General features: G+C 43.6%; 1 protein-coding gene and 1 long non-coding RNA gene across 2 annotated transcripts in view; both read right to left on the bottom strand.

The window, feature by feature from the left end:
* The window catches only part of ncmap (non-compact myelin associated protein), a 26,309-nt gene extending 25,084 nt beyond the window's left edge, over positions 1-1,225 (bottom strand). Inside the window, exon 1 of the mRNA XM_078567088.1 lies at positions 1,114-1,225. Within this exon, the coding sequence (XP_078423214.1) occupies positions 1,114-1,225 (112 nt within the window). The remainder of the gene's footprint in view (positions 1-1,113) is intronic.
* A 26,706-nt stretch (positions 1,226-27,931) lies between these two features.
* LOC144695966 (uncharacterized) lies at positions 27,932-63,604 on the bottom strand. Its single transcript, XR_013580040.1, has 3 exons — positions 63,590-63,604; positions 39,037-39,208; positions 27,932-28,066 (listed from the first exon to the last, which is right to left on the bottom strand). It is a non-coding gene; the product is annotated as an uncharacterized LOC144695966 (long non-coding RNA).
* Between the last annotated feature and the right edge of the window lie 8,485 nt (positions 63,605-72,089).

Below are 72,089 nucleotides of genomic sequence, written 5' to 3'. Positions count from 1 at the left end.
TCGGGAACCAATTTCCCAGGGATAGAAATTCCTTTTTAGGTGCTCACCAGGCTAAGAATCCAGCCTGGTGCACTTCTATGGGCCCCACTTACATCGCTACATCGCACCAAATGGAGGTATCCAGTATCATTTGAGCATGGGAGATGGGAACCATGGGAATTCTTGCAGAGGATATCATCTACCAGGACGGACTCTGTATCTTATGTTCGGTTCCACAGGAGCAGAGCCAACTGCTGCCTGCTCTCCCACCTAGGGATGCAGAGATCATTTTAAAAACAAGGGCTGTATTCACAGTGCACAGTAGGTTAAACAGAGATCTAATAGAAACATTCAAAAATTGTGAAAAGTTTTGAGAGACTACATAGTATAAGTTTATATATTCTGGTTGGTGAATCAACTGACCCAGAACTTCCTGCAATCGCAAGATCTATGACTTATAGCCAGAAGCTCGCAGCCTTGAGGGAATTTCGCTGTTGCTGAAGTGCTGCTAAGTTTCCTGGTTTTCTATTTAGAATACGCTGCCGTGAGTAAAGCACAGAATCAGGCACTCGTCACCGATCTAACAACTGGACTGATGGCATAGACAACCATCTGGAGCAATTGGAAGGGTTTATGTGAATGGAGTGTAGCCTCCTGAATAACATTTAACTTACAAATCAACTTTTGTATTTAACCCTGACATCCTGCTAAAATAATCGGAGCCCACCACTGATTTATTCCGAATAACAAACGACTTGATCAAGTAAACAAGGACAAGCTGTTTTGATTCCTTTGTGATTTGTGGCAGATGAGAAGTTCCCAGCACAGTCACTATCACAAAATTATAGCAATAAACATTAACCAAAGGATAAGTATCGCTGTAGACTGCATTTGACTTTGGCGCTCCGTTTCCATACTGATGTAGGATTAATAAACCTGGCTGGGGTACTACGGCCAGTGTGAGTAGCAGCAACATGAAAACTGGCTTAAATGCAGGAAACTTGCAATTACCATTGATTTTAGTAGGGGCGGAGCAACCAAAAATACGTTCTGACTGTTTTTGGGTAACGAGGAGCAACAAAAAAAAGACCCCAGAAAATATGGAGATCATAAAGAATAATACCAGTCACTTACTCCTGAATTCCATTAATTTCCTTGTTCTTTTGCACTGTTCAAAAGTCCCTACAGCACAAGTCCCCAGGAAAACCTGGGGCAATAACAAGAGGAGCACAAACTCAAGATTCATCCTGGAAGCAAAAGTGGAAAGGGTAAGGGCTTTTCATACAGAGCTGTTAGGAAAAAGAAGTAAAAGTGACGACTTAAATGCAGTCAATCTTCATTTAAGAGGGAGCTAAATAAACACTTGAAGATGAAAGACAATAAAGGGCAGTGGGCAAGGGAACCATGTTAAAAAGCTTTGATAGGAATGTACTGCAGTCCCAAGAAGCCTCTTTCAGCTCCGAAGTTTCATGACACTATTTAATTCATGCAGCTTCAGATATTAAAACGTCAATTTTTCATCACTCATGATATTAAGTTATGCCCCTGAGCAAGTCGATGATCTTTTCCCTCTTTCCAAAACAGATCACATTTCACTGCCCTATATTTTACTGATGGGAGGATTGTCCCATGAGGAGTTTAAGTAGGATGGGTCTACATTCTCTGGGGTTTAGAAACCGAGAGGTGATTTAATTGAAATGTACATAGTTCTGAATGGACTTGACAAGATGCTAAGAGGCTGTTTTCCCTGGTTGGAGAGTCCAAAACTGGGAGCCATCGGGCAGCATTTTTACTGACCTGACCCTCAGAGAGTGGGTCAATCAAAAAGTCAGGGGGAACCCACTATTTAGAATTCCACTGCGCACTATGCAGTTCTAACTCCACAGCATAGGCAGGATTTTGCCGTCGGTGAGCAGGGGGCGGGGCCCACTTGCTGATGTATAAAATGACCTGGGTTGACGTCGGATGGAACCCCTGACATCATCCCGCCCCATTTAAATTTTCAGGAAGGCGGGGGCGCAGCAAAATCAGCTGCGGGCCCGCCGACCCGTCAATGGCCAATTGAGGCCATTGACAGGATCAATTATACAATTAAAGGACCTGCCCGTCCAGCCTTAAGGTTGGCGGGTCGGCCAGGAGCCACGGCGGCAAATAGAGAAAACATGAAACCTCATCCACCGGCGGGATGAGGTTTCATGCAGGGTTCTAAAAAATTTAATAAAGTTTTATTGTAATTTATGAACATGTCCCATCTCATTGTCACATGAGGAGGACATGTTAAGGATTTTTTTTATTTCTATTTTTAATCTTTTTAAAAGTGTGCACTTTGCATCAGGGAGATGTGCGCACTCTCGCTTTTGGGGAATCTCCCCCCCAGCAGCCCGCACAAGAAACGCATAGCGCTTCCCGCCGGACGTCACGCTGGGCGGGCTTTAATTGGCAAAATGGCAGCGGGGCCCGCTTCCCCGGCGGGGATCAGCTCCCCGCCCGCCGGAGATTGGGTCGGGCCCGCCCACCCGGCAGGCAGAAAATTCTGCCCCATGTCTCTGACTGACAACTGGGCCTTCAGCCAGGCATGGAACCAGTCGCTGAATGCCCCAGCAGCAGTCTGCACTGGGAACAGTTGATCAGGGTTGGGGGAATGATGATCCAGATTGACCAGAACAGGATGATCGGTGGGTTCGAGGTGCGGTGGGGTGGGGTGGGGTTGTGGATAATAGAATCAAGGGATATGGGGATAGGGCGGGAAAGTGCACTTGTGGCAGAGGATCATTCACAATCTGACCGAACGGTGCAGCATCTTTGAAGGATCATAAGGCCTACTCCTGTTTCTATTTCTTATGTTTTTAGGATGTAAACCCATGTTTCTTCAGGGAACTTTTATATATATTGTGTGCACTGGAGATGAAAATTTAAAGTCCCAATTTTAGTTTTAAAAAAATATTTCCCATTCCCTTTCCCCTGTGTTTATACAGCAGGCCTCATCTGTATTTCAAGGGGACACGGTAGGATTTCCCCAGTCGTGGGGTGGTGGACTGGGAGCTGCAGGCCCAGGAAAATAGCAGAGAGCCACGTCGGGATGGCCCCCTGATGCAATCCTGCCACTGGGGATGTTCCTCGTTGGTGTGATTGGATGCGGAGTGGCTGTCCGCCGAATGGAGGTGGGTAGCCAATTGAAGTATTTATGGACCCTATTTAGGTCAATACCTGCAAGCACTTTGCCAGCGAAGCAGCGCCCCCCCCACTGCACGGAGACGCTCACAGATTCTTTGAGGCAGCCTCCCTGCAGCACTTGGGGTGCTATAGGAGCCAGAGGCCCAATGCCCCTGGGGGCCACAAGCAGGGTAGGCCGCCCTTGCTGCCTCAATGGGCCAGCGCTGGGAGAGGCCTACCTGCTTGGCCCCTCTGACTTTTATTTTTGTTTACTTATCTCTGTGCCCTCTGAATCTCTGAGCTACCGCAGTTCTGCCCACTTCTCCCGATGGGGCTGCCGAGGCTCCAGAGCTACTAGCCATCTGATTGGGCGGGCTGCATCAGAAGCCTGCCCATTGTCCGTAATTGGGCGGAGAGCTTGTAGGCGTCCAATTAGGAGGTCCCGAAGCTTGTGATAAAACCCTGCCATATGTGAGGCCTGTTCCATGGCTTCTTACTCCACAACACACTAGAGCTGTCATTCACCTATTTTTGATTTGATATAAGTGCTGTTTCTTTGGCAAGAAGGCACCTCTGGAGAGCTGTCCTCCCCTTTTTGCAGATTTTAGCCCTGTTTCCTTTGGACCTGATGTTAAGGATATATTGGGGGGACAATCTGCAAAGGCTGCAAGAGCTGAACAACTTTGCTGAAGAGTTTTACCTTAAGCATCTTGGAACATTTTTATTCTGCTAAAGGTGCTACATAAATGTAAGTTGTTGTTGCTGTTGTTTAATTGTCATTTCATTTAATTTGAATTATCTTCCTTATCAGGAACTCAGATAGCTGATTCAGCTAACAAACCTATGTAAATGGAACAAATGTTTGAACTCTGGACTCATTCCAGGGTAAATCACAGCACAGCAGCAAAAAGTACAAACTGGAACACATCCAAATGCATGGCTCTACAAACTCAGCTGAGAGTCTGCAGCAAGATGTTCTTTCGGGCACTGTAACAAGCCAATGAGATTTCACTCTGCAGTTCATGGTTTCCTGACGTTCCAACAACTCACGAAATAATGTCCTTGCTTAGCCCAGTGTTCGTCCCCAATTACCATTGGGGCCTTGTCCGAACTGGAAGTCCATCAGAATGTCTGCTGATCCCACTCAACCTCATTAAAATATTGCGGGGAAGCTCCCTTTGGGAACGCCACTGATTGGGACCCCATCATTGGGAAGTGGGATTAACCTGTATGCTGCTGCAGGATTAAAAGGTCTGCAGCAGCATAATGAACCTGCTGTTGTCATTTTGTTACACAAAAAACAAATTGTCTACCTACGATTGTCTGTGAGGCCAGATGTTGAAGTTGCTGGTACAGACAACTAGGTAAAGGATGGAGCTCCCCACTACCCCGGTCCCATCTCCCCTACCTACGCACCCAACCCTTAGCCCTGCCACCTCGCCATTTTTGTTCGATGTCAAGGGACCACATTCAGTGTAATCTATGATTCCATGGGCCTTTGGGATTACTGCCACTTGGTATAGTAGCTGTTCCCTTTCCTGATCTCACCAATTGTCCATGGGGAAGAACACAAAGGTACTTGCTTTAGCAAACAATACCACGACCCCCTGCACAATGAATCTGATTGCCTAATATTAGTGATATCTTCATTAACAACCTGCAGTGGTCACCTTAGCATATAGGTTTCAGGGCATTTGTGCACTTCACAGCAGCAGACAATTCTGTGGTGGAGTTGCACCGCAAGTCAGCTTGATGCTTGTGGCGCAATTCACGCGTACTTTCCTTTGTAAAGTGAAGCCTCCATAACATTTGTCCTGGGACTATAGGAAGCAGCCATGCCTTTGCCTATATACTCTGGTAAGGTAGGCATTGGGAGGTGATGCGGCTGGCCCAGTCCGACATCTCCCCATTGTTCTTGCTCTTCCTCCAAAGATCGAAGATACAGAAGAATGTCAAATGTGAAATCTATTGAAACCTGCAGGAGAAGGGAGGAATGACACACACAAAACGATGGGGAAGTTGCCGACAGCAAAAGTACAAAACAGCCACACTAAATTGTATTAAATTGAGTCAGGGATTCTGAAAATACTAGAAAATGGCTGAGTTCTTTATGTTATTTTCCATATTTTTGACTGTGGCTAACCACCCTTAGCACCACAGTCCAAATGGAACACTTAGGCACAAATGACTCCAAAGAGCTGATTTGGCAGTGGGGCTACCTCGTGAAATATATTGCATAAAGCTACATAAACTGAGCCAAAAGAGAGGAGAAGTGAAACCAGCAGCAGTAACCCTGCCCGGAAACCCACTAGTAAAGCAGTATATTTTTGTGTGAGTGATGTACTACAATGAGGGACCTGTATCACAAACTCTATGGGGCAAAGTGATGGGATTTATTTTCACATGACTGCGTAACATAAAACGCGGTCACAGGTGTTTCTGGCAACAGGTTATACCTCAAATAAGTAAAACATAATTTGCTTGGGCCACTCCTAACTCGCTGCTAACAAAAACATCTTTGAAGCAGTTGCGTGAATTCAAGTGTATTCAAGGAACACAGGTGCTAAACTTCCTCAATTGCAGCTCTCTCAGTGGTTTTGTGTGAATGTATTGCATGGAGTCACACTAAATCAAGCATGCCAGGAAAGTTCCAAGTTCAATTCCATGCTGAGTTAGCTGATCTTAGCCAAGGCAGTTACAGGAACCATAACTAGAGAGGAAGGGTGGGGAGAAATCAACCAAGATTCTCACTCTTGACTACTTCTTTGTCTGCAAAGCCCTAGGAATTCATGAAAGGTAGTTCTTCGTTCAGTGAGAATCGCAGAAATCTTTTTAAACAAATACTATTGTTAATTCTCGGGTTGCGTGCCTCACAGCAAAGCTGCCAATTATTTCCTATTCCTAGATGAAGGTCATAATAGGCCTTCTTAAATCACTGCGGGCAGTTAGGTATCAATTTCGTAAGTGTGGGACGAGAGACCCATACAGCCCGGGCAGAGTCGGAGGTAAAAACAAAAAACTGCGGATGCTGGAAATCCAAAACAAAAACAGAAATACCTGGAAAAACTCAGCAGGTTTCCTCTACATTGGAGAGACCAAATGCAGACTGGGTGACCACTTTGCAGAACACCTTCGGTCTGTCCGCAAGAATGACCCAGACCTCCCTGTCGCTTGCCATTTTAACACTCCACCCTGCTCTCTTGCCCACATGTCCGTCCTTGGCTTGCTGCATTGTTCCAGTGAAGCTCAGATGAACAGCACCTCATCTTCCGATTAGGCACTTTACAGCCTTCCAGACTGAATATTGAGTTCAACAACTTTAGATCTTGAACTCCCTCCTCCATCCCCACCCCCTTTCCGTTTCTTCCCCCTCCCTTTTGTTTTTTCCAATAATTTATATAGATTTTTCTTTTCCCACCTATTTCCATTATTTTAAATGTATTCCATCCATCGTTTATTTCACCCCACCCCCACTAGAGCTACCTTGCTTGTCCTGCTCTCCACTCTTAATTAGCACATTCTTTTAGATAATATCACCACCTTCAACACCTCTTTGTTCTTTTGTCTGTGACATCTTTTGGTTATCTCCTCCTATCACTACTTGCTTGTCCCAACAACAGCCACCCCCCCATCCCCCCACCCCCCAACCCTTAAACTAGTGTATATTTCACCCCTTTCCTATTTCTACTTAGTTCTGTTGAAGGGTCATGAGGACTAGAAACGTCAACTTTGCTCTTCTCCGCCGATGCTGCCAGACCCGCTGAGTTTTTCCAGGTATTTCTGTTCTTGTTCCGGGCAGAGTCAGCATGGCTGGTTTCCTATCTGGGGCAACATGTGTGAGCCGACGTGTTTTTTCCGACAGCTTCAGCTCTACTTTTAGCAATCGTAGTGTTTTATTTCAGATTTTCTAAGCTGAGTCCAAATTCTCAAATTGTCATGCTGCAATTTGAATTTGCATTCTCTGAACTATTAGTCCAAACTTTTGAATGACTAATCCACTATGCTACCGTTCACCTCTATGTAAAGATTTCAGGGGCTGGATTTTGTGCTCTCTTTTGCCAGCAGGTTTGAAGGCTTGTAAATCCAGCATGTGGCCTTCCCGCCTCTGACAGGCCCTCCCCAAACCCGAATGAAATTTTATGAGGGCGCGTTGAAAGACAATTAATGGACACTTAAGGAACTCATCCCGCCACTATTTTACCCGCGGCAGGGGGAGACCCACACCCAGCTGGTAGCCCGGCAGCTTCAGCTGTGTGGGCTGGTGTCAGGCAGGAGCTAAGGTGGGGAATCTCCTTTGCAATTCCTCTGTGCCTGTTGGAGGCACCACCCCTCCTCCACCACCCTTCAGCGATCACACTTCCCCCTTTACCCTCCATTCCTGGCCTCTTATTACCCAGTCCCCACCCTCTCACCCACCTCACTGGATTCAAATTGCAGCTGCAGTGAACACAGCAGGAGACCATCAGTACTCATAGATTCAATGCAGGAAAAGCTTCAATGACCTGCTGAGTTCCGGCAAGGTGAGTAGCTTGGTTCATTCACACAGAGCTCCAAGGGAAGGGTCACACCTGCATGCTGCAGCTAAGGTGCGAGTCATGGAGGATACGTCTGCTTCAGCATTGATGCTTTTATGTGTACACAGCTCATGTAGGTGTGCACAGAACAGATGTGAATGCTCTGTGATGCACAGACAGAGTGAACAACAATATCCCTCCATGCACTATATCAGGCTAACATGGAATCTTAGAGATAAAAACAAAAAGCTAAAAGCTACTGCGGATGCTGGAAATCCAAAACAAAAACAGAATTACCTGGAAAAACTCAGCAGGTCTGGCAGCATCGGTGGAGAAGAAAGCAGTTGACGTTTCGAGTCCTCATGACCCTTCGGCAGAACTGAAGTATAGTTAGGAGAGAGGTGAAATATAAGCTGGTCTAAGGTGGGGGGCGGGGGGAGAGAGAAGTTGAGGGTGGGATGGTTGTAGGGATAAGCAAGCAGTGATATGAGCAGATAATCAAAAGATGTCACAGACAAAAGGATCAAAGAGGTGTTGAAGGTGGTGATATTATCTAAGAAAAGTGCTAATTAAGAATGGATGGCAGGATACTCAAAGTACAGCTCTAGTGGGGGTGGGGTGGAGAGACTAACAAAGTATTAGTTGTAGATTTAAAAATAATGGAAATAGGTGGGAAAAGAAGAGTCTATATAAATTATTGAAAATGATGATGAATCGCCATTAGGTAGTGATAAAGGTGGTGCTGAAATCACAGTGGAACATGGTATTAATGGTGGAAGTCAGGATGTCACTGAGCACAATGAGACTTTGGCTTGAGGGGGGGTGCAAGATGGGGTTGTGTTATAAGGGCAGCACGAGCATGGTTAAGGCAGTGGCATGCATCAGAGCTTGCTTTCACAATGTAAAGAACTATACCTAACTAACTCATTTTGTGTCCCACACAGGTCCCAGCTCTGCTCCCTCACCACCTCAGACCAGATCATCCCTTAGGCATCAAGAGGTGGAAGAGGTGTCTGAGGAGGCAGCCTAACACCTGGCTAGCTCACACTCCATCAGATCAGATACATGCACTTCAGAGGGATGTAGTACACGCGCACAGCAAGTAGCAAAGGATGAAAATCACTGCAGCAGAATACAGGAGGAAGAGTCAGGATCAGAGAAATCTGTGCGCAATCCCCCTCAGAAGAGGGAGGAAAGTCACGATGATGCTCCATTGGGCAGGAACGTGGAGCCTCAGGAGTCATATTTTGGGACACAGTATTTAGATAATCAGCAACAGGTGTATTGACATCTGGCAGAGTTCCCTGACGAAGTGGGAGCTCTTGGACTGCGAATGGAGGAGTCCATCACAGTCATGAACTCCACATTGTCCCAGGAGCTGAACCACATGAGCTCTGACCATCAGAGATTGGCCACTCTCATGGAGACACATGCAGCAGCACTTGGAGTGGTTGCAAGGGCAGCATCTCGGTCAGGAAAGAGTGTAAGCCTCCCTCAGTAGCCTGGATCAGTCTGCTCAAGTATGAGCTCTGACATCCATGTAATACATGAGGAGCTGCATATCCTTAACAGGACAGTCTCACCGTTGGCACAGTGGTTGCTGAAATGGACAATTGCTGCACACCAGCAGCCAGGCACATCAACCCCATCTGAAAGACAACCCAGGCTGTGGAAGTCACTATGGAGAGTGAAGGTACCAAGAGCTCCTCAGCACCCTCATTTTCCTCCAACTCCCAGCCCCTCTGCCAGAGCCCTTGTCTGCTGCATACATGCCAGTGACCAGGGCTGCCCATGCAAGGATGCAGAGGCCACAGTATGAAGGAGGTCCCTAACGGGTACCTGCATGACAAGGCAGGCCATCATGCTCCTCATTGTCATTCGACAGAGAAATGAACAACCTGCTTCCACCTCCTCTGAGGCAACATGGGGAGCACTTTGTAGGAATGTGCAAGAGTGAAGGGTGCCGTCTCACCTAATGGGTTCACCATGGTTACACTTTTAACATTGTATATAGCACATTTGAAAACTTCTTTGATATATTTAATTACATTTGCACATGACTTGGTTTGTGTTTGTACATTAGAGAGCTGAAAGAGAATAGTAACATTATGAAGGCAATTTTTACCAGTAATAATAAGTCGGCATGCTGAGGTCCGTCTCGACATGCCATCAGCGGGATCAAGATTGTCAGCTGATTTGTGATGCTTTGGAGGCTTCTTCCTTCTTTCCTGTATCATGTAAGATTCCAGTGTTCAAAGGCTCAAGCACCGAGATGCTCCTTGTGTCTTTCATTGTCCATCGAAGCTTAAGGGATGCTGAATGATTAGACTTCACGAACAAATGCTGGGCAGTAGGTGCTTGTCAAGTATGGGTGCTGGGTGCAAAGCATTCATCTGCAGTGTTACAACATTGCCTACACCTAGGCCATCAGAGCTTGAGGCGCCAAGTATGGTAAAGTTAATATTGGTCATCTGCTGTTTCCACTACTTTGGCTGCATTTGCATTCCAGGTGTCACAAGGATGTGCTTTGTGCGATGAGCAGAGGTATATGGATGCCAGGAATGTTGCATATGGTACCTACATCTGAAACTGGACCACTGGCCAGAATGGATGGAGCACAGGTTCTTTCAGAGAGCTGTTGGGGCACAGTTCTGGGCTCGTCATGTGCGAGATGCCTTATCTAGGTGCATGCTATAACATACAATCCCATCAGTATGTATACGTTTCGAATTCTGATGTCGTTTCACTCTCAGCATTGTGAGCATGGTTTATTAATTGACAATTTTGCGTCATGGATCCCTCATTTACAGTCATTGCCACTCAGGTGAGGGAGCCAAGTTGCGAATGATTCATTACCATGTTTGTTTGCAATATGACGGTGAAGGTTTCAGCCATATGAATATGACTGAGTCAAACTCATTGATGTTTATTCTTTCCTTTGCAGTGGATAGACAGTCCTTTGAGTAATTGTGGAGTCAATGTACAAAGTTCTTTAGGTGGAAGTACGTCATCTGTGATAGGCTGCGATATGAGAGGACCTTATGAGAATCTATTTTGCAAAAGGACCTGTCTGGCAATGATTCCCCTCCTGCACAGAGTCAGCCCTGGCTACATGGCTATGCCTCCAAGCTACTCTGTCATTGGCAGCCTCCTCCTCTGGTTGTGAATCTTCCAAATGGACAGGGGCTTCCTTCTCCTCCTCATCTTCCTTCTCCACAGAGGTTGGAGCTCTGCCCATGGCACAGCAGTCATCAATTAGTAAGCCCCTCCACTGCGCAATGTAGTGCAGCATGCAGCACACCACCACTATTCTTGATACCCTTATTGGAGCATATTGCAGAGTTCCACCTGAGTGATTGAGGCACCTGAAGTGTATCCTCAAAATGCCAGTTGCCTTCTCAATGATGGTGCTCATGGTGACAACATGGCTGCTGTTGTAGTTTTGCTCTGCCTCTGTTTCTAGGCTCCTAAAGGAGTTCATTATTGATGGTTTTAAGGGGCAGCCCTTGTCCCCTAGAAGCCAACCATGGATCTGCGTTGGTGGGTGAAACAGCTGAGGGAGTTGGGAACTCCTTAGTATGAAGGGGTCGTGGCAGCTGCACCTTGCAGCCATATGAAGGGAGACCTCTTTATGATCACAAACCACCTGTCCATTGATTGAGTGGAAGGACTTCCAGTTGAGGAAGGTGTCCACATGCTGTGTTGGGGTCTTTATGGCAACATGGGTGCAATCAATAACACCCTGCACCTGAGGGAAGCCTGTTAATTAGGGAAAGGCCATGGCTTTGTGTGTCTGAGATGCCAAATCTATAGGGAAATGAATGTGATCTCCCACACATGCAAACAGGGCATTAGTTACAGCCTTAAATTACAAACTGGGCTATATCAGACAGGTCTCCTGATGATACCTGGAAAGATCCTGACACATAGAAGTTGAGAGTGATGGTTACCTTCACAGCCATTGGCAGGGAATGGGGCGATTGATTGTGGCTGAAGTTGCTGCTGGACCATGCAACATTTATCCGTTACCACCTCATAGCTTAGCCTCAATCACCTTTGACCCTGGTTCTCCATCATATTGATGTAGGATGCCGCAGATCTGTACACCTTTCCCACAAGACAATATCTGTTTGTCCTGCCTCCCCTCCACCTTCCTAGTGCATGGGCAGCAGCCTCTTCCACCTGACATTCTGCCCTCCCTCTGGCCTTTGGTTGCTCATGCTGACTGGCTTCTATGGCCTCAGTGTGCGAGGGTTCCATGCCCATCTTCTACATTCTTTTGCACAAAGCTCTATGCATCCTTCTCCAGCACAAAGTTCTTCCTGCCACCTGGATGCATGAGTCAGTAGGGGCAAAAAATAATTGCCCTGCGAGACCAGGAGCTCCTCCTCCCTTGGGATAAAGGAAGACAGTTGGAATTTGTTTTGTGTGCTCTTGGGGGCAGTGAATATAATTTTAACGCAAATTCCACAGGGGTCCCCTACCTCTCCAAAGGTATCCACAGAAATATGCCAAGTTCAGACCTGCTCTTACCAGGTCTACTTTGCACACTTTGGGATCCACACCCTTAGGCTGCCAAAATAAGACTAGAATGGAGGCAGCTGCTGATTTAAAGGGCCAGCTGTCTCCGTAAAACGTGCCCCAACTCCACTGTCAGCCCCGCAAAAATACCGCATTCGGGATCAGGGACTTACGATTTTTGGGCAGTTCCTCTATTTTCACCAGGATGGAGAGGTTTTCCATAGTGGCGAAAATCCAGGCCCATGTTTTTGACTATCCCCTAATTATCCGAACATTATTTAGGACCTGTTTATGCCTCAGTGAAGCTATGAGCAATGTTCAGTGCATTAAAAGTTGTCATACAACATGCAGGTTGGTTTTTGTTTCACTGATTACTTTTCCCCGATTTTGCCAACTTTCTTTCCGATTCGACGTGGTCTCTGTAACTATATTGTACGACCATTTATCAGTGCCACCTTAGTTCAGCAAATGTCCTGTTTTGCTTATGTCCCTGCAGATTGTTTTGAGTTCCCTTAACAAGCAGGATTGCGTAATGCAGTTTGCTCCATACTGAAAACATTGCTGGGGCAAGAGGGGAATTTTAACTGCCAGCGGATTTCTGACAGGAAGTCGCAGGTTTAAGTTAGTTTGTCAAACACCAGTGGCAGTATGAGACCAGAGCAATTTTAATTGCTGGGCCCCATTAGCATGCCACCAGCTGACTTCCCACTTGGGATAGGCAGAAGGTGGTGGAAAGCGACTGCAGGCTTATGGAAATTTAGGCAGCCCTCGGCTGTCCCAACAATTCAGTTAAGTGTGGAGGCCAGGATTCTGAGGGATATTGCAGTGAGGTGGGGTGGGGAACGGCAGAGAGAGATGTGAAGGGCCAGGGTCCAGGGCAGGGGAGACCTCCTGCTTTTCCCAGTCCCATAATGGAAATTAAAAAAGTATTCCTTAGAATGTCTTCTTCAGCTCCCGATTCACTTCCGACCTGACTTCGCCTGGCAGGGAAGTTGCAGCTGTTTCCTCACTCAGGTCAGAGTTAAAATCGCAGTCCGGGCCCAGTGACATCATCAGACCTTGATCTGCATGTTTAAAGCGGACCCTGCCACTTTTACAGCAGGTTAAAATTGAAGATGACTGATCAAGGCAGGACATTGGTGGGTAAGCCACCAGGTCAATTTTAACTCTCTGCTTGTCTGGTTTCCCTCAGTTGAGTGGGGTGAAAACTATTTAAAACAAAATAAAAACTCTCGTTTCACAATATTTTTTACTCTACCTTATATCTTTTAATGTTTTGAGATCTGCTGTTTTGATTGCTAATTCTTTGAGCTCATTGATGTCAGAGACACAATCACCTGTACTCTTATTGAAACGTACAAGATTCTGAGGGAGCTTGACAGGGTAGATGTTGAGAAGATGTTTCCACTAGTGGGGTACTCTCGAACTAGGGGACATAATTATAGAATAAGGGGACACTCATTTAAAACTGAGATGCAAAGGAATTTCTTCTCCCAGAGGATAGTGAATGTCTGGAGTTCTCCACCCCAGAGAGTTGCGGAGGCTAGATCACTGAAAGTCTTTAAAGAGGAGGTAGATAGATTTTTGAAATATCGGGGAGTTGAGGGCTATGAGGAGCTGGCATGAAAGAGGAGTTGGGGCCTGGAACAGATCAGCCATGATCTTACTGAATGGCGGGGCAGGCTTGAGGGGCTGAATGGCCTACTCCTGCTCCTATTGCTTATGTTCTTATGTAATGTTTCCTCCAGATGGATGATGTGTGATTAAATATTGAGAAACGACATCCAATATAACACAACAATTAAGCTTTGGACAGATAAATTGATCACCCAATAAAATAAACCGTCACAGTTCTAGGCTACTGTACATCTCAATATGTTCAGACCACAATGAACTTTAAATTGCAATAGAAACAGTTACATGAAATAATTCAACCTTGATTAAACTAAGAAGAGTTAATTTTACTTTAACAAAGAAGTTCTTTTCAAAGCAGTCGTGAATTAATAGACACAGTGGGGAAACTGTGACTAGGCACTGTAACATCATACATCCCATCAGCGTTTACCGAGGATCAAAATGCATAAATAAATCTACTTTGTCCTTCTTTGTGGAGGTTTTGTAGGGAAGTGGAGCAACACTTCACTGGGAATCTACAGCACCGTTGTCAAGGTTACCGTTACATTTATCAGGAATTTGTGGACGTAGGTGCGGGGATCCGTCAAACACACGCATTTTACCTTTGAGCACAATTGGAATGATTAAATAGCTTCGTGAGTTAACATGGTGGACGATACCATCCTGCGCCTCCCAGTGATGGCCAACTGAAGGGAATTCAATCTTTAGGGGGTTACTTGATGTGGCTCATTCCGCTGAATCTGTGCTGCGCCCGTTCCAATATATTCTTCCTGAGGTGGAATGCCCAGATGGGGTCCAACCAGAGCTTCACACAACTATGGTATAGCGACCACGTCTTTATATTGCAGCCTCCATGACATAATTTCCTTCTTCTCATATTAACAGCAATACAAGCAAATGCAATCCTGTCAGCATGCCAGGAGTTCCAAGTCAAGGGATATCAATCAATTTTCTCCTTCTTAAACTATGACTGCTACCTTGCTGAGAGCAACCAGCTCATAATGGACGAAGAATTGAGTCCTCCTGGGCCCTTCTTGAGCGATGTGACTCAGCTATTCACTGGATAAAATTGCTGAACCATTAACAAAACGTTTAATCAGGCTTTGCAGGAAGGTAGTTAATTATTAGGTAAGCATATGAGCCTGTAATAATACTGCAGCAGAAATACATCTATTTTATTTGGTTCTGTAGGTGGAGCTTTAAAAAGACAAGGGCCTGAAATTTACTGTTGCTGGGCGGCGTACGCAGGGTCTGGGGCCAGTGGGGAAACAGGCCCCTGACCGCGATTTCGTGCTGGCTGGCCAAATAAGGCCCGCCCAGCATGAAACGTGTCTTCTCAATGGTCAGGAAGGGCCGGGCGGGGGCCTGTCGGGCGCTGGGTCCAATGGAGCCATAACCACATTGAGAGTCATGGACAAGCGGAGGCCCCCCAAACCTCCTAATCCTGACCAGATTTGAGCAGGAGCTAGAGAGGTACCATGCACCCCTCATTCAGCTGGTCATAGAGAGGCTGGTGTGTCAGACAAAGGTAAGGGTGCAGTGCACAGAGGTTGAGAGTTTCGGATGGTGCAAACGTTCTAGTTCTCTTCATTGATGGGAGCCTCAAAACTGGATTTCCCCATTGATCATTGAAAGACAATAGCACCATGCTGCAGGCCTCCATTGTCTCACCAGGGTGCCTGGCATGCACAGTGATAGTGTGATGACGTAAACTAATGACATGTGGTTGTTCTCCCTTAGATTCGCCAGCAGGCACTCGCTCACAGGACCCCGAAGAGCCACCCCTGAAGCCAGAGGACCGCTGGGCTTCAGCTGCACCTGCGTCATACCCACTCTCTAAACCAGGCACCAGCACAGATACCAGCATCTCGGTGAGCGTTAGGTCTTCGGCTCAAATGTTGGTGCACAGCGCTGAGGGGACTTCACACTCGCTTGAGGTGCAGGTGGTGGCAGAGAGTGCCCAGGGCGCTGGCAGTCGGAGGACTGCTGGAGACCAGGACGATGCAGAGTCAAAAGCAGATGGTGAGCCTCTGGAGTCGTCCATTAGGCGGCAGATGTTGGATGTCCAGCGGGATGTGCGGGAGGATCTGGCAGAGATCCATGAGGGCATGCGTGTTATGGTCTCTGTTGTGGAGGAGGTAGTGTGCTCTGCCATGACTTTGTCCATTACTTCAAGGACAGGAACTCAAGACAAAATAGCTTCAATTTTGAAATGTTTCAGGAGTCAATGAACCAGTTCTCTAAATGGCAAAACAAAATCAGTATTTTTGACCCTTATTTAGCTCTCATTGCACAAAACAGAACTACCTTCAGATTGTGACTGATTTTCTAGAAACAGCAAAATGCAACTCCTTTTCATTCTTACACTTTGATCAGACTTTTAATTTATTTGATAGAGTATAGGACTGATCAGATATTAACATATCCTTCCAAGCACATGACATACAGAGCACTACAATCAGCTTGGTCATTGACCTGCAGTACAAGTATCAAATCTCTACCTTGGTTAATCTTTCTACACTGCCTCAGACCAGAATAGAAGTATTTTCAGTCTGAAGCAATATGGGCAGTTGCTAGGCTGATGGGCCAGGTCTTGCTGTCCATTTTAATATGCAAATCAGCCAAGAAATTCAGGGGATTAAGGGAAGCACCATAAATCGCTAATCTCCAGAATTTTAAGGTTGATTTACTCAGCTCCATTCAGCCCTGACTAAAGTGGAATGACATTCCCTTGAAGACAGAGTTTCCCCATTTCATGTTGGGTCTAAACTTTGGGCTAACATCATACAATTTCAGCACCATGCTAAACATGACTGTTAACGGAAGATTAATCACGCAAAGACTCATTTTGTCTCTGCGGTAAAGCAGATGGAAAAGTAGATATGAGTAGCTATGTAGGCATATAGAAAGTGGTAAGAAGTACTGCTACTCTAAGTTGTGTTCTCATCCTAAAGCAAATCAGCAAGAAAAAAACCTTTCTGTTTTTTAAAGACCTTTAGTGCATTAATAGGCCATTAATAGCAACTAATTGGCAACAATTTCATGCAGAAATATGTGGTGGAATAAGCAATAAAATGAATCCTGACCTCCACCTTATTTAAGTTAGAATGGAAAGAATTATGGGCATCATCACATCATTTGGAAAATAGGGTCATACAAAGTAAAAGTAAAAGTTGCACAACACAATAACATTATAAAACTGAATGTTTTAATCACTCTTATCTTTTCATGATAGTCAGTTCTGCACAAATCTCATCTCATGCTTAGCCTCCGTTATTTTTAAGAACGCGTTGGACCTTTGTGTTTTTACAGAACTAACCAAAATGCACAGCTTTTTGGCTAGACTAAACCTATGGTTCTCATTTGCCTTATGCCAGAGCTGTTGCTTCTCCTTCAGTAATTTAAACATTCAAGAGGTGGCATGTCAGGAAGATATAATAATTTTCATAATGTTATTGAAATTTATTTTAAAGTCAAGTAATAGTGGGGTCTGTGTCTATAGGTGTGTGTGTGTGATTTAATTGAATTAAAGGCAGCTGGTCTGAAGGCGTTGATCTAACAAAAGATAAACTAGATTTGAAATGTTAAGTAGGTAAACATAGGTGTAAAGGGAACATTTGCATTTTTAAATAAACCAGACTAGCTTGAATTCAAAACCGGGGACGGCGCGGGGATGTGAAGCCCGACATGTAAAATGACGCGCGGTGATGTTGGGCGGGCATCCTGACGTCACCGCACGTCATTTAGATTTTCAGTTCAGTGGCCGCGCAGCCAAGTAGGCTGCGCCGAACTGTCAAAGGCCTATTAAAGCCATTTAAAACCTAATTAACTCAATTAAATGAACTGCCCGTCCAACCTTAAGGTTGTCGGGCAGGCGAAGAGCCCAGGCGGCCTTCGCATTTTTCATGAAACCTCATCCATGGGTGGGATGAGGTTTCATGAAGTGTTTTAATATCTAATAAAAATTTTTACATTACTTCTTCTGACATGTCTCAGCTCATGAGAGAGTGCCACATCAGGGGACATGTTTTAAAAGTTTTTTTTTTCCTTTATTTAAATTTATACATGTCAAACTAATCTCCCTGAGGTACCTCCGTGCCTCAGGGAGGTTTCAGCGCTCTTCCACGCGTACATGCACAGGAAGCTCAAGCTTCCGGGCGAGCGTCACAATGGGCGGGCCTTGGTTGGCCTGCCCACGTAAAACGGCGGTGTGGCCCCAATCAGGGGCGCCGATTGGGTTCGCACCCACCCCCGCACAAACCCCCCCGACGGGGAGAAAATGTTTCCCAGTGTGTTTATTTTTCCCAAAGATTACTGGCAAAATTGGTGCTTTGATGGATTTTTATTATTAGAGAGGTAAAGTTCAAAGACACAGTGAAACAATGGGAATTTGCATTCAAAGGGGAAAATACGTATAAAGAAGAGAAGGCATTCCTTGATCCAACGAGTGTGAAAAGCCTCCAGCATCTGAGTCTCAAGCTGTTGTCTACAAGGAAGCTGAAGAAAACTCACTTTGAATTTGACTGTTCAGGGTATTCTGTGTTGCTTTGCTTGGGTCTTTTAAAAAACTATGGCCAAGATTTTCCTTTGGAGGGGGGGGGGGGGTGGAGGGAGGCTAACAGGAGCGGATTCCGCTCCACCATTTTAGGCGGGTGGGCCAATTAAGGCCTGCCCAGCGCATTTGCCAACTCCTGTGGATATAGCGGGGCGGGGGCGGCGGCGGGCGTGCACAGACCCGCCGGGTCCAATGGCGGCCCGGCAGTCTGTTTAAAAGAAGACCTGGCAGCCTCCTGTAGGCTGCTGACAATAGCCAGTTCCAGGCCACAGCAGAAGGGTTCGGGTGAGCAGGCCAGGCTGCAGGGCAGGCCAGCAGGGGGCCAACGCGCCCCTTGTTTTTCTGATGGCTGCCTTGCTGCCCTTCTCGAGGAGGTGGTAGCATGACGGGAGGTGTTGGAACCCCCCGGATGGGAGCAGGAGGCCCCCCTCCTAAACGTGACTAAACGTGCCTGGGAGGAGGTGGCGGAGGTGGTGAGCTCCCGTGACATGGTGCGGTGCACCTGGATCCAGTGCCGCAAGCACGTCGAAGATTTGTTGTGCTCTGGCAGGGTGAGTACCATGTTGGCATTGGGCATTTAACCCAGCAGGTAGCCTTACCCTCTGAAGGACACCCTCCCCAAGTCACAGTGTCATGACTACATTGAATCATTGATGGCATTTTCCCTTTGCTGAGTGGGCAAGCAGATAGTGCCCATGCGGAGGTCTGCCTGAGTGGGTCACGAGGAGATGAGTTCACCCCCGCACCATGTGTTGATCTTAGTCCCACATGACTGGTTTGGGGGCAACCTGGCTGCACCTAGGCGCAGACTCAGAACTCCAGGATGTGTCCTAGTCAGGGTGATGAGATGGTGGAAGGGGAGCCTCAAAGTGTCATGGTAACGAACCATCTGCTGCCTTCTTCGCTGCATGTGGTTGTGCCTCTTTGCTATGGGGGGAAATACCATGTGGTTCCTAATGTGATGTAGGCAGCATGTGTCCAAGGGGGCGTTATGGTGGGTGGGGAGCAGGCCTATCATCTTTGCCTGAGTGATCAGCAGCAGCGGGGAGAGGAGGCATTGGAGGCCTGATATGTCCCACTCTGGTTGGGGTGGGCCGTGCGTGAACAATGTCCATGTGCAATTTGCCCTGATCAATGCTCTTCTCTCTTTTGCAGGAGAAGAATGCTCACAACGTGGCCGAGCGTGTGAGGACTGGAGGCGGCCAGGCACAGCTCTCCATATTAAGCCACTTCGAGCAGGAGGCCCTTGAGCTGGAGAGGCACCATGCACCCAGGTCTACTGGTGTCAGTGAGGCTGGGGTGGCACGGCCAGGTATTTATGCCCACAGTGAGGTCAGCATTGTCCTCCCAACAGCCATTGCATTGATGATTGTTAAATTAGTTATTGTTGCAACATTGCTGGGCCATTGGTTATGGAAGGTTGAGCACATAATGAGCCAGGGGGACATGGATGATCTTTGTCATTGTCTGCACGCTAACTGATCCACTGTCCTTGTTTTTCCTATCAGCATCATCAAAGCACGGCCGGGAGGAGGAGCAGCAAATGCCCCCTCTCACACCTGAGGGCCCTGAAGTCTCACCAGTGTCACACCATTTCTGCGAGGCAGGCAATAGCACAGATACTAGCACCTTGGTGGGAATTAGATCATTGGCTAGTGTCCCGGGGCTCAGCGGTGAGGGCACTTCACAGTCGCTGGAGGAGCTGGCAGAGACAGAGAGTGCCTATGGCGCCAGCAGTCGGAGGACTGCAGGGGACCAGGCACATGCTCAGTCGGTGGCTGATGATGTGCCTCTGGAGTCGTCCGCGACGCAGCAGGTGCAGGAAATGCGGCTGGGTGTGCGGGAGCATCTGGGGGAGATACATGAGGCTATACTTGGCTTGGTCTCCGTGATGGAGGAGTCTACATGGATGATCGCCGAAGCAATGAGCCACATGTCCGAGCGCCATGCGTCCTCCATGGAGAGAGTGGCAACTCTCGTGGAGAGCCTACTCCAGGAGACCCGCCAGGGCTTCCTGGGGATGCGCTCTGACCAGTAAACTCTCACATCGGCGTTGACCTCAGCTGGTCACTGCCAGTGTGGGAGATGGTGTGGGCACGAAGCTTCCCAGCTCAGTGCCCATCCATCCAGAGCAGGGAGAGGTCCGAGGCGACCTCACGTTGGTGCAGCAGCTGCCTGTCGTCTCTGCAAGCTCCTCTCAGGGTGCTCCGGATGAGGGCGGCAGCTCCTCCGCCCCTCTGCCAGTGACCGTATCATCTGGTGAGGCTGCCACAACTGGGGAGATGCCAGCTGTGGAACTGGCAGCTCCCTCCCAGGTAGGGCCAGCACAGGCTCACAGGCCACAGGACGACCGCCAAGATCATCGAGGCCAACAGGACAGCAAAGTCAGCAGGCTGTCTCAAATGCCACTCCGAGCGATGGGGCAGCACGAAGACATAGCATCCATAGACGAAAGCATAAGGCACATTAGGCACACCATGGGTTTTTCACTAGTGCTTTTGTGTTGGCCCAAGATTAGGTCCTTATGATTTCTTTTTGATTGTTTACACTATTGTTTAATATTTGTGATAACTTCTGATTCACACATTAAATGTCAGATGTGTGACCATGACTGGGGGTGCCTCGTTTCTGCTGCATGTGCATGTTTAAGAAAAGTGTAATGAGTGTTTTTCTGGATATTCAGCTTTATGTACACGGCCCTTAGTTAGTGTAGATGACCTGGCAGATTTTGCACTTCAGTGTTGGGTATCGAGGCGGCAGCCCAGGCTTGTCCTGATGATGCATCTGTGTTTTGATAGCTGAAGGTTCATTGGATTAAAGCATCCTGGGTGTCCCTGCCTCCCTGGAGTAGTCCAGGGTCAGCGTCTACCCGCTCAGCATTTCCCTGTACCTGCTCATCCTCAGAATCACTGCTGGACTCATGGTGTGCAGCCACAGCCACTGCGTCGACGTCTTCATCGTCCACTGCGTCCCCCCTTTCCAAAAGATTGTGGAGAGCGCAGCATGCAACCACTATCACCGAGACACGATCTGGGGGGTACTGGAGTGCGCCCCTTGAGCAGTGCAGGAATCGGAAGCTCATCTTGAAAGGACCGATGGCTCTCTCCACAACAGCCCTTGTGGTGCCCTGGCTCCTATTGTACCGCTCCTCAGCTTCTGTTCTTGGCTGGCGGAGAGGCGTCATGAGCCACCTTCTGAGGGGATAGCCCTTGTCACCCAGCAGCCATCCATCCAGCCGAGCCGGAGCACTGAAAAGACCCAGCACCTGGGAGTGTCTGAGAATGTAGGCGTCGTGGGAGCTGCCTGGGTACCTTGCACAGACTTGTAGAATCTGCATCCTGTGATCACACACTATCTACACGTTCATGGAGTGGAAGCCATTCCTGTTGGGATGAAGGCACCGGGCTCACCTGCTGGTGCCTTGATGGCCACATGTGTACAGTCTATAGCACCCTGGACACGGGGGAAGCCAGCAATGGCCGCGAAGCCTCTGGCTCGCTGTGCCTGACTTGCTGGGTCACAGCGAAAGTGGACGAATGTCAATGCCCATCTGAACAGAGCGTCTGTAACCTGCTTGTGGACAGCTGATTGGGATACACCGTAAAAATCACCCACCCAGCCCTGGAAGGAGCCACAGGTATAGAATTTGAGGACAGCAGTGACCTTCAGAGCCACTGGCATGGGGTGTCCACCCACACAGTTAGGGAAGATCTCAGGGCCAATCATCTGACAGACATAGTTGACTGTCTCCCTTGAGAGATGGAGCTTCCTTCGGCACTGCACCTCAAACATATTGAGGTAGCTGCTTCGCCGTATACCCTGTATACCCTGGCAGCAGGATAGTGGCGTCTTCTGCGGCCCCTTCCACCTTGGACTACCTCTTGGCCCAGCACCCCTTGCGCCTGCACCTGACCTCCCAAAGGTGGCTCCCCTGGAGGCTGAATGTGCACTCCTGGCCTCCTCCTCCTTCTAGCCCTCCCTTCCTTCTCAGAGGAGCTGCCTCCAGTGGAGAGTTCAGCTCCCATTCCCAGGCTAAGGGGAGGCTTCCTGAAACCTGCAGACCCAGAAAAGATTCCTCACTGCAGAGTGCTGAGCTGAAGGTTAAGAGTCCAGAAAAAGCAGTTGGGATGCCTTCTGAAGCACTGCAGATCACACAGGCAAGTTTCAAAAACTTTCAACAATAAATACTTCACAAAGCAGATTCACGACCCCACTGAGCCCTCTTATCCCGCCCGTGGATGAGGTTAATAGAAAAATCTCTTACCCACCTGCCAGTTGCGTCCGTGCGCCGACCCGAAGATTGCACGGGCGCTGAAAAGTTGGCGTCGATTGAAGACTAAAGGGCCTTAAGTGGCCCTTTAAATAATGGCGGGCACGTGTTGGACTTCATCACGCGCCTGCCCAGCGAAATATCGGGACACTCGCCCAACATCACCGCGCGTCACTTTACACGCGGATATGCGGGGCCCGCCCACCCCGCACGTCAAACGGAAAATTCTGTCCTATCTGCCTCGCTGTTGCCTTAACAGAGCTGTAACTGGGGTCTAGATTAATTAGGGGATTTAGAAGATATCATAGTAGTAATTTGTAGATCTATGCATGTGCCTAAAATTATTTCTTCTATTAATAAAGGTTTAATTTAGTTTTGTAAGAAACTTATAAGACTCAGTGGTCTTCTTTTACTGAATTCAAAGCCCGCATCTCAAAATAAATACAAATTGCAAACAGTTGTGGCAGCTGCTTCAAGTTTCTCTCTGGGAATTGGGCAGCTTGGCATTTACCATCTGCCTGCCAGAACATGACACTTCCAGTATCTATGACAACATAGCAGAGGATTTATCACAATCAACTTTATTCACCACCAACCTGTTTTTCATTTGAAAGGATACTCCATCTTTAGCTCCATGTTTAATTTCCTGTATGCGAGTAAAAGGTTAAGGTACACAATATGCTGACTGCATCTATGGTACCTGCCGCCACTCAGTCTACCTCACTAAGATATTGCATTCAAAATGGCCATCAAACGATATATTACCAATTTGCAGCTGCTTCCTTTGTCTTTGAATGCAAGTACAAAAGGTGCTGACAGCATCATACTTTTATTATTAAGTATAATATTTCAGGCAAGGCAGATCTAACGACAGTATCCACTATAGACATGATTTACGCACAGTGTGATGAAGGCTTTTTATGGCAGAAAATTGTAAAGAGAGTCACTTTAGAATTTAACCATCAAGTACCAGCCTGGTGTTTTCTGTGCAATGTTTTCAACCTTCACTGTTGATTAAATAAGAATTCTGTACCAATAAGACTGTAGCTGAAAGAGCCTTGACTACTGGAATAGACGGAGTAGCTATACAGTTCAAATGATAAAACTAACAATTTAAGGGGTAGCGTTAATCCTGCTGAATAAAGTGCAAGTTCATACTGTTTGTTCAGCAAACACAGCTCCTCTTTACACGAAATTGTCATTGTAACAGAATGTACAGTTGCTCGATATCTATTACATTACCCATGAATGATCCTGTTTGCACACATTGCTTTTTCCCAAGCAGGTCCTTGATTGTCAAAATAAATTCATGTTACTGGGAAATGCCAGATAACTCTGAGGAAAGAGAATCAAAGCTATTTCTATTTGGATTTTGAAATTTTGGCTGAAAAATGTTAGTAACATATATAATTGAATGCAGATGTTTATGCTATTTCTACAGTGAACCTTTTTCTAATTTCCAAGTTTAGCATCCTAGCACATTTATTTCAGGATTTGGAGTTCATCTAAATAAATTATAAATCATCCGATTATAGAAGCTGACTTACTACAAATGTGCCAATTTAAGTGCACCTACACAATCGGAGCATCAGGTACTAAGTCATTTCACACTGCATTGGTGTTGTTGTTAAAGCGTGAATACAGCCCAAATCTGGATTCAGGGCCCAGACTAATGTGAAATGACATTCCCTTGAAAACAGAGTTTCCCCAATTCACGTTGGGTCTGAACTCTGGATTAGCATATACAATTTCAGCACTATGCTGAACATGGCTGTTAATGCAAGATTAATCACCCAAAGACTCATTTTGTCTCTGTGGTAAAGTGGATGAAAAAGTAGATGTGAGTAGCTTGTGCTGTAGGCCCATAAAAAGTGGTAAGAAGTGCTGCTACTTATCCTAAAATAAATTAGCAAGACAAAAAACCTTTCTGCTTCTTAAAGACTATTAATGTATTAATAAGCAATTAATAACAACAATAGCAACTAATCGGCAACAATTGCATGCAGAAATATCTGGTGGAATATGCAATAAAACGATTCCTTGCCTCCATCTTATTTAAGTTAGAATGTAAAGAATTATAGGCAGCATCATATCATTTGGAAAATAGGGTCTTAATAAGTAAAAGTAAAAGTGGCACAACGTAATAATGGTGAATGCTCTAATCGTTGTTATCTTTTAATAATGGTCACTTCTGTAGTAAGGCTCAGAAAAGCTATGCAACTCCAAGCCTTTCAAAAGCTTGTGTCAGTGCTGGCATGTCAAAAGCGGTTTCATGTTCACTTTTTATAGATTTTCCAATCCCGCCCATCCATATGTTTAACCACCAAGTTAAAACTTGGGATTAATGGTAGTCACTTGGTTTGAGCCTGACAAACATAGGATGGTTAGGCAATTGACGACAATGGAATGGAATTTCAAGCACTGGGTATAACAGACAGCCAATCTGTTATCACCCATTTTGTGCCACTGCCCGAGATGAATTTCTGCCCCTCTATCCCTGTGGGGCACATGAGCTGGAGCAACTTGGGTCACAGATAAAGAGTTACAATGCAAAGCTTCAAATTCAAGGAATGCACACACTGTAGATGTTGGCATGTGAGTGGACCTTTGAAGCTATGAAAAATCCCTCGAAAAGAAGGGTGATATATATGCCAAGTATAAAAGTGAACCGCGGGCATGGACTTGGTGGTCACCATCTTTGTTGTTCGCCACACGGGGCCTGCTCTGTGTGGGCATGTATTAAACTTCTGTGCATCTGCGCAACACAGTCCGCATGGCCTGCTTGATCCCTTGCGCCCAGTTATAAGGTACCGGTAAGTAAAACATGCATTTGTGGGTGAAAAATGGAGGCTGGCTACTAACGCAAGTGTAGTATATTGTGGCTGAAGAGGGGTCAACTTATACACTGAGTATGAGCATAAACATGATTTTTGGGACGGACAGCATGGTGCCACCTTATATGCCATATCGATTTACATGCTGTGACCTACGGTAGAACACTCCTCCCACCCTAAATCTAAGTTGCAGATTTAAAAACGAAGTAAATTTTGTGCATATAAAAAAACAAATAAGTGTTTCCCTTTCATCAGCGTGGGGTAAATTGCAAACTAACTATTTGAACTTGTTGTTCGGTTCAGGAGTTGCGTACAGGAAACGAGCCGCCAGGCTTTGTGGGGTTGGATAAGCCGTCCTCAGGCCCACGGTTTGGAAACTTCTGATGGAAGACATGCTTGCCTATGACTCAGACATTCACAAATTCAGTAGTAGCGAACCTATCATGAAGCATAGCAACTAAACAAAGATGAATTAAGTCCCATTGAAGATCAAATTGTATTCATCCACCATTTTGATTGCATTGGTATCACAGACTAACATCTTTGATCCATCAACATTTACAAATCTACTTAACAATGGAATAAAAACCAGAAAATCTGTTTGGTGGTGATGTTGATTGGGGGACAGATATTGGCAGGATACCATTTTCGACCCTGAAAAGTGCCCAGTCTACCTCAGATTACCCTGGAAGGGCAAGGTATCTCAAAAATTGAGCAACAGGTGAAGTAATGATATATATATGTGTGTATAAAATATACACATATATATATATATATATATATACACACATATCAAACAGCATGTCCCAGTCGCTGTTCGCAATGGGCAGGGTACGGACTGTACCCCAGCCCGTGCTTGCAAAACTCAAAACACAATGTTCAACATAAGATGTGATTCCCACGATTGCTAAATAATCTTCAGTGTGCTAAGAATTACACTGAGAACCAATTTAAGATTGTCAGTCAGGCTCGCAATGTGGCATATTTGTATGTACTGGAAGCTACATATATTAATACACAGTGCCCTGTTCTTTGCTGACAGAAAGAACATATATATACATTGCGTCTGTTTCAGCTAAACAAAATAAGTAACAGCCATTCGCTGACTCATTCCTCGGGGTAATGCCTTTACCAATCAGGGTCAAGCTGCCTGGTTTAAATTTTAAACAATGTTTGGCAGTTAACTATCAGTCACCATCACTGGTGCATTCTCCATGGGAATGCCATTTGCCAACCAATCAGCACTCTCTTCACATACATTATAAATCGTTGTTTTCCCCTTATATTGGTACTCTTGTGAGTGTCCTGATGAGTGCAAGACAAAAAGCTTAGACATATCTCTTTTTCCAGCAATAACCAATTATATGTGTAAAGGAGGGTGGAGTACCATGTAAGAGACTGAAGCTGCAAAATGCCACATTCAGCACATTCCAGCAACAGAGGCATTTGTGTTTAGATAACAACTTGAATTCTGAGCAATTATTTTCAGTCACAAAACATCTGTTGTTCTCAGTTGTTTTCTGCATTCTTCTGCTCAACCATCAGGCGGTTTGTGTTACAAACACAACAGAGGACTGAAAATATAATTGTTGACATTCCAGTGAATAGTGGAAGAAAAATAACACTGTCAAGCAGGGCACAAGTTTTTACAGCCACAGTACCAACATTTGTTGAAACCTTTGTACTGTTTCGGACAGGAGGGGGGTTAATTTAAACAGCACTAATTTCTCCTCTCACCACCCATCCATAAACAGAAAGGTGTTTTAATTTGTTTCCCTCTTTATAATCGGTGGCATATTTCCCAACCCCTTGGCTTTGGTGCAATCCAATTTTCTATTAATAACCCCACAGCAAACTCAAAGGGTTAGTTTATTTGCACACACTCAAAAAGCCAAAAGATGGTTTACAGTGTCCCCCTCAACTTCAGATAGTAAAGAAAGGTATAGAGAAAAGAAAGATCTGCAGTACCGAGACCACAGAGGAAAGAAATATTATTTCACGTGGGTTCCAGAGTCCAGAATCAAAGACCAATGAGGTGTCCCTTCATGGAAGTCAGAGGGTTGGAAACCGATGCTGGATATTTCAATTTTCCAGCAATGTTGACTTCACACGATGAGATAGGCAGTGATGAATCAGTCTTATAGGTAAAGATACAGACTTCCAGCAGAAGCAGGGTAAATGGAGCCAGGTGTCCAAACTGGGCCACAGTTTCTTTGGTGTGGGCTGCTAGTCAGATGTTAAACAGCAGACTGAGCTATTCAACCCAGCAAGGCAATATTATTTGTTCAACAAGCCAGAGGCCTAGTTCATGTCACTTTACCTCTCCACGATGTCTTCAGCAAAGGATGTTTATCCAGTGTTTGGAAATTGGCTTTATGGTCCAAGCTGATAATATCTCATCCATTATGGGCTAAAAGGAATGTTTGGCAGGCCATTGTCTTAGTAGATATTCCATCTCCACTGGCCAGCCTGGGTCATCAAATACAAATCGCCTTCTTGTAGCTCCCTTTGAAGTTGAACTGTGCAGTCCCCAGGTGATCATTAGTATCTCCTCAGAGATAATAAGGTGTGAGATTTCCAAAACTGCAAAGTGGCTTCTTTAGTTCTGGGGTCACAGGCAGACACAGTTTCAGCCATTTTAAGGATCTTCGTTCAGTTTTTATAATTTTAGAAATAGCCATGAGGATATCTATATATATTTTATAAAAAAATATCATGTGAAGTCTTAGTTCGTCACAGTACCTGTTGGGGGTGGTAAACTGGCAGTAGCAGACTGGCTGTCTCTTACACACACTGCACGATTTTATACACCATCAAAACTGAAAACTGGCCCGAAACTTTTCTAATTTTAGATTGTGTTCTTTGGTCAGAATAATGAATAATTTGCTGGGATTGTTTTGTCAACTCCTTCCATTAGTTTACCAATTTCATTTATTTTACTATAAAGTCTCTTCCAAAGAAAAAGAAAGTCAGCTTCCTTAATTTTATCCTCTAACTACAACTCCCAATAACTGTGTTGCTCAATTCTGTGCCTTTAGACTAATCATATTTTCTGATTACATAATTTTAGGTGTTATATTCAAAGTACTCCAAATGGGGACCAATTGATGCCGTAGGTAACATCAACTCTCCTCTTCTAATTTATATTCAAACATTGGCCTGGATTTTTGCAGCATTGTGAAGACTCTGGGGACTTTCCAAAATGGCAGGAGGCACCTGGACCCAAAAGTCCCACCTCCTGTGAACGGCACTAGGGCTTGAGAACAGAGGCAGGAAGTGACTCTCACATCTGCGAATCCCGAGCTCATAAGGGCTATTTGAACTCAGTGCTGAGTTCAAACAGACCCCAGTTTCACTGGAGCAAGGGCCTTAAAAATCATAAGAAGTCATAAATCCTCTTGCAGTGTGAATAAGGTCTGTAGAACCATCAAATTATCTAAATGGCCAGCCCTTTAAAAATTGGAAAAAAAAACTCCCTGCCTGTGTTTGTGAGAGTTGGAAAAAAAACCTGTGCTAGCAGTTTCAAAGCTATTTGTTGACATAAACCTAAGTGCTATTGGGCTGAATTTTATGGCGGTGGGGGGGGGTTGGTGCATTGTATTCCTCAGCAGCAACCCCCCTCCCACCCCCCACCGGAAGAGAAAAACTGCCCCCGCAGCAATAACGCACCTGCAGCCTAAACTAGCTGAGACTCTCACCCCATTCAGTTGAAAGGAAGCCCTGCTCTTGAGATATGTTTTGGAGGCCAGGCTGGGAGGCACAAAGGTTGAAGTGGGGGATAAGGCTCGGGAGGGGGGGTGCCCCTGCTGCACACAGGGCACCCCCCCCAAAGGACGTAACCCTCTTCCTTCCTGCCTTTTCACCACATTTGTTTAAAAAAATGGCCTTCTCACTCTCACCTGCCTGTCTGCCACCCCCTGTGTATTATGGCAATGGAGGTGGATTGAAAACTTAAAGTGGGCAATAATTGGCCACTTAAGGGCCTCAATAGGCCTAAGGATGGGCAGGCTAGTGGGCACCCACCCCCCACTTTATTTTTTATTCATTCATGGGATGCCAGTATTTATTGCCCATCCCTAACTGCCCTTGTTCAGAGGGCATTTAAGAGTCAACCATATTGCTCTGGGTCTGGAGTCACATGTAGGCCAGACCAGGTAAGGACAGCAGATTTCCTTTCCTGAAGGACATTAGTAAACCAGATGGGTTTTTACAACAATCGACAATGGTTTCATGGTCATCATTAAACTGTTAATTCCAGATTTTCTATTGAATTCAAATTCTACCATCTGTCACCCGGGATTTGAACTCCGGTCCCCAGAGCATCACCCTGGGTCTCTGGATTACTAGCCCAGTGACAATACCGCTATTCCATCGCCTCCCCTCAAAGGAGCACTGATAATTGATAAAGCAGTGAAAGGCAAGAAAGGTAAAGAGAGACAGATACAAGTGGTTAAAAATGTTAATATGGAGAAAAACAACCTGTTGCATACAGATCCGCTACCAATTTGACGGCGGCAGGTTTTGTGTCATATGAGAGTCATGGCTCTCCAAGGCAGAACATATTATCAACATACTTAAATTGAGCTTTGAATTAGGTTGCGATACTAATGCACAAATATTTAATGGGTTCCTCTAAAATTCCTTTCTTCATTATTTTAGCTAAGGTTATTAACCCATTTATTTTAAGGAGAATAACATCCCAACTAATACAGTAGAGAGAGGGGTTCCAGACAAATGTGCTGTGAATTTATATGTTCACATCTCGAGCCTAATTTCAGGGTCAATCAATTTAAAGAAAGTAAGAACTTATATTTAGACAGCACCAACGCACTTCGCTAGCTGATGAACGGCAATGACAAAAGAGCAATTGTAATTTACCATGCATGGAGCTATCCAAAAATCTTAGTGGGTCATTGAACCGTGGGATGTGCTGCAGACTATGCAGGCTGGAAGAGCACTGAGCTAGCTCAGCTGTTAGCGTGTTACAATGGGTCTAGTAATCCCAAGTGAAGGAGAAGTCAGTTCCACTGTTATTCCCACTGTTGATCACTATCCACTAATAAGAATGAATTCTGGATGAGATTTTAACTGAATCAAACCCCATCCACTTAAACAGAGTTAAAATTGGGCCCTATGTTATGGACTTAGTGTGACTTCATATTTTAAGTTATTCTACTTAAAATAAATGGGTTAATACCTTAGTAGCTAAAATCATGAAGAAAGGAATTTTAGATGAATCCATTAAATATTTGTACATTAGTCCATGATTCACTGTCCTGCACACCATCTGGGCTTCTACATTAAGGATGGCTGCAGCATTTGAAGCATATTACAGTGAGGTTTCCTTTGAAAGATGCATGGAGCACAGAAGATTTGCGGTAGATTTTACTACTTTTTCTACCCCCGGATGCAAATTTCTCATGGCTCTGCATTTGAGTTTTTTTATTCTGGGTGACAACATTGTTTGGGAGAGCTCCTCAGGCAGAACATTCCTTGCTGATTTTATTACAGTATATGAATAGATTTTGGATGTATCTGATAAGCTCTGTTATGTTGGGCATTGTCAATGCTGACTGAGGATGGTACTTTGTCGTTTGAAATGTAGGGCAGGCATTGAATGCGTTGAGACCAGTAATCCTTCTGTTTCATCTAGTCCATGGATAAACTAGCTGGATAATGGTCCATGGCACCTTTGGATTAAGTTTGTGCTGCTCAGTTGTATTAGCAATAGTTAAGGGAATTAATTATGCATTTCTACTTTGATGGTTGTAGTCTTCTGGGTACTTATGTCTTTGCATGTAAATCTAGTGTTCAGGTTGGGAAGGTGGCTTGTTAGAATGTTGATAAGCAGCATCTAGAAAAGGTGCAAGTATCTGGACATGGATGTTCATTTTGAGGACATTAATTGCAAGGTTTGGAGGTCAACCAGTGGAACATACTGTCCACATCAAAAGCAGTCATAAATCTAAATCACCACAGAAACAAACCCCTCAATATTTGCTAAAGATATTTCATTCTCTTTAGCAATGATGTTGATATTTCTTTGATCCTGCGCCCTCCCACCTCAACCATTTATTGTAAGCAGTCAAATCAGAAACCATTAGTGTCCCTGTCAGAAGCTGACCACTTTATAACATTATTATTTTTAATTTTAAAATGGACAAGGCTTTACCTTAACTAGCCATGACTCACACCAGAGGGAATTCTAACCTTCAGAAACCAGCAGGGAGCTCATTATCTTTAAAGAGGTGCTAATGCCCTCTGTGACTGCCGACAATTAAATTCGAAAGAAATGCACCGTTCTCCTTTGCATTGCTAAGGCAGAACTCGAGCCAATGGAGACGGTGTGTCTGTAAAGGACAAAAGGGACCCTGACTCCTCTTTTAAACACCTCAAGATTCCAGACCTGGGAAAATACACCTTTTGTCCAACACCCAAGGTTATAAGTAGGAGGTACATGACACGGCCTCCCCCAAATTTCTGGAACCTGTAATATTTGTGTATGACCATAAGACCATAAGACATAGGAGCAGAAATTAGGCCATTTGGCCCATCGAGTCTGCTCCGCCATTCAATCATGGCTGATAAGTTTCTCAACCCCATTCTCCCGCCTTCTCCCCGTAACCTTTGATCCCCTTACCAATCAATAACCTATCTATATCAGTCTTAAATACACTCAATGACCTGGCCCCCACAGCCTTCTGTGGCAATGAATTCCATAGATTCACCACTCTCTGGCTAAAGAAGTTTCTCCTCATCTCTGTTCTAAAAGGTCTTCCCTTTACTCTGAGGCTGTGCCCTCGGGTCCTAGTTTCTCCTACTAATGGAAACATCTTCCCCACGTCCACTCTATCCAGGCCTTTCAGTATTCTGTAAGTTTCAATCAGATTCCCCCTCATCCTTCTAAACTCCATCGAGTATAGACCCAGAGTCCTCATACATTCCTCGTATGTTAAGCCTTTCATTCCTGGGATCGTTCTCGTGAACCTCCTCTGGACCCTCTCCAGGGCCAGAACATCCTTCCTGAGATACGGGGCCCAAAATTGCTCACAATATTCTAAACCCAGGCAGTCTACCATTTTATCATCTAACAGGTAGCAGCAGAAAAAGCTCTGTCCAGGTAAAATGGCTGGCCCTTATCTACACTGTGAACTACTGGAACTTTGGAACTTCTGCATCTGTGACTTCAAGACAAATTCATCTCTACGTGCCTTCTCCCATCGTGGAAGTCCGCGCTTCTGCAAAGTTGGATCATCCTGCAACAGTTTCAGCCTGCTAACCTCGGAAGGAATACGCCACGGGGCTTTTGATTCTAGACTCTGGACTCACATGAAACCATAACTCTTATTTTTATTGTGGTCTTGCCCCTGTACCCCTTTCTTTCCCTTATCCCTCTTTTATTGTATGAGTGCAAAAAGGGGGCTGACATTGCGAAACCCCTTTCCCACGTTTTGTGTGTGTTCAAAATAAGCCAACCCTCTTATTTTGCCTTATCTCAAGTTTGCTGTGGGGTTATTAATAGAGGATTGGATCACTCCAAACTGAAGGGTTGGGAAAAACAAGCCTCCACTTATAAAGGGGGAAAATCAGAAATCAAAAACACCTTTCTGTTTATCGACGGGTAGTAAGAGGAGAAATCAGGGCTGTTTAAATTAATCCCCCTCCTCTATAATATTGGAAAGAAAAAGAAAGACTTTGGCCTGAATTTTACCAAGGCAGGCATGGGGCCAGTTGAGAAACCACCCACGATTGGCCCACGACCGCAATGTCACACTCGCTGGCCAATTTAGGCAAGCCCAGCATGAAGCGCATCTTCCCAATGGCCGGATGGGGGCCTGTCGGGCACTGGGTCCAATGGCAACCCAGCGGGCGGTTTAAAAATGGCAGAGGCAGCTCCTTGAAGGCTGCCAGGGAAGAATCATATCTTCTGTGTTCTGGAGAGTGAAGCTATGACCTCAACAGTGGCTGGAGACACCAGGCGGGAGGGCAGGTCAGGTGGGCACTCGGCCCCCTGTTTATCGGACGTGTGCCTCGCGGTGCCCTTGGCTGCCAGGAGGGACACCCTCATTCCCAGAGATGGAAGGAGGAGGCCACTGCACCCGACAATAAGAAGCTTGGGAGAGTGTTGTAGCCGAGGTCGGCAGCCACGAGGTTGTGCGGCGCACATGGGTGTAGTGCCACAAAAGGTTCAATGACCTGCTGCGCTCGGGATGGCTGAGTACCATGTTGGCATGGATCAGTGTGGAGAAGTGTTAAGGGCTGGCCATCCCCCTGTGGAGCTCAGGGGTATCAGAGTCCGAATGCCAACTGTCAATGACGCCGGAGCTGACCAAGGGAGTGAGCCCTGGCTGCTAGGACTGAGTGCCTTGCAGCTCGAGGGCCATGGCTTAGATGTGCCCTGCAAGGTGTTCCTCAGGTGGATTTGGCCAGGCTGCAACGGCGCTGCAGGTAAAGAGTGGACTAATCATTGCTCTTCTGTCCTTCCAGGAGAATTTGAGCCATAACAACATTGAGAGGGTCATGGACAGGATTAGGCCCCCCCAAACCTCCTAATCCTGACAAGGTTTGAGCAGGACGCTTAGGAGCTGGAGAGCCGCCAAGCACCTCGGTCAGCTGGTCGTGGAGAGGCTGGGGTGTCAGACAAAGGTGAGAGTGCAGCACTCGTAAACATAAATTTAAGGCACCATGAGCACAAGAGGGACTGTTCACTGGTGATCTTCTATTCTGTAACGTTTTGTTTACATGTTTAATGTGTGAAAATGGACACCAGAGATGGTAATGTTAATTTGTTTTGATTGTGAAAATTGCATCAATTTGTTTTTGTCGTAATGGCCTGAGTATGCCCCACCATTTTCTTTGGTGCAGGGTACGCCAGTACGTAATGCTGGATGTGAGTGGCTCTAAACTTTATTGCACAGGCACTGAGTGGACTGGGTTCAACTGAAAGGGTCATTTCAGACATCTGGGATGGAGGCGGCAGCCCTGGTATGAGATGGGAGTAGATCTCTGGCAGCTGAGCTGAAGGAGCGTTGGATCATGGCATTCCTGGTGACCCTGCCTCCCTGAAGGACACAGGGAGTTGCCTCCACGCCCTCTGCATTCTCCTCTTTTGACTCACTACTGGATTCATCGCCTGCGGCCTGGGGAGCTGGTGGGCGGATGATAGATCAGGGGGGCAAATCCAAAAACAGAGTTCAATCAGAAGCCCCCTTCTGACTGGGGGCTGCCTCCCCTTAGGGCCCGGTGATCTCCGGACCTCTGTCGTTTCCCCCCAACACCCCGACCTACCCCCCAAGACCCCGATCGTGACCCCCCCCACCCCCACCCCAGGCCTTCCCTACCCCATCCTCCCGCCCCCTGATCCCTGCCACTTACCTCTCTTCCGGTTCCTGGCACCTTTTTTTCCAGGCAGCTAGCTGCAGTACTTCTTCCAGCCACTGCAGCACTGTTCCTAGAATGACTGGAGAGCTGCTGGCCAATCTGATTGGCCAGTGGTTCTCCAAGGCAGACTCCCTCCCGGTGATGGGCAGAGGCCTCACATTCTGCCAATCAACACTAGTTAGAGCTGGAATCGGTGGGATGTGTTCCCGCCGACTCTTCAGGTGGCAGGGGCTGAACCCCCTGGAGAGCATTGGCAGCCACTGTGATAATTCGACATAGAAATGGCCACCCATGGAAACTTATCCCATATCCACACGGAGGTCAAGAATTTCTGCAGAAAATGGGAATTCCTGTATTGATGGAAATACTGGAGTATTCATAGAATCATAGAAATTTACAGCTCAGAGGGAGGCCAAACAGTCTGTCCTACTTGTGCTGGCCCTTAAGAACAGCCATGCCTAGTCCCACACCCCCACCTTTTGTCTGTAACCCTGCCAGTTCTTCATCCTCACACACTGATGTCACAAGAGCAAAGGAATATGTAGAATGCAGCTGAAACAGAACCCTCATCACTATGGGAACCATGGTTAGAGTTATGAATGCAAAAAAATGTTTAATAAAACGTGTTCACTTAAAAATGAAAATTCTGACCACCTTTTCTGTAACATTGACTGATGTATATCAAGTGAACAGAATACCGCAGCACTATATTACTGGATTCATCCTATAATTCACTCATGCCTGTGATCCTGTGGTGCTGGTTTGATAACTGAATAAAATTAGAGTAAATTTAACAATGTTTAGGAAACATTACCATCTGTGTTTTGAGCATCAAATAAATGTCACAGATCTGTGTTTTATTTCAATACAGTCAAATGCCAAGGAAACAAAAGAAAACAATAAATTAGAGTTGCTTTTTTTAAGAGTATGTTTAATACTGACATCAGTGGGAAATTAAGTGCTTTTCCTACTTTCTAGTCAGTAATAGCATTAAGCAGTGCTGGGGTTATACCAGCTATTAACAAGATTATATGGAGGTACTCCCTCACATTGCCAATGCATCTTCATGTTAAGACACAAGTATTCTGTGCTCGATTAACCTGCTAAGGGTTGCTGCAGCAAGTTAAAAACTCACACCAGCTAAAAACAACATGCTCTGGATGATGTAACTGTACAATCATTTTAAAAAGAAAACCCCTTTTGAGGGTAACAGTCACACGATACCCAAGAAATTGTGTAAATCTGGACTCAGGGAGCTTCAGGCAATGTACTAGGGAGAAGCCTGGGATCACAGAGGGATCCAGGCCACAGGGTCAGGATGGGGATCGTGGGGGAGAGTGGGGTTGGGGATCCCAAAGTAGGTTCCTTCAATCAGGCAACTGAGTGCCTTTGAATGAGGGATTCTCCCAGAAGCCCACAAGGAAACCCAACACGGTTTTGCTTTTCGGGCTCCCCACATGGTGAGTTCCCCACCTCCCCTGTGCTATTCAGTCCACTTTGCTTCAGGTGTACCCTTGATTTAGACAATAACTGGAGTGTTCATTTGGAGTGAAATCAATTCAAACTAATGAAACAATTGCATTGTAAATACAGCCTTAATGCTTCACAGTTTAAACTATCAAACACATTGAAGATACCAATGTATCACTAATTCTATCTTAATTGCACCCAGGTTATGCTATTGTACTAAATATTTTGAAAGCATAAAAATGGTAGCCATTGCACTATTTAAAGTTTCCCTTTAAAAAAGTAAAACTTAATTACATAACCTTAATACTCAGCTATTGGTCATAATGTTATTATATTGTTCCATGAAAACAGGGTGATGAATGTCTCTTTTTGACAGCACCCAAACAAATTCTCCATGATACAATAAGCAGTTGTTGTGACCAATGGGATTCAGTGGAAAGCAGCGTGTAACTAGTGTGTGAGCACTAGCTGAATGTTAATAAATGTTTTGACAAGCAATTACCCCAATTACAGCTAAACACCATGATCAGAAAAGAAATGTTAGGCTCTGAGACGCGGAGACTACAATCAATGTGTCTATACCAAATTACCATTAAACAGAGAAGCTCATTACAGGAAATCAAGAACATAAATAGAAGTTGAAAAGAGGACCCTTGACCCATCAAGCCAGTTCTTTTTATATACCATGTATAGTCTCCCCTATCTTAATCTCTATTGCACTTACTTCATTTCCTGAAGGAGTGTTTAAACATCCACTCCCTGTACTAACAGTGTCCTGTAACTGTGTGCACTGCCTGCAGGATGCACTGCAGCAAGTCATCAAGGATTCTTCATCAGCACCTCCCACATAGCTTCTGAAAACAAGGATATGAGGTGCATGGAAGCACCAGCACCTTTATGTTCTCTTCCAAGGGCGGGATTTTAATGCCCTCCCACAAGTTGAGTTAGAAGGCGAGGGAGGGGGTATTTAAACAGGCAGGTGGGGGTCCCAACACTTTCCCTTCTCTGCATTGTTAAGTCTGGGGTGGGAAGTTTTGTGGACACCCTTCCCGCCCTGCTACCAGTCGAGGCCCATAATGGCCTCATCCTGCTGCCAATGGCTGAATACCACAGGGGAGGTGGGGAACTCACCACGCGGAGAGGCCAAAAAGCAAAACCGTGCTGGGTTTCCTTGTGGGCTTCCGGGAGAATCCCTCGTTCAAAGGCACTCAGTTGCCTGATTGAAGGACCCCCGACCCCACTCTCCCCATCCTGACCCTGTGGCCTGGGTCCCTCAGTGATCCCAGGCTTCTCCCTGGTACATTGCTGGCAACTGACACCTCTCCCACTGGCACTGTCTGAAATGGACAGCTGCCAGTCTTTGATTGGCCAGCAGCACTCAGGGGGCGGAATTTCTGCCCCTTGATCCCAGGGAAAGCCCACTGCTGGCCACTTAAGTGCCTCTTTGGTACGTCATTCCAGCATGCCTTCTTGAAAGGAGACGATGCAGGGCTCCAGCACAAAACCCCCATCGCCTTGATTAAATCCTGCCCAAGTCAAGCATCATCCCAGCTTGGACATGTATCACATTCCTTCATCATTGGGTTAAAACCCTGCAACTCCCTACCTTACTGAAAGAGTATCTTCATCTCAGAGACTGCAGTGGTTAACATTAAGGTAAAAAAATTGATGCAATATCCCAAATGTGAATTCATCAGTGCATGACTGGAAACATGTTTTGAGATACAATCAAAATGTTCTCGAGATGGAGCTAAGCGTTTGAAAATTTTGTTATCTGGTTTCCAATTTCAGTAACCACACAAATAACTGTCCTTATCTAGCTGTACCAAAAGGCAATCAATCATTGTTTTAATTCATGATTGCCATTCCAAAATAGTAAAGCTATATTCATCCACACTAAAATCCAACTCCCATTCGCTAGCCCATTAACTTAATTAGACTAATCCGTTTCCTTTTGTTATCGTCGTCACATTGGCCATATATTTGCTGATGATAACAAACTAACATGAATTAGTTGACATTATCAGTATAAGTACAGGCCTCTAAATCATTCATGAATAAAGTGAACTGTGAGAGATCTGAAACAACTAAAATTAGGCCCATCACTGCTGCTCAGAGATTTTAAATTCACCTTTTACTTTCAATCACCGAGCAAGTTTTTAACACAGCTATCTTATTTATTATTACTTTCATAAATGTCAGCTTTTTTTAAAAAAAGTACTTCGGTGCATAGTTGACCCTCTTTGTGTTCCCTATCTGGTAGGAAAAATTATAATTTATCATTGCTGCATAGTATTATCTTTTACCTGCAGGAGACGAAACATTTCAAATTGCATAGGGGCCATGATTCAAACTAAATTGATACCAACCATGGGTTCAGTCAGCATGCACCTTAACTGAAGCACAGGGGATTGATATCCTTTGTAGGAACAGTGCAACATATAAGCACCAAAGGTTTGCCTTCAAGTTTCATAACATTGCCAATAAACAGCCTGAGGATGGCCACACAATATGGTGCTCGGAGATCGAACTGAGACCTGGGTAGTAAACAGTAAATGCAGGCTTTTAAGCAATGAAGTCAAAAAGTCATCATACCCTAACTGGAGTTCAGAGAAGTAGCACTCTTTTGTTGAAAACAGGTCACAGTCTCTCATATCTGTGAGGATCCCTTTGTTAGGATAAAGACTGTAAGTTGTGGGGTGGGTTCATAAAATAGGAGCTGACCTTTCTGGAAATCCAGGCTTCATTAATGACTTGTTGTGCATGATAGACACACATGAGCCTTCTGATTCCTGCATCATTCAGGAGCAGAGTTGTTTTTCATCTTTGTTAGAGGTAGCAGTCTTTCTTGGTCTCACTGGCTAATAAAAGGACATTTATTTCCTCTGTTCATTTTCTGTAAGACAAAGTAGGTCTAAGAGGTATTCTTAGCAGTACAAAATACCTTTAAGGTATCAGAGGTTATAGTTAAACTGTGGCTCCGCCAGCCATTCAGGCAGAGTTAAGAACATCACTTAATTCACTTTAGCCTAAGATCAATAAAGGTGACAAGGAAACCAGCTCAGATATTAGCTCTTGCCTGTGGGCGGGTTCAGTCAGAAATGAAGGTCCAATTGAAACAGGTAGTAGTAGATTGACTGAGCCATGTTGCTTATGAGGATAAGGTCAAGTAAGCTCTGAACATTGTTAAATCACACACGTATACTTGAACATTTTGATAAGACTGGCTATTCAAAATGTTAACTCATCAAAGTAATTACCTGAGTATAGCTGAAAAAAGAGATGTCGAAGCTTTTTGTCTTGCATTGATCAGGACACTTCACAGGAATACCAATATAAGGGGAAAACAACAATTTATGCTGTATGTGAAGAGAGTGCTGATTGGGTCGCAAGTGGACTCTGTTTGGTAGAGTGTCATGGCAGCCAGATGGTAAATGCCAAGCTGCCCAAATCCCAGAGGGAAGCTTGAAGCAGCTGCCACAACTATTTGCAATTTGTACTTATTTCGAGATGCGGGCTTTGAACACAGTAAAAAGAAAGCCACCAAGTCTTATAAGTTTTTTACAAAACTAAATTAAACCTTTATTAATAGAATAAATGATTTCAAACACATATGTAGATCTACAATTTACTACTATGATAACTTCTAAATCCCCTAATTAATCTAAAGCCCAGTTACACGTCCGTTAAGGCAACAGTGAGACACACAGATTTTAAAAGACCCAGGCAAAGTAACACACAATACCCTGAACAGTCGAATTCAAAGTGAGTTTTCCTCAGCTTCAGTTCCTTGTAGACAGCAGCTTGAGGCTTAGCTGTTGGAGGCTTTTCACACTTGTTGATCTTAGAATGCCTGCCCTTACACACAGCCTTCTCTCCTTTATACATATTCTCCCCTTTGAATGCAAATTCCCAAAATTCCAAATGTCTTTGGGCTTTACCTCTCTAATAATAAAAATCTATCAAAGTACCAATTTTACCAGTAATCTTTGGGAAAAATAAACACACTGTTTCTTAACTTCTCCTGGCTAGGTGTAACATTTCACCCCCTTCTTTGAATTCAAACTAGCCTGGCTTATTTAAAAATGCAAATGCTCTCTTTACACCTTTGTTTACCTATTTAACATTTCAAACCTAGCTTATCTTCTGTTACATCAAAGCCTTCAGACCAGCTGCCTTTAATTCAATTAAGTCACACACACACTGTTACTCTACTTTACAATAAATTCCAATAACATTATGAAAATTATTATAGCTTCCTGACAAGAGGCATTGCTGTGGAGAATGCACAACTGGTGGTGACTGACAGTTAACTGCCAAACATTTTTTGCAATTTAAACCAGGCAACTTGACCCCGATTGGTCAAGGCATTGCCCTGAGGAATAAGTCAGCGAATGGTTGTCACTTGTTTTGTTTAGCTAAAACAGACACAATGTGTGTATATGTTCTTTCTGTCAGCAAAGAACAGGACCCTGTGTATTAATCTATGTAGCTTCCAGTACACGGAAATGTACCACATCGTGAGCCTGACTGACAATTTCAAATTGGTTGTTAGCTTAATTTTTAGCACAATGAGGATTATTTAGCAAATGTTGTCCTATCATGGAATCACATCTAATGTTGGACACTATTTTGAGTTTTGCAACCACAGGTTGGTTGGGTATGGTCTGTACCATGCCCGTTGCGAACAGCGACTGGGACATGCTGTTTGATACGATCTACCAGTCTTCAGGATGTCTGGCCTACATACCTAGCATCACATGGGCACCGAAATTCAGATACCACATTACTCGTTTGTATGATAGGCAGAACATCTTTTTGGCTTAACGGCAGCAACCTGTTAGTGGTGAATACCACTCATGTTGCTACTGCATAGTACTGCAAGCTACTTCACCTGTAGCTCAGATTTTTGAGATACCTTGCCCTTCCAGGCTAATCTGAGGTAGACTGGGCACTTTTCAGGGCTGAAAGTGATGGCCGTATGCCCATTCATGAGTTTGCGTGACATACAGCACAAAATGATCTGATCAGGATTGCCACTATCCTGCAGGATGCCTTTGGTGTGCCCTATTTCAGCATCAATCTTGTGCAATGGGCCTTGCCCTTCTCCAAGGTTTCTCTATGTAAAAGGTTAGAAAGCAGCTCACATGCTTTCTTAAAAAGAATACATGTGAAACAAAAAAAAATCATTTCCTGGTGTTTTTCTGATCTTGCAGTGAATTCAGCAATTTCACTTCAGTGAACTCCAACAACTGTAGAGAAACAAAGAAAAACACTAATGCTCTGACCACTAAAAAGATTAACTGGTCATTCATCTCATAGCTGTGGGACTTTGCAAACCGACTTTTGTGTGTGCTGACATAGCAACTGTAACTAGACTTTAATGAAGTAATTAATTGACTATAAAGCACTTTTGACATTGCAGAAGACATGAAAAGTGGTTAATGATTTAAGTATTTTCTTAGCTGAAATTGGAACCTATCCACAGCGTAGGTTAATATGGAAGTATGAATTTGGAAAATGCTGAGAAGCGAGGCATAATTTTTAAATAATTTAGTCAGTATAAGGTCCTGATGTATGGAGCACAGTGGAAAAAAATGTCAAGCTGTTATAAAAAGGTCAGGGAGTATTCTGACCTTAGGCTGATTTGAAGCTTTGACAAGCATTTTCATCTGCTGAACGCTATAATAAGTCAATAGCAAAGATAAAGAACTACATTATGTTAACTATGTTAGCTAAAGGGTCTCCTACTTAATAAAAAAAACATCATGCATGAGGGACATCTAAGTTTACAATACAGTAATGGGAAATAATGAAATAATGGTAAACTAATCAGGTCAATAATAAAATAATAATAAACTAATCAGGTTGGTTAAGGTGAGGTTTCACCCTACTCAAGGGTAACTAATCAGTCACCCAATATGGTACAAGGCTAGACTCAAAAAGGGTATAAGACGAAGAGTCTTGAGACCCTCAGCACACATCCAAGAGAATAGGAGATAGGCTGTGGTGAACAAGAGAAAGTAGCAGCAAGAAGAAGAGAGCAGGAGTCAGCACTCTGATCAACCGGAGAGTCTGGAGCTGGTGTTCCTAAGAACAGAGTGTGGCTCCTGCCTTGTTAACTGTTGGGGGTCGGTTAGTTCAGTTGGCTGGACGGCTGGTTTGTGATGCAGAGTGACGCCAACAGCTGGGTTTAATTCCTGTACTGGCTGAGTGTTATGACACAGCAGTTGGTAAAGGCTGAGTTGTTTAAATCCTAGAGGGAAACTTGAACAGTTGTTATAACCTATATTCTCAGTTGGTATGTTTGAGATACAGCGCTGAATTCAAAACCAAGCCTCAAGACGTTTTTCATATAAAACTAAATTAACTTTTATTAACTTATTTATTACTAATTAAATGCATACACATGTCTACAAATTACTACCATAATAACTTTTAAACAGATTCCCAAATTAATCACTCCCAGGTAAAGGCAACAATAACCCATAGACTTTGAACAGACACCAGGCAAAGCACATTTGACCTTACGAACTCAAAATCTTTTTTTATTCATTCATGTGGGCATCACTGGCTAGGCCAGCATTTATTGCCCATCCCTAATTGCCCTTGTTTAGAGGGCATTTTTAAGAGTCAACCACTTGTGAGACTACATGGAGTCACATGTAGGCCAGACCAGGAAAGGACAGCAGACTTCCCTAAAGGGTATTAGTGAACCAGATGGTTTTTATGACAATTGACAATAGTTTCATGGTCATCATTAGGCTTTTAATTCCAGGTATTTGTTGAATTCAAATTCCACCATCTGCATGGCCTCTGAATTACCAGTCCAGTGACAATACCACTATGCCACTGCCTCCCCATAACAAGGTCCCTTGCAATTTGGTTCCTTTGCAGACACAGATGTAGGGCTTACAGGCTGCTTAGATCTTACATGCCTCTGACCTGCACATACAAAACTCCTCTCTTTATACCTCGCCTTCCCTTTGAATGTACACTCTCATTGTTTCACTAGGTCTTCGAACTGTACCTCTTCTAACAATAAAACCCCTTTCATATCACCAATCTTATTAGTAATATAAACACATTGCTTGGTGTCTCCTAGCTAGGTGCAAGATTTTACTGCCTTCTTTTGAATGGTTTATTCAACAAATGCAAATTGTACTCTTTACCTTCTGCTCCTTACATTTATCTAATTAACATCACAAAACGACTATACATCAAAGCATCCAGTCTAGTTGGCTTTAATCCAATTAAGCCACACACAGACACATACATAGACACACCCTACTAAAAGTCCAATTTAAAAATAACTTCCAATATTATACACATTAATATCTTTTCACGACATCCCCCTCCCTATCAAAAGATGAACAGTCATAATTTTAAAAGACAGCTTCATTTTTTAATAACCCAACTCACACTATCTCCTATACTTATTACACTATTACATTATCAAATGCATGCATTAACTTAATACATTTACACAAGTCCTTGGTATCAACAGAAATCACTCCAGTCAGTGTCCAGGTTTTTAAAAACGTCCAATTTTCCTTTATGCTTCACACTCTTGCCAACGTATCTGCGAACAGATTTTCTCTACCAGCAACATGTATAATCTGCAGGATAAATGGTTGTAATAATAGACTCCATCTTAAAAGTCTTGTACTTTTGTCTAGAAATTTGTCCAAGAACTTCAAACGATTATGGTCTGTATAAACAATTGTTTCTGATGAATTTTTTGCAACATAAATTTCAAAATGCTGCAGCGCTAACATCAAACCCAAGGTCTCTTTTTCAATTGTTGAATATCTTCTCTGTTGTATATTCAACTTCCATGAAAAACACCCTATCGGTTTTTCAATTCCAGTGTCATCTTTTTGTAACAGTACAGCCCAATGCCTATATCGCTTGCGTCAATAGCCAACTTAAACTGCTTGGCATAACTGGGTACTGTCAAAACTGTTGTCGTAGTTAATGCAGTTTTCAAACTATCAAATGACTTCTGACACTCCAGTGTCCATTGAAACTTCTTGTTCTTTTTTAATAGTTCAGTCAGTGGAGCAACCACTTGGCTAAAGTTTGGTATAAATTTCCAGTAAAACCCACTCATGCCCAGAAATCTCAAAACTCTCATTTTGTTGTCGGTACTGGGAAATCCACGATAACCTTAACTTTCGCGTCTCTTGGAGCCACCTTACCATGTCCAAAGATATGGCCTAGATATGTAACTTGCACTTTTGCAAATTCACTTTTAGCCAAGTTCATCACCAAATTAGCTTCTTGTAATCGAGAAAATAATTCTTCCAAATGTTGTAAATGTTCCTCCCATGTCTGACTCAAAACTATCAGATCATCAATATAAATAGCACAATTGCTTAGACCCGCAATTACTTTGTTTATCAGCCTTTGAAATGTCGCAGGTGCATTCTTCATACCAAATGGAATGACTTTAAACTGATACAGTCCATTTGGCATCACAAGAGCTGGTATTTCCTTTGCTCTCTCGACAACGGTTCCTGCCAATATCCTTTTGGCAACTCAATTTTTGTGATAAATTTCGATTGTCCCACTTCCTCAAAGCAATCTTCCAACCGTGGTATAGCATATGAATCCGCTTTTGTTACTGCGTTCACCTTTCGATAGTCCACACACAATCTTTGTGTTTCATCCAGTTTCAGTACCAGCACAATAGGCGAACTCCAGTTACTGCAACTAGACTCAATGATATCATTTTGAAGCATGAGGCCAATTTCTTTTTGTACTTGTGATAACATTACCGGATTTAATCTATAAGGATGTTGCCTTATTGAACATGAAACCTGTACAGAGACATCATGTATAGCTAAATCTCTCTTTCCCAATTTATTCCCACAAATAGGTTTGTGACTGTAATAGCTTTTCCAAATCACTTTGACACTTGTTTAGAAGGTAACTCAATATAGCATTTAAATTTTCAAGCACCCCCTCATTATCCAATTTGATTAGAGGAAAATCAATTACAGAGTCCTGCAATTCTACCTTTCTCATCATCCACCATCGCTAATACCTCTTTTTGTTCCTCTTCCCTGTCAAATAATTTACTTTGCTTAATTTTTTTTCGACCCTATAAGGTCCACTAAATCTTGCATTTAATGAATCACCTAGTACTGATAATAGAACTAGTACTTTCTCTCCAGAAACAAAACTGCGAGCTTTAACTTTCTTATCTGCCTTCACTTTCATTACTTGCTATGATATCTTTAAATGTTCCCTAGCCAACTCACATGCTTTGTTCAATCTTTCCCTGAAATTTGATACATAATCCAGGAGAATAGTTTCTGAATTTTGACCTACCAATTTCTCATGAATCAATTTCAGTGGTCCCCTTACCTCATGACCATAAACTAGTTCAAAAGGGCCAAAGCCAGTAGATGCATTAAGAGCGTCTCTAATAGCAAATAATAAAAATGGAATTCCTGTATTCCAATGCTGTGGATAATCCTGACAGTACGCTCTCACCATAGTTTTTTAAAGTTTGATGCCATCTTTCCAAAGCTCCTTGTGACTCCGGATGGTAAGCTGTTGACTTAAACTGTTTTATCCCCAAACTGTTCATTACTTCCTTAAACATCTGTAACATAAAATTTGAACCCTGATCTGATTGTATTTCTTTAGGTAAACCATATCTTGTAAAAAAATTTAGTTAACTCTTCCACAATCTTCTTAGTTGTAATATTCCTTAAAGGTATTGCTTCAGGAAATCTGAAACCATCCATTACTGTCAATAAGTACTGATTTCCACTTTTAGTCTTAGGGAGAGGTCCTAAACAATCAATCATGACCCTAGTAAAAGGTTCTTAAATGCTGGTATTGGGATTAAAGGCGCCGACTTAATCATTGCTTGTGGTTTCTTTGTTACTTGACATGTGTGACAGGTTCTACAGAATTTGACTACATCCCGATGTAATCTTGGTTAAAAAAAAACCTCCGTGTCTTTCCTGTGTTTTCCTAATTCCTAATGGCCCCCAATTGGAATTTCATGAGCAATTCTCAAAATATTTCTATACCCTAATGGGATAACAATCTGATGCACCTCCCTCCAGCTTTCATTTGCTGAGACATGATCCGTCCTCCATTTTCTCATTAAAATATCTCCCTTAAGGTAATAACATAATGGAATACATTTTGCTTCTGTTTCTGAGTAAGCTTTCCGATATAACTGTTTTAATTGCAAATCATTTTTCTGTAACTCCACTAAACTCCTTGAGTTAAACACTTCAGCTGAATTGTCCTGTAGTCTTTCCTCTTGAACAATGTTATCAAACACAGTGCCAGCTAATTGGATTTCAGCCTTCTTCTTGCCTTTGAACTGCCTGCCCTTCTTGTTTTTCTTGTTTCAACCTGTGTACCTATGATCTCATTATCGCACAATCTGAAAACAATCCAGGATATTCCTTCTGTAACACCTCTGTTGAAAACACTTCTACAGGTTGCTCAACTACCATAGACGTCATGCAAATCTATAAGCTACATCATTATCCAGAACATCTGAACCCCTGCAATGGGCAATTTTTCCACTACTTCAACAATAACTTCACCTATCTCCCATTTTCTCTTTAAATTTATCTTCCACAAGGGGGATAGGTTTAGAATTTCCATGGACCCCATTTATTATCACCTGCTCCTGCAATACTCCCTCTGAAGAACAAATGTCACTATCCCATAACATTAAGGATTGACTAGCCCCTGTGTCTCTTAAAATGTTAATGTCTTTACCTGTTCCACCCTGTACACATAGAAAGACTTTCCCTTTACACACAAAGTCTTTAAACATGTCTGCAACCTGCTCCTCAGAATTCTCTTGGGTAAACTGTGAACACATTCCAACTTCTTAACCTTTCACTGATTCTTCCCAGTTTCCTATCACTGGTTTCTCCTGTGCCTGAACCTCAGAACCCACAGTACTTTAACTTCCAGAACTTTTCTACACCCCAATAATTCCAACAAATTTTCCCTGTAATTTCCAACACACTGACTTTATGTGCCCCACTTTATTACAATGAAAGCACCTCAATTTTCGAATGTCACTCCTACCCTCAGCACCTTCCATTTTATTCTGAGAAAAAGCTTCCTGGGAATTTCCAGCTATCCTTCTCTTCCCTGACTACCTACCTTTCTTTCACCTTCCCACTTCCTATCCTTTTCCGATTTGAAAGGGTGACAAAAAAAAGTTTAGCTCTATGAACTAACTCATAATTATCAGCTATCTCTGCTACTTGCCTTACAGTTTGAACCCTCTGTTCCTCCACATGAGATCTCACTACCGAAGGAATTGAAACTTTAAGTTCTTCCAAAAGAATGACTTCCCTAAGAGCTGCATATGCTGTCTCTATTTTTAACACCCGTATCCATTGGTCAAAATTACTTTGTTTTACTCTCTCAGATTCAATATAAATTTGCCCAGGCTGTTTTCTCATATTCCTAAATTTCTGCCTGTATGCTTCAGGAACCAACTCGTGCACTCAAAATAGCCTTTTTCACCACGTCATAATTCACCGATACTTCTTCAGACAGCGAAGCATATAACCTCATGTGGTCTATCCACCAACTTAGACTGTAACAGTAATGTCCAGTACTCCTGTGGCCATTTCATCTGTTTAAGATAGCTTCTCAAATGGAATAAAGAATGCTTCAACATCTTTTTCTGCAAACTTTGGAAGAGCTTGTACAAATTTAAACATCTCCCCATTGTGTTTTTAGGTTAAAGGCTTTGTCATCATCAGAGCTCTCCTCAGAATCTGAGATCTCTTTTTAACTTCCAACCTTCAAAGCAAGTATTCCCTTTCCCTTTCTTTCTCTCTTTCTTTATCCTTCTGTCTTGGCTGAAAATTCCAGTTCCAGCTTCCTTTCTTCCTCCTGCCTTTCTGCTTGCTCCCTTTGAAATGCCCTTTCTCTTTCCTTTGCTTCTAATTCAAGTTTTTTTTCAGTTCCTTTGCTTGTTCAAGTTCCAGCGTCCTCATTGGTAACTGAAGTCTCACCACCTTCAGCTGCGACTTCAGGTATCATTTCCAACTGTAGATGTTGTGCTATACCTTTAATTTTTTGTGATTTCCTAGCCCTTCCAGGTAACCCCAATTGCAATTTATCTGCCAACTCTGTTAACTTACTCTTGGTTACCCAAACCAGAGTTATATCTTCTACTGCAAGACAAGTCTTAGAAATTGCCTAAGCCATCTTGCTGTCTCACCGCTTTTAAAAAACCTCACCAACTCCGGAGTTCAAAGTGCTTCTTGCACTTATAACCTTAGGATTCACCAATTTCAAACCAATCAAGGAATTACAAATACTATCCCACCAAGAGCCCCCAACTGTTATGACACAGCAGTTCGTAAAGGCTAAGTTGTTTAAATCCTAGGGGGAAACTTGAACAGTTGTCATAACTTATACTTTCAATTGGTATGTTTGAGATGCAGCTCTGAATCCAAAAGTAAAACCACCAAGCCTCGAGGTTTTTTATATAAAAACAAATTAAACATTTATTAATTTAGCAACTAATTAAACACATACACATGTCTACAAATTACTACCATAATAACTTTTAAACAAATTCCCAAGTTAAACACTCCCAGGTAAAGCTGACTGCCGCCTGTGATTGGCACCACACAGCGATCTCACACTGGCGGGCCAGTTAAGGCTGAGCGCTGCCCTGTGGGGGTAGGGGGAGGACGGCGAGTGGGCCGAGTGCGAGTTTCGCGCATGCACGCGAGTGAGCGCTTCATTATCTCCCGGAGGCACAGAGCTGCCTCACGGAGATGAAGAGATATTAAAAAAAAAGAAAATAAAAATGTAATAAAACATCTCCCCTCATGTGACTCCCGCCCTTGGATGAAGTTTCCAAAAAATGCAAAGGCCGCTTGGCCTTTTCATTTGCCCGCCACCCGTTAGGGTGGACGGGCAGCAAAAAAATTTAGCTTAATTGCTTATTTAATGGCCTTAACAGGCCTTTTAATTGTCAGAGGGCATGCTGCCGACTTTGGCGCATGCCCACCGACCGAACTATTGCGCGACTGCACGTTGACGTCGGCACTCTCGGCTGACATCAACGTGCGTCATTTCACGTTCGAGTAGGTCAGGTGCACGCCCACCCACCGAGCAAAACTTTCTGCCCATAGACTTTAAACAGACACCAGGCAAAGCACATTTGACCGTACAAATTCAGAATGAGGTCCCTTGCAATTTGTTTCCTTTGCAGACACAATTGGAGGGCTTACAGATTGCTTAGATCTTACATGCCTCTGACATGCACATACAAAACTCCTCTCTGTTTATACCTAACCTTCCCTTTGAATGTAAACTTTCATTGTATCACTAGGTCTTTGAACTCCACCTCTTCTAACAATAAAACCACTTTCATATCACCAATTTTATTAGTAATATAAACACATTGCTTGGTGTTTCCTAGCTAGGTGCAAGATCTTACTCCCCTCTTTTGAATGGCTTATTCAACAAATGCAAATGTACTCTTTACCTCCTCCTTCTTACATTTATCTAATTAACGTCTCAAAACTACATTACATCAAAGCACCTAGGCTAGCTGGCTTTAATCCAATTAAGCCACACGTAAACAGACACACCCTACAACAAGTCCAATTTAAAAATAATTTCCAATAACATTATACACATTTATATGTTTTCATGACAGTGAGATCATCCATGACGGCCCTGCCTTCTCAACCTTGCCCTTGCCTGAGGTGTGGTCAAATTCAGCATCAGTCATCTCTCTCTAATGAGACAACAGCCTATGGTTCTCTAGGACTATGGTGACCATTTTGTTATACGACTTGTGCTCCAATTAAAAAACTTACTGCTGCTCAGACCAAGTGCCACATACCCTGAATAGTCAGTGACTAGTCAGAACTAAAAGCCCCAAACATTAACTCGAACTTATGGCAGCATCTAGGCCATGTGGCCTTAGGGGTTGCAGCTCCACTTTAGCAGAGGGAATAATACAGGTGCATGTTATAAAACTCCTGTCCTTAGTCAAACAGCAAACTCATCCAATTTACATTGATCACCACATTGGAAGACTATTCATTATGATGAGTAAATAAAAACCCTTAATATTTGCATTCTAAAATGATAATTCGTTGTCTTCTTCAGAAATAAGGGCTGAACACCCCCCCCATGAGCGAAAAGCCAAGAGTTCAGCAAAACCAGGGACAGTGAAAACCCGGAAGCTCAGTGAGAGTGCGATCAGTGAAAAGCCAGGGGCTCGGCGAGAGTGCAGGCAGTGAAAAGCCAGGGGCTCGATGAGAGTGCGGTCAGTGAAAAGCCAGGGGCTCGATGAGAGTGCGGTCAGTGAAAAGCCAGGGGCTCGATGAGAGTGCGGTCAGTGAAAAGCCAGGGACTCGATGAGAGTGCGATCAGTGATAAGCCAGGGGCTCGATGAGAGTGCGGTCAGTGAAAAGCCAGGGGCTCAATGAGAGTGCGGTCAGTGAAAAGCCAGGGGCTCGATGAGATTGCGGTCAGTGAAAAGCCAGGGGCTCGGTGAGAGTGCGGTCAGTGAAAGGCCAGGGGCTCGATGAGAGTGCGGTCAGTGAAAAGCCAGGGGCTCGGTGAGAGTGCGGTCAGTGAAAGGCCAGGGGCTCGATGAGAGTGCGGTCAGTGAAAAGCCAGGGGCTCGATGAGAGTGCGGTCAGTGAAAAGCCAGGGGCTCGGTGAGAGTGCGGTCAGTGAAAAGCCAGGGGCTCGATGAGAGTGCGGTCAGTGAAAAGCCAGGGGCTCGATGAGAGTGCGGTCAGTGAAAAGCCAGGGGCTCGGCGAGAGTGCAGGCAGTGAAAAGCCAGGGGCTCGATGAGAGTGCGGTCAGTGAAAGGCCAGGGGCTCGATGAGAGTGCGGTCAGTGAAAAGCCAGGGGCTCGATGAGAGTGCGGTCAGTGAAAAGCCAGAGGCTCGATGAGAGTGCGGTCAGTGATAAGCCAGGGGCTCGATGAGATTGCGGTCAGTGAAAAGCCAGGGGCTCGATGAGAGTGCGGTCAGTGAAAAGCCAGGGGCTCGATGAGAGTGTGGCCAGTGAAAAGCCAGGGGCTCGGCGAGAGTGCGGTCAGTGAAAAGCCAGGGTCTTGATGAGAGTGCGGACAGTGAAAAGCCAGGGGCTTGGTGAGAGTGCGGTCAGCGAAAAGCCAGGGGCTCGATGAGAGTGCGGACAGTGAAAAGTCAGGGGCTCGATGAGATTGCGGTCAGTGAAAAGCCAGGGCTCGATGAGAGTGCGGTCAGTGAAAAGTCAGGGGCTCGATGAGAGTGCGGTCAGTGAAATACCAGGGCTCGATGAGAGTGCTGTCAGTGAAAAGCCAGAGGCTCAATGAGAGTGCGGTCAGTGAAAAGCCAGAGGCTCGATGAGAGTGCGGTCAGCCTCTCCAGTTTGTGAGTTCAGAGTCTGTTTGGAAAAATAAATCGAGGTGTGACATCACAGGAAAGTCATAAGTTGATTGGCTGGTGAGTATTACTGCTTTGGCATTGATTCTAAAAAATATAGCAGGTTAAAATGGATAAAAATATTAAGCATTAATAACAAGTAACAAGTGAGTAGCTGGTGAATATTATCTTCTACCTTTTATTTTTCGGTAAGGTTACATACAAATATACAAACATACGATATAAGAGCAGAAGTAGACCTTTCAGCAATTCAAGCCTGCTCTGCTATTCAATAAGATCATGGCTGAACTGTTTTTGTTTTGAATTCCACATTCCCATCTACCCACGATAACCTCTGATTCTCTCGCCTAACAAGAATCTACCTCCGCCTCAAAAGTACTGCGACTCCGCCTCCACAGCCTCCTGAGGCAGGGAGCTCCAAAGTCACACAGCCCTCAGAGAAAAAAATTCGCATCTCTGCCCTAAAAGGGCAACCCCTAATTTTAAAACAGTGCCCCCTTGTTTTGGGCTCACCCACAAGAGGAAACATCCATTCCACGTTCACCTTGTCAATGCCTTTCAGGATTTTATATACTTCAGCCAAATCACCACTCACTCTTCTAAACTCCAGTGGAAACAAGCCCAGTCTGTCTAACCTTTCCTCATAACACACCTTACTACTATTAAGGTGTGTTAAGTATTAGCAGGATTTATCAGTATTAGTAAGGTTTATTAATAGCAGAAAGGTATATTAGTACTGTTAAGGTTTATTAGCAGTAGCAAGGCTCACTAATAAATAGAGAAATGGCAGGGCTGCTCCGATCTCTAGAATGCACATCTTGAGCTATGTGGGAACTCCAGGACACTTCCCGTGTCTTAGATAATCATATGCACAGGAGGCGTTGTCAGTTGCAGTAACTTGAGTGCTGGGTTTTGGAACTTCAACAGCAGGTATCACTGCAGTGCATCCGTAAGGTTGAGAGCTTTGTGGATGGCACATTTATGAATGTGGTTATCCCACAGCTTAACAGTATGCAGGGAAAGAGGGAATGGGTGACCACCAGGCAGTCAAGAAGGAACAGGCAGGTAGTGCAGAAGTCCCTTAGTGGACCGCACTCTCCAACCAGTATTCAGTATTCTGATTACTGATGAGAGTGATGGTGCATCTGGGGAGTGCAGTCAGAGCTAAGTCCATGACTCAGCTGTACAGTGGGATACAAGGATGACTGGAAGAGCAATAATGATAAGGTAATTTGACAGTCACGGGAATAGATAGGCGTTTCTGCTGCCACAGACGTTAATCCAGGATGGTGCGTTGCCTCCCCGGTGCCAGGGTCAAAGATGTTGCTGAACAGCTGCAGAGCTTCCTGAAGGGGGAAAATGAACCATCAGCAATTGTGGTCCACATTGTGGTATGAGCAACTTGGCAGAAGGAGGGATGCGGTTCCATAATCAGAATTCAGAAAGCGCGGTTGGAAATTAGCAAGCATGACCTCAAAAATAGTAGTCTCCAGATTATTCCCAGTACCACATGCAAGTGAGTGCAGGATATATAGGAGGATAAATCAGATGAATGCGTAGTTGGAAAGGTTGTGCAGGAGAGAGGGCTTTAGTTTCTTGGGTTATTGGACTGGTTCTGGGGAAGATGGGACCTGTACAGGCTGGACGAGTTGCACCCTAATAGAACTGGGACTGAGTTCCTTGCCAGCCATTTTGCAAGTACTACTGGGGAGAGTTTTAACCAACTTGGCAGGGGTATGGGGACCAGAGATAATATTAAAGAGGAATACCAAGGTGTAAAAAAATACTATGAGAGCTAGGTAGCACTAGAATAAGGAGTAGTAAGTTAATAAGTGGGGTCAGAGTAAGGGAGAAAATAATAAAACCCAAATCAGGCTTACTGTGGTATGTGGTTGCACGGAGTGGTAAATAAGTTGGTGAGTTACAGGTGCAGATTACCATGTGGAAATATGGGCCTGATTTTTTTCAGTCGGAAGGCAGGTTTGGCGGGAGCGGGCGGGGGTGGTCGTGGAGCCAACCACCTCCCGCGATCGGCTCCGTGCCGCCATTTTACAGGGGTGGGCCAGTTAAGTCCCACACAGCGTAAGACGCGAGATGTAGAACTCAGCGCTACCTGTGCGGGCGGGGGTGGGGGGGGAAGAAGAGAGAGTCGGCGCCAGCGCTCTATCGCACGTTCAATCTCCCTGAGGCACAGACCTGCTTCAGGGAAATTGAATCACTATTGAAATAATTAAATAAATGGGGGAAAAAATTAATTAAACACGTCCCCTCATGTGACTGTGTCATGGGTCATGTTTTGATATTGCACAAAACGTTTTTATTTGATTCATAAAAGCTTTGGGAAACCTCATCGCGCTCGGATAAGTCAGAGCTCCCTGGATGACAAAAGAGATAGGAATTAAGACAAAGAAGAAAAAGTGAGCTTATGAAAGATGTCAGGTAGAAAATACAATTGAGAACCAAGCTGAATATAGAAGGTTCAGAGGGAAGGTTTAAAAGCAAATAAGAGGAACAAAGAAGCAGTATGAAGAGACTGGCAGCCAACATAAAAGGGAATCCCAAAATCTTCCATAGGCATATAAATAGTAAAATGGTGGCAAAAAGAGTAGAGCCAATTAGGGAACAAAAAGGGGACAAACAGGGGCATAGCTAAGGTATTAAATGAATACTGTCTTTACCAAGGAAGCTGGTCATGGCGAAAGAGGAGATAATTCAGACACTAGAAGGGTTCAAAATTGATAAGGAGGAGGTATTAGGTAGGCTGCCTGTACTTAAAGTTAATAAGGCACCAGGACCGGATGAGATGCATCCAAGGATATTGAGGAAACTGAGAGTGGAAATTGTGGAGGCATTGGCTATAATTTTTCAGTCTTCCTTGGACTCTGGGGTGGTGCCAGAGGACTGGAGAATTGCAAACATTACACCCTTGTTCAAAAAAGGGTTAAAGATATGTCCAGCAACTAAAGGTCAGTTGGTTTAACTTCGGTGGTGGGAAACTTCTAGAAACAATAATTCAGGACAAAATTAATAATCACATGGATAAATGAGGGTTAATTAAAGAAAGCCAGCATGGATTTCTTAAGGGAAAATCATGTTTGACTAACTTGCTGGAGCTTTTTGAAGAGGTAACAGAGGGGATTGAGAAGGGCAAATGCAGTTGATGTGGTGTACATGTACTTCCAAAAGGCATTCGATATAGTGCCACACAGACATGTGAGCAAAGTTATGGCTCATGGAATAAAAGGGACAGTAGCAATATGGATACAGAATTGGCTGAGTGACAGGCAGCAGAGAATAGTGGTTAATCGATGTTTTTCGGGCTGGAAGGTTTGTAGTGGAGTCCCCCAGGGGTCAGATATTGAGGCCCTTGTTCTCCTGATATATATTAATGACCTAGACTGTGGTGTACAGGGCACGATTTCAAAGTTTGCGGATGATACAAAACTTGGAAACTTTGTGAACTGTGAGGAGGATAGTGTAGAATTTCAAAAGGACACAGACAAGTTGGCGAAATGGATGGATAAGATGAAGTTCAATGCAGAGAAGTGAGAAGTGATTCATTTTGATAGAAAGAACATGGAAAGGCAATGTAAAATAAAGGGCAAAATTCTATAATGGGTGCAAGAGCAGAAGGACCTGGATGTACATGCGCATAAGCCATTGAAGGAGGCAGGACAGATTGACAGCATGGTTAATAAAGCATACAGTAACCTGGGGTTTATTAATAGGAGCATAGAGTACAAGAGCAAGGAGGTTATGTTGAACTTGTCAGCCTCAGCTGGAGTATTGAATCGAGTTCTGGGCTCCGCACTTTGGAAGGATGTGAAGGGATTGGAGAAAGTGCAGAAAACATTCACGAGAATGGTTCCAGGGCTGAGGAACTTCAGTTATGAAGATAGATTGGAAAATTTAGGACTGTTTCCTTGGAGAAAAGCAGGCTGAGAGGAGATTTGATAGACATATTCAAAATCATGACAGGTCTGGGTAGAGTAGATAGGGAGAAACTGTTCCCACTCATGAAAGGGTCGAGAATGAGAAGGCACAGATTTGAAGTAATTGGTGAAAGAAGCAAAAACGACATGAGAAAAAAATTTCAGTGAGTGGTTAAGGCCTGGAACACTACCTGAGAGTGTGGTGGAGGCAGGTTCAATTGAAGCACTCAAAAGGGAATTAGACTGTTACCTGAAAAGGAAGAACGTGCAGTGTTACGGGGGATAAGCTGGGAGAATGGCACTAAGTGAATTGCTCATTTGGAGAACAGGTGCAGACATAATGGGCTGAATGGCCTCCTTCTGTGCTGTAACAATTCTGACCAAAATGGAAATGTTTGAAGAAGTCTGTCACAAACAGATCAGTACTCAGACAGGGCTTCCAACCTCCTGGCAAACATGGTAAAGTTGGAAGCAAAGAACTGTGAAAAAAAGCTATCACTTTGATACAGAGTCAAATGATAGAAACTGGACTCTAAAGATCTACACATATTGCTTCTGGTACATCACTGATGGTTTATTCAAATTCACATTTTCACTTTATTGGGAAATTCCACAAGGATGCCAGTTTTTGCATATTGCTTCAATATCAGATTAACATCTTGAGCTGCATCTTTCAAGCAGTAAAATATAAAAGCTGCTTGTTTACAAAGAACCATCAGAATTTTAGTGAGGAACTTCACTGTGGCTGCAAACCTATGTCTGTACCCAGGTGCTCCTAGAGAGGAAGCTCGTGGTATCCGTTGGTACGTTTGAGGATTTCCGCAACTGGCGGGTACAGGAGGGACTGGAGCGTGTCATGGATGCACTAAACTACATTTTCAATTAATTCCACATACAACATTGTTTCTGCACCTTTAAAAGGGGATTTTCAGTAAATTGAATTATGACTGTTGACATCAATCAAATGACCATGTGAAAAGAGGCAATACCTTATTTTTAATCATCTTAAACTCTGCAAAGTAGCTACAGATGAGATGTAATTACTTTTAATTTTGTAAGTATGATGTCTTGACACTTGATTGAGTTAAAATGACTATCGGCTGCTTAGATGCAAGAGTGAGTACTTTTACCATGTGCCAGTATGAACTATATTGTTGACATCAAATCATGAGAGAATTGCTTTAAACAATATGAATATGAATTTAATAAATGGCTAATTGACAACTCCAGAACAAGGAGTGCCTTTGAAACAAGTTATTTGTAATTTAAATACATAACTGAATGAATACAGGTCACAGTCTCCTTGTTTAACATTTTGTGGAACTATTGACTTCTACTCTTAAAATGAATAGAATCAAATTTCATAATATGTGGAATTAACTTCCATAGCTCACTAGTAACTTAACCTATCACAAAATATCATTGGAACCAATTGGCAAATCAAGTCCATGCACGCAGCACAGAACGATAACTTTGTCTTCAAATTAGTCAGAAATGAAACCAACATAGTACAATTCATATGAGGAAAGCTTTTTTTAAAATATTTTGAAAAGATTTCTGAAGGCTTAACTGCTGTGTTTGTTTTATTACTCATCAAAGTTGTCCCTGAAGATCAATGTTTCTTCCAATCAAGCCCTGACATTCTTAACGTTCCCAGTGATGATAGATTATGGTTATTGCATTACAACTGTGACAGGCCAACTTCACAGTAATGTTGTGGGTTTACGAGTCACAAAGATCATTATGTTATCATGAAGCAAGACAATGTATTCCACATATATGGTATGCTGCTTGTGTGTAATAATGACAGATGAATAGCTGATGCGGCATAAATAAACTATATGTGAATACACCATTTTAATTTATGCTGATAAGGACTATTGCCCAAACACCGGCCCGGATTTTTCTCTCAGTGGCAAAGGAATGGCTTTTGCCGTTCACCTCACATACAGTTGCTCATAGATCAGGATTTAATGTGGGTGACTTGGGTCTTGTTGGAGAACTGGTGGGAGCACCACGTTGCTTTACTCTGGGAGGCCCAATGCTATTAAATTTCAAACAGGCACCTACCTGGGCAGCATCAGGCCGCCCAACTGATTAAGCCACCAGTAGGACAAAAATCCCGCCCCTAAGAGCTGCTGGTGAATCAGAGGCCAGCAGCTATGCATAATTGGCAGTGCCACTGGGAGCACTGGCCACTGCCAGTGGGGCCAGATAGATTGCTGGAGAGAGGCGAGTACGGGCAGGGTGAGATGGCAGGGTGGGGCTCACCGGCGCGAGGGGGGGGTTCGGAAGCAAGGGCAGGGAGTGGCTTCCTGCAAGCTTCCCCCTTCCCGGTGCTGAAGCCAGCGGCGGCAGGTTGGGGCCCTTAAGTGGCCACTGTGGACAAAAAAAAAAGTCTTTTGAACAAATTCAGGGCTATGATTGACAATGCTGTCCATCACACTTTGCACACACCTGGACTGAGAAAGCAGCTTTTGTGCAATTACTTTTCAAAAATAAGCCTCACCCAGCAGAGAGACAAAGCCAAATGCCATCAAGGAAAACAACATAACTTATAGAGAAATGGATCTTAGATCTGCCATCCATGGAATATGGCTATGTATAGTAGCATAGTAGTTATGTTACTGGACTAATAATCCAGAAACCGTGACTAATAATCTGGAGGTGCAAGTTCAAATTTCACCCCAGCAGTAGGGGACTTTTTAAGTTCAGTTAATTAAATAAATCTGGAACAAAAGCTAGTAACAGTGACACTAAAATGCCCAAATTGTTGTCAAAACCCATCTGGGTTCACTAATGTCCTTTACTGGAGGAAATATGCCATCTTTATGTCTCCACAGCAATGTGGCTGACTCTTAATTGCAATTTGGAATGGCATAGCAAGACATTCAGTTCTATCAAAACTGCTATGAAATCCACATGAACTGCTGTGGTTCAAAATGGCAGGTCCCCACCAACTTCTCAGGAGCAATTAGGGGCGGACAATAAATGCTGGCCTTGCTAATGATGCCCACATCCTGTGAATGAATGTGGTTTTTTAAAAAATTTCACCAGACCTAGCACTCATGTTATGCCAAAATGGTGATCCTAGTACAAAAACAGCTTGTGCTACTTTAATACTTGATTTTTTAAAAATAGGTGTGCGTTGCCCGTCAAGCCAACCCTAATCTCACCCAACATCCACATTTCTGCCCTTCTAATGGGGACACAATGAGAACAGGAACCCTGGTTGATTCTTCCTCCCTAACCAAGAGAGGAAGTGGGTCACTGGGGTCAATTATTACATCCTTTATACTGCCCTAGCTTACCTCATCTAACTTAGCACAGAGGCAGGGATCTTGTCAGATTCATATGTGAGTAAAGTCACATATGTTGTGCAAAGGGACCATGGGGCGCACGTGGAAACTAATGCAGCAAGAATCAACACTTCTGTCCAGAAGGGGAGAAAATTGACAAAGAAAGTTGCTGAGCAAAATGTTAAAATAAACTAAGGAAGCTTTCCTAAAATCTGGGCTACATTTCCTGTTAATTAGTGAATCATAAAAGTCATAAATCTTCACAGGTGACACCTTTCAGGAATATTCACTCAGTCTTCTCGTCTGCCTCTAGCCTATGCAGGGGTATTATTTCCAATATAAAAATAATTTTAGAAATTTGTTTACCAATTAGTGTACCATTCATGGTGGCACCATACCTAATGCTGAATCGAATCTAACTCCTAACTTTAACAAGCTTTCCATGCTCAAAAACGCAATCACTGAATATGCTTTAGTTTGAAATTTAAGGGAAAAAAACAGGATGGTGTAATAACATTATTTCTTACAGCAGATAATGTTCTTCCATTCTCAGTTCTTCCATTCTCACAGACTTTACTAACAAAATTATTTAGTCACTGCCATACAGAGTTCCCATGTACATTCTTAGCATTCACTGTCATTATATAGAGTTCCTACGTGCAATATCATCTGGTTATTCTCTGCCATTGTGCAGAATTCCCATGTATGTGCCATAGCATTCTCTGCCATTGTATAGAGGTCCTCTAAATGATATCAATGCATTCACTATTGATACAATTTCCACATATCTAACAAGTTTGTCTTTCTGACCACTGTCAGAACCCCAAGTGCTGAACTACTTTGTGTGCATAATTACTACAGAAGATTTCTGATTCAAGGTTAAAATATTCAAGATTTGATTGAGCAGACTATCAGCCTGATACTCCTCAGTAACACTGCATACATTATTATGCAAGATACAAAAAGCAATAACCAGAGTTTAAAAGCCTCCTGTTATCTCGTTGGCTGGCTGAAGAATTAACATCAACAGCTTGAAATAACTGGGGACAGTATCATGTCAGCACCTGTTGAATGATTTCACACAGCACTGATGGTGCACATTTGGACAGTCTACTCATCCAGAATATCAAGGAGCAACAGAAACCCTATTGTATGTTTCAGTACAGTACTCATCTATACATGTGTTAAGCCAATCAAATATGAAGTTGATATCTTTCAAGTAATAAAACAAGTTAACATTTGAACCATAGAACTGGCCTTATGAGTCATGACATGTAATGGATATAAGCTTTTCAGCTCACAAAATGAACAATGGTATAAAGAGTAGCTTATATTTGCGGGATCAAAATGTTAAACCATAGGCATTTACAGTTCAAAAGGTAGCCAATCAATCCATTTTGTCTGTGTTGGCTCTTTGTTACAGCAATCTAAAACTGATCCCACTGCTCTCTATTCTTCTTATAGCCTTGCATCTTCCTCTGCTTATAAAGAGTTCCTCCACTATTCCGTTAAAAGATGCAATGGTCTTTACCTCAAATACTCCCTGTGGCAAAGCAACTTCTGCTTCAAAAGACCTGTGCAAATAAATTTCACCTCATCTTTCTCACTTCCTTAGTGACTAATTTAAGTTGATTTCATTGATTCTGAAGCAGAGTAACGAGTCTTTCCCCATTCGCCTATCAAAATTGTTCACAATTTTAAAAATCTCAAATCTCATTTTAGCCTTTCACAATGCTCTTTCTATAATAGGACACTGAAAACTGCATAATGCGCTCTGACTGCGCCCTCACTATTGCCATGTACGAATTAATTCTTTCTTCTTTAGTCTTCTAGTCTATGGCCTGATTTATAAAACCCAGAATATTATGGCCTTTTGCACATTCAAGGAAGTATATCTTTGAACTCCTAGGTCTCTATGTTCATTCACAACCTGCAATGCCTTTGTATTGAATATGCACTCCAAAGCATGTTCCTGTCCTAAATTACATCTTCACAATTCTCTATATTAAGTTGCACTTAAGAGTACTACGCGCAGTTCTGGTTGCCATATTATATAAAAAGATAGAGGCATGGGTGAGGTTGCAAGAAGGACTTAAAAGGATGATATCAGAAGTGCAAGGTCTATCAGGAAAGAATGAATAGGTTGGCTTCTTTTCTCTGGGCTGACCAAATAGGGGCCTTTAAACTTGTAAAAGATTTTGACAGAGAAGGTACAGAAGGTATGCTTCCACTAGAACTAGAGGCCATCAATATAAGGTAGTCACCAAGAAATCAAATAGGGAATTCAAAAGAAACTGCTTTACATGGAGACTAGTGGGAATGTGGTACTCGCTGTCACAGAGTACAGTAGTTGAGGTGAATAGTACAGATACAGTTAAAGCGAATCTAGATAAGCATATGAGGGAAAAGGGTACAGAAGGCTACATTGTTAGAGTTAGTTGAGGAAGGATTGGAGGGGGCTCGAGTGGAGCATAAAAATGGGCTTGGACTAATTGGGCTGAATGGCCTGTATCTGCGCTGTATGATCTGTGTAATTCTATGCACATCTGCCACCTGTTTACTACATTCCACTAACCTGTCTATTGTTTACCAAATCCCCTTTTGTGTCATCAGCAAATTTAGATTTAATATTTCCTATGGCCAAATCCAAAACATTGATATGTATCGAGAACAAATGTAGACCCAGCATCCAAGCCTGGAAGACATTTTTTTCTTCAACTCCATTACAATGTTCATTAACTCCGGTCCTTGCTTTCCAGACCACTATTAAACTCCTTCATAATAATCGTGACCCTGCCACCAATGTACTTATCCATGTTCTAAAAGTCATACATCTCTATGTACACTGCTACATTTCCCTTTATAAGCTTGAATTGTTGCCATAATTCTCCTGTGAGACATTCATTGAAAGACTTCTGAACTTGAGTAAACACTACTTCTGCATTCCATTTATACATCTGCCTTTATTATCACTTCTTCAAAGAAATCTATTAAACTTGTTATCACAACATGTCTAAGAAATCCATCGATTATCCCCTGCATTTCACAATGCTCAATAATTTTTATCTCAAATTATGGACTTAAATACATTGTCCACTGTTGACACTGGATTAACTGGTTCATCCTTCTCAAAGGTGTTATACGTGTTACCCTCCAGCAATATTTGCATATCTAAGAAGAACTGAAAAATTGTAGTTCATTATTTCCTCTTTCAAGAGCTTAGGCTGCATGCCATACATGCCCATTGACTTATCCACTTTCCTTTCTGTATTTTTTTCAGGACCAACTGTTTCTCTGGTTATTTCTAACAATTATTCACCATCCCCCACTGGCACCCCTACACTCTCATCATCACCCTCATTTGTAAGTGCTGACACATCCAACATTTCATCCCTTTGGTTCTATTCTCTGCTAAACTATCATTTTACTTTTAATATGCTTATAACACCCTTAATTATGCTCTTTTTCATATGCCCTTATAGCTCTTTAAATGTGGTTTACCACCTCTCCACTTCATTCTAGGAGCCTCATATTTTCTTTAATATTATTAACCTTAGTTTTATGAAATGCCTTCCTTTTGAATTTGAGTTTAGTTTTAATCCCTACTTGTCCACAGGTATTCATCATTTGATATGTTTTATTTTTGTCTTGCAGGAACGTATCTATTTTATACTCTATTAAATATTTGATGACAACCCACACCTGATTTGCTGTCTTGCTTGCTAACTTAAAAGTTAACACCTGTCGTACATGAGTATTACATAACAATATGAGAACTGCTTCATAATAACCGTGACTCTGCCACCCAATATTTTTACCCATGTTCTAAAAGTCATATCAGGCAGCAGGTAGTTTTCTATTCTCATATTAAATACTGCGGTTGCTGGAAATCTGAAACAAAAACAGAAAATGTTGGAAAAACTCAGCAGGTCTGACAGCATCTGTGGAGAGAGAGAGAGGCAGAGTTAACGTTTGGAGTCCTTCTCGTAGAAGAAACTGAAGAAGGGTCAATACGGACTCAAAACGTCAACCCTGTTTCTCGCTCCACAGATGCTGTCAGACCTGCTGAGTTTTCTCAGCATTTTCTGTTTTTGTTTCAGTTATCCATTCTATTCGTCTTCCACAGCACATCACCAAAGGCAACGATTTAACGGCCACTCCCGCCCGCCCGCCCGCCCGGAGGGGCATTTTGGTCCCGCCGGACTGAACGTTGATTTAAATGGCTCGCCGCACCCGCCGGGCGGAGGGACCGCCAAATGCTGGCCCAGGTTTATCTTGTGAAGATAGCAACACTGCATTAGCAGGTGCCTGATCCAAACATGACAGTAATGGAAAAGTTTTTCATGGTCATCGCTTAGTATCATCTGACCCTCTCTCAGTGAGATCGCTTCAGCTGCAAAAAAAAACCCCATCTCCAGCAGCTCGCACAGCGCGTCAAGAAAGAGAGAGAGAGAGAGAAGTCCGATCTCCTCACTCCTGAGGTTCCCCAAATCATCCTTAAAAACACCGATTGATCTTTTTTTGTGTGTGTGTGTGTTAGATCCCCACAAAGTTCCTCCCAGCAGCTCTAAGGCCACTTTTGACCATTATAGTGAACAGGATTGACAATGAAGTCACGAAAGTCCTTACCTGTCTCGATCCCGGTCTCGAGCCAAGGTTTGCCTCCCAAGCGCCGCCGCCCAGACCTCTCCTGTCCCCCCCACCCCGCCCCGGCCAGGCAGGTCAAACCCCCCCGTCACCTCGGTGGACTCTTCAGGCTCCCTCCTTCCCCGCTGTCCCAATGCCGACCGCGAAGGACTTTCCGATGGGGGTTAGAAGCTGCTGCTGCCGCCCTTCCCCATGACGATGTGTCGCAATGATCCTGAGCCAGCTGGGCAGGTTCAGCAGCTTTTCCCGCCTCGACAGGTGATCACAAAGCAAAGCGCTTGGAACACAGGCCGCGCCACCGGATCCCTCCAGTAACTTCTTCAGCTGCTCTCCAATGTGTATTTTTTTTAAAAAAAAAGTCCCAGAGAGAGAGGCGGGGGGGGGGGGGGGGGAAGTGACTTGAGTTAGTGCCCTCTCCTGTTTGCCCTTACTTGTGGCGCTTGTATTTTCATCTCCCCAAACCACCACCTCAGGACGTCCCAAAGCGCTTGCCACCGCCAACGACCTATCTCTGGGAACACTCTGCGGCTTCCTCAATCTCCCTCATCCTACATCAAACCGACAGCACGAGTCTAAAGATAATCTGTTTTTTTAATGTGGGTCTCCCATGTGGATGTAGCCACAAAGGTTAACTCCAGTTCCACAGCGCAGGAATGTTAAAATATTCGCATTTTGCAATTGCGCTGAATAGCCCATTGTGTCCTGATCACCGAACAATGAGTGTCCCAGTTGGTGTGTTGTCCTGCTGGAGGGGCAATATTCCCTTTCTGAGTTCTAAAAGACCGTTTATGAAACAAATGTTTGTTTATTGGTACGATCTTTTTAATAATAAGTGTTAAAGTATCACCTTTAACAGGTTTGGAAGGTTTATTGCATTATGCGATCACCACCGCTGCTTACTGTCTCACGATCCAGTGAGGAATTGAATGCAGACTGGATGAATGTATCCATTCATTAAACAGGGAGGTAACTGAACATTTTGTTATTTGTCTCCTGCAGTATTCACCTATCCTAAATAGTGCTGGAATTTGGTTTCACAGAGTGCACCAGCAATCCCCTCCCCCCCACTACCTCAAGGAACCATTTTTCACCTGTGAGCTTAATGTGAGACATTAAAACCAAACATGACATATCAACAACCTAGTGTGAACCACTAGGTCACAATCAACAAAGCCACTACATTGTCGTTTCCATGTAAGATGGGCAGAGTTGTGCAATGATGACCCCAAAACGCTTGAGAAATCCTGTAAAGCCATGCAATGAAAGCAGAATTTGATTTATACACTTACACTGGCCAGCTGTAGCAGCAGTCCTGTCTCCCTGGCCCTCAGCTTGGGTGGCAACAGGGATACTAAAAGTAGCTTTAGTTTCCCTGGGTAAGGAAGAGGAAAAAAACAATCTCTGCTGTAAAGAAGGAAAAAAACTTGCATTTACATAGCATCTTTCACAGTCTCAGGATATCCAGTTTAGTACTTCTTGAAATGTAGTCACTGTTAGTATTGTAGGAAGTGCAGGAGCCAATTTGCACACAGCAAGCTCCCCCAAACTGTAATGAGATAATGACCAGATAATTTTTTTTATGGTGTTGGTTGAAGGATGGTTGGTCAGGGGAGAATTTCCCTGCTTTTCTTCAAGATAGTGCCATCTTTCAAAAATGTTTTATGTCCACCTGAGCAGATTGACAGGGCCTTGGTTTAATGTCTCATCCGCAAAACAGCATATCCAACAATGTAGCACTGCACTGAGATGTCAGCCTCAAATATGTGTTCAAGCCTCTGGAGTGAGGCTTGAATCCACAACTTTCAGACTTATAGATGCGAATGCTACCACTGAGCCAAAATGACACTTAGGACCAGATTTTCATTTTTGGGTTGGGCCCCCATGTGATATTGGAGTGACATGCACACTGTGATTTTTGAATTAAAGGCCAATCACTGGCCAGGGGACATGCTCACCATCAATTTAAAGATAGCAGATCGGCTCCTGATGCTGCAGGGCCAATAGGAGGCATTGAGAGAGCCGCAGCTTGCCGATGCAGGTAAGGGACAGAGAGGATGCCTTAAGATGAGGTCTCTCTAAGCACTTTCAAATTTGTTGAAATTAAAGTAGTGACAGCCTGCCAGGCCGCCCGTGGCCACAGCTGTAGGTGTTTATAAATTGGCTAGGGGTTATGGGGGTGTTATGAAAGTGACATGTTTGCTGGCCTCGCTCAGTTTGCCACTGGGAGGTTGTCTCCTTTGGCTGGTTGTGTCTTGGTCACTGTGGGGAGCTGACTGGAAAATTCCATTCAGTGTGGGAGGTGGCCCTAAATAGGGTCTTTAATTGGCTCAAGTAGCTACACACAGTGCAGGCAGGGAGCCATTGTGCCTCCAACCCAGCCTCTTTGAAAATGGCCCAGAGGCAGGAAGATGCCGACAAACCTATGGCAATTTTTCTGCCCGCCTGCCTCCAGCCCTGCCACCATTCAGCACTTAAGTTCCAATTTCCTTGTCAGGTATGGAAATTCCTTAGGCATGAATGAGAACACTGAAATATTGTAAATAGGGAATTTGTTCAATGACATCATATCAATATCAATGTTAGAACCACTGCAACATATTGGGTTGGATTTTCAGTGGGGTCTGTTGTGGGGGTGGGTGGAGTGGTGCGGGAACACAGGCGGTGCGACAGTGAACTGTCAGCATGTGTCCTCACTTTGCCGCTGACCACATAATCCAGCCCATAGGGTTTTTCTTCACGTTGATTACTGCTTTCCCACCAACTAATGGTGAAGTCAACACTTTTTCCTGTAACTATGTGCGCTCCAATTTTGGACAGAATTGCATCTTCATTTCATGGACACAAGATACCATCTGGTTCTATACCCAGGAAAGCATTATTCATTTCTGAGCTTTGACAATAAGTTGCAACAAGCTATTGAACCGTAAACAAAATGAGTCCTATCTTGCTGCCCACACACTAACATTTTCTGTTGCAGTTACTGGATAGCTATTTTTCATTCCCTAATCTAGTGTTGTGGGAACCCTGCCAAACCAGTTGGGCCCTTGCAAATGCAGCTATTGTTTTCTATTGTTCACCTATTCACTAGATAAATTCACTGAGAATTTGGGAGAAGAAATAGAATTGTTCGTAAAATGAATTTTGAGCGTCAGCAATCAGAATGCTTAAAATTAGGTGACTGAAAACAAGACAATGTATTACAATGTTATTGTCAAACCATATTGCATCCAAAAGCATTATGATGCAGTACTTAAAAGCCGAGCTAAACTTTACATTTAGGTGACTTTAATTTTTGACTGGCTTCCATTCACAATGTCACAATCTCAGAAACTATTAGCAACAGCAGTCCTGAAGGTTTAAGCATTTCACTTGCATTTCCCCTAACTTAGTCTACTGCATTCGTTGCTCCCAATGCGGTCTCCTCTACATTGGAGAGACCAAACGCAAACTGGGCGACCGCTTTGCAGAACACCTGCGGTCTGTCCGCAAGAAAGACCCAAACCTCCCTGTCGCTTGCCATTTTAACACGCCACCCTACTCTCTTGCCCACATGTCTGTCCTTGGCTTGCTGCATTGTTCCAGTGAAGCCCAACGCAAACTGGAGGAACAGCACCTCATCTTCCGACTAGGTACTTTACAGCCTTCCGGGCTGAATATTGAATTCAACAATGTTAGATCTTGAACTCCCTCCCCCCATCCCCACCCCGTTTCTTCCCCCTCCCTTTTGTTATTTTCAATAATTTATATAGATTTTTCTTTTACCATCTGTTTCCATTATTTTAAAATCTACAACTAATATCTTGTCAGTCTTTCCACCCCACCCCCACTAGAGCTGTACCTTGAGTGTCCTGCCATCCATTCTTAATTAGCACATTTTCTTAGATAATATCACCACCTTCAACACCTCTTTGATCCGTTTGTCTGTGACATCTTTTGATTATCTGCTCCTATCACTGCTTGCTTGTCCCTACAACCACCCCCCCATCAAATTCTCTTCCCCTCCAACCTTAGACCAGCTTATATTTCATCCCTCTCGTAACTATACTCAGTTCTGCTGAAGGGTCATGAGGACTCGAAACGTCAACTCTTTTCTTCTCCACCGATGCTGCCAGACCTGCTGAGTTTTTCCAGGTAATTCTGTTTTTGTTACGTGTAACCAGTCTGACTCATGCTGCTTAAGCTACATTCTGAGGATACGGAAGAAATTAAACACCTACGAGGATGATAATTGCTGGTTCAATTTGATACAATACACCTGGAAGGCACAAGATGACATACTGAAAAATAAGCAAGCACAAGGTTACTTTAATGGATGATCGCCAGGTCTGCATGAATTGAAAGAACACAAGGCATAGTTAGAAGTTAATAGAAGTTACATGATTCAATTCGGGACCTCTCTGCCCTCAGCCTCCAACACCATTCCAATGAAGCTCAATGTAAGTTTGAGGAACAGAACCTCATCTTTCAATTAGGTGCTTTACAGCCTTCTGGACTCAACACTGAGTTCAACTATTTTATACCATTGCCTCTGACCCCCCCCCGTTGTTTCCTTTCTCTTGGTTTTACTCTAGTTTTTCTCTTGCTTTAATTTTTAGACAGCAGTTGTACATCATTTTGCCATTCATACCTCCTTTGGCTGCTTCCTTTGACCTTGGACCACCAACACTTTTGCCATTTAATTTCTCCTGTCTCCCACCCGATCACAGATATGTTCTTTTTTTCCCAGAAAAAAGCTCACTTGCTTAAAATCTAATACATTTCTAACTTTTCCCAGTTTTTAAAATCTTTCATGGGATGTGAGCGCCGCTGGCAAGGCCAGCAATTGTTACACATCACCTTGAGAAGATGGTGGTGAGTTCTGATGAAAGCTAATTGACCTGAAACATTAACTCTGCTTCTCTCTCCACAGATGTTGCCTGACCTGCTGAGTATTTCCCATTTTATTGTGTTTATGATGTTAATAGAAGACAGTTGCTTAACATGAGCTGACTGGATATTGGCTGTAATCCAAAACATTCTGCTAAACAAGATAACAATCCTGAAGTTTTGATTGGCTGCATTCCATAAGTACAATATCTCCTCAAGAATACAACCAATTCAAATGTTACATTGACATTCAGGGTGTGGAAACTAGAAAATTATAGGGTTAGGAGGAAACTGGAGCCTATTAAATGTTCTAATTTGGTTAAACCTTTCACATGAATCTCAGGAAGCAAAACCTTCCCATAAATTCTTGTGTTTGGCCAGCGTCGCCATCCTTCCATCAACAGAAGGTGATGAGTATGCAGCAAATCAAATACATCGGGGATGGGGTTGCTTCATATGGTGCACTTTTACTGATGGCTGAAGAGACTACACCATACATTAAACACAGTTCCGATTTCTTTTTGCTGTTGCTTCTCATTTCCTGAGGGATAATATTTCACAAGAGCCAGCATCCTTCAGTACCTTATCCTAGTGACCATTCTTCATGCATAGTTTGGATAGTGAGGGCCAGTTTTCATGAGGGAGGCAGAAAGGTAACGCATCTAGGAACAGTGCATCTGTAGCTACTAACTGGTCTGTTTTTCCTCTACTTCTTGAAACTTCCTGGAGGCAAAAAAGTTAATTGCAGTCAGAACTTTCACAGCAGCAGGGAGAGCAATGCCAGCACTACAATAATGCTGCAAGTTGTTTCCTAGGAGGTCATAGATTTCTCTCACTACCTCCCTTAGACACCTGAAGTGTCCACATTGGGCAATATCTATGCAGCTGGGCAGTAATGTACAGATGTTACTGGGTTTCTTGAGCATTCAGCATGGCTTCTTGTTTATCCCACTCCTCCTTCAAGCAGCATCGATAAAGGGGCAGGTAAAAGGCAAATCATGGGCCCAATGAGATCCAAGGCAGGAAAGTTTATTCTTTGGATTCACTCAATGCATTGTAGGTTGAATTTATTGCTCATCCTTAGGTGTCCTGAGAAGATGATGATGGGCCTTCCCCCTGAACCAATGTAGTGCTTGTGGCAAGGGTGTTAGGTGGGCAATTCCAGAATTCTGACTCTGTGAACATGGAAGAACAGCAATGGATATTCAAGTCAGGATGGTGTGCGATTTGGAGAGTAACTTGGAGGCAATGGGGCTTCTCATAACAATGCTGTAATTAGCCAAAATTTCTAAATACTTGCTGCTGTGTAATGCTGGTCAAAATTCATCAAGAAGGAAGCTATAATGGTTCCTGTTTCAGTAACTAATATGTTGACTTCCCTATCTAACAAGGCAAGTACTGGTGATCGACGAAGTACAGAAATAAGGTCACAGGTTAAAATGGCATTACCAGGAATGCATTTACATGAATTTCAATATTAACGCTTCTTTAAAGTATCTTGTCCTGAAATTTCGAATGAGCAAAATGTGGGCTGAGTTCATGGTCCAACTTTATGATTTGTCACACCCCAGAAATGGAAGCTATATCAGAGAACACTTACCTTGTCATATGCAGCTAAGGAACAAGATGTCAGAATATTACATTAAACCATTCGTAACTTGTAGTGGCCATCCCTCGCAAAGGTACAGAATCAGACCTGCTCAAACTCTCAACAAGCGAGTATAATTTAGAAGAACCTTGGATAATTCTCCAGAACAGGGGCAAAAAATGAAGAATGAATGAACTACACAACAGTGAAATGTACAAACTGACTGTTTCCATTCAGTGGGCATACCAACCAGATTGTGAAAACATCTCTGAACTTCAGCCTGGTTTACACTGCAGCTGCAAATTTCCAGCTAATTTGTAATAAAACCCCAATGTTAACAGCGTGGCATTATTTCCTCTCCAGCCAGAGTTAAGCCAAACTACACAGCAGAATTAGGACCAATTGAAATACCTAACAGAAACTTCATGTTCTTTTTCTTTTTTGAGGTGAGTAAATATTTAACGGGGAGGCTGGTAATTTAATATCACCTTGTACATGAAATGAATTGGGGCATGGTGCTGTGCAAACACTGAGATCTCATTCAGTTCAAATCACACTCATCCAAAATAAATGTAATCATTAACTTTAAATGTTACTGGCATGAACCTGGACACAGTGACCGTTTGTCTTCAAGGGTCAGTTCTAGAGTTGTCTTCTTGACAGTGAGCTTTATGTGAACAGGTCTGACAAGATATATTAAATAGAATTTGATACTGACATTTTCTCTTATAGGTTATATGGTTCACTGAAGGAGCTAGTAAGAATATGAAAGGTGATATTATGTAAGGTTGATTTTTGACAGAAACTTTGCACAATTTATTTTCTAAGGCATGAAAAACAACTAAGTGGGAGTTGAAACAATTCAGTTCTTAACCCATACTCCTTTATTATCAGTATCAGCCGAGTTAGTAATCTCACCTCTGAATCAGAAGGTTGTAGGTTTAAGTCCCACTCCAGAATGTTGAGCACAAAATCTAGGCTAACGTTCCAGTGCAGTACTGAGGGAATGCTGCGCTGTTGAATGTGGCATCTGTCCAATGCCACGTTAAACTAAATCTGTCCTCTCGGCTGGATACAAAAGATCCATGGTACTACTCAAAAAAGAATAAAGGCATTCTCCCAGTGTACTGGCCATACATTTATTCCTTGACCCACCTGACTAAAAAAAGAGTATCTGGTCATTAATATATTGGTGAATGTGGGACTTTACTGTGTGCAAATTGGCTGCTGTTTTTCCTACATTACAACAATGACTTCACTACAGAAGTGTAAAGCACATTGGGACATCCTGAGATTGTAAACGACACAATATAAATCCATACAAGTAAAAAGAATTGCTTTTTTGTTTGTCCTGTTTTGTCCAAATTCATCAGCTTGTGGTAATCGTGTGACACCTAAGATTGAGAAACACTTGCATTCATGTAACTCTTTACCATATCACTCACAAAAATCCAATGGATTGTTTTCAAATGCAGTGACTGATATCTCCTTGACCAGTTTTGATTGCCCCGAGGCATGGGGACTTGGAGAGAAAATTTCCAGACTTTTCCCCCAATTGATCCTGGGTTTTTATCTGTTTTTTTGCATCTTCCAGTAGGTTACATGGCATTGGTGTGGACACAACATCTCAATTGTGAAGCATTAAGGTATCACTACTGTTCCCAAAGAGAGCAATACGATGAATTACCAGTTAATCTGATTTCTATGGATTTGGTTCAGAGAAGAATATTGGTCAGGACATCAGGCGACCTCCTATTCCTCAAACTGTGTCTCAGACCACTGTGGCTGGAGTATATTGGATTTACAATGACACCTAGGCAACCATATGAACATTTTATTCAGAACTGGTTTTAGTTTGCTAGTTTCTTATGTGATAAATGTTTATTTTTACCAGCTGGCAAAAAATTCAAATGTCTGTTTTTGATGTGATTTAACTTTTGCTATTTGTTCTGGATCGGTATATTTCGCTATTTAGCAATTGTATCAAACTGTTTTTGACTCATTCACAATTACTCAATAGGATGTTTG

Source organism: Cetorhinus maximus, chromosome 21 (assembly GCF_964194155.1).
Source record: "Cetorhinus maximus chromosome 21, sCetMax3.hap1.1, whole genome shotgun sequence".
NCBI classification, from domain to species: Eukaryota; Metazoa; Chordata; class Chondrichthyes; order Lamniformes; family Cetorhinidae; genus Cetorhinus; species Cetorhinus maximus.
The sequence above is the reverse complement of the archived record's forward strand: the minus strand, read 5'-3'. Positions and strand labels throughout refer to the sequence as shown.